Source organism: Phocoena phocoena, chromosome 9, assembly GCF_963924675.1.
Source record: "Phocoena phocoena chromosome 9, mPhoPho1.1, whole genome shotgun sequence".
NCBI lineage: Eukaryota > Metazoa > Chordata > Mammalia > Artiodactyla > Phocoenidae > Phocoena > Phocoena phocoena.
This window is the reverse complement of record NC_089227.1, coordinates 70,910,877-70,982,965: the sequence shown is the minus strand read 5'-3', so window position 1 is coordinate 70,982,965 and position 72,089 is coordinate 70,910,877.

Below are 72,089 nucleotides of genomic sequence, written 5' to 3'. Positions count from 1 at the left end.
GCGTTACCAGATATTAAGCATTTCCTAGATAAAGTTATAAATCCCTAAACTTGCAAGACATTTTCTGCAAACTATCATAAATAAATACACAGGTCAAAAAATAAACTGTTTAAACATTCTCGTGGAAATAAAATATATAAGAACTTATATTTTAGAAAAACACTGCTTGCTCATAAATATAATTCTTTTTCTCTTGTTGGATGCTGAGGGAAAAGTATTAACATATGGTTATTCATATTGTTAAAAAGAACGATGAAATATTTGCAGTTCAGCACTTCTCACTATGTAAAGCATCCTACTTATCCCTTTAGTGAAAACTATTTCCAGCACTTTTAGGTGAAGAACCTCAGATGATAAAGGCCACAGTGCAGACTGCTGTTAGCACCCCATTTTGTCACTGTGGCTTATGTTATGAAACTGGCAGAAACTCTCACATAGGAAAACCATTTGCTATATTTCAGTATAGAAATTGCATTGCTATTTTCTGTGCTCCTAAAATACCTTCATGGTGGTCTGATACTTGATCGTTCTATTACTAAAGCAAGTTAAATTGTAATTCCAACTATTTATCTTTCAGACATCACTAAACCTTCCAGGAATATTTTATTTACTATTTATTAATTTCTTTTGCAGATTGTGAAAACTATTTCAAGAATGCAAATTGCTCACACATTTAGACAGTTTTCACACTTTACCTTCCTTTGATACACAAAATTTGCATACAATGTAATCTGATTTATTTCCGCTTCAAGTGCTGTCAGCTTTAGCTTTTCTCTTATTCTCTTTCCTAATTCTTTCTCATTTTCTTCCTGTCCTTCCTTTCTTTCTCCCTCCCTTGTTCTCTCTCTGCAATTAATAAAACAAGATGAAATAAAAATTCCGAAAAATAATATATAAATGCTTCCAATTTTACTTAGCCAGAATTTCATGGCAATGTTCATGTGAGTTAACCCAGGAAAAGATACCCGACAGAGTTAAAGATAGAGACGGAGACTGGGGAGGGAGGGAAGGAGGAGAGAACAAGAATGAGGAAAAAAGAGGAAGAAAGAGAATCAAACTTTTTAGAGTATATTTATGCCTTGAAAGAGACAATATGGACTGTACTTTTCCTCCCTCTAGAAAGCAAAGCAAGTTTTGGATATTGAAAAACACGTTCTCTTTTTCTTCAATTTACTTTTGACTCAAGTCTTTTTCAGACTGGAAACTGCATTATGCAAGTGAGAAAGTTATACATAATAAAAGAGCAGTTTCCTCATTTTGTAACCACTACCTTTATGGTGCATGGTGTTTTAATAAGTCTTCTATAACGGATATCTGAAAATAAAGCTAAAATGTGTACAATATGGACTGAAATCAGAATAATAAAGTCACTCCATTTAATTAAGTCTATAATGTCATGCCCATACAAATACCACACAACAAATATTAAACTAACCGCGGTTATAAAATTAAAGCTTCACCTACAGATGACTTAACGTGAAAAGTAACTTTAATTTCTCTTCCAGACTACAAACAAAATTAATTTATTGGAAGATAAACTAAAATATATGAGGAAGTAATTCTAAAAATGTTTATTTCTAACAGAAAATGCTGAATTTATTTTAAGAGGAACATGGGAAAAATAAACCCTACGTATAGGTACACCTGATTTTCAATTTGCTAAAACTTTGACACCAGTGCTTTAGAAGCAGTTGAATTTTCATTTTTCCAATTAGACTTATGATATGTCAATTGCCGCATATATAAATCATACTTCTTCCTATGAACACATTATCTCACTGGACTATCTAAATATCCAGCTGCCTTTTACTAAAATTGACAATTGTCTTTCATAGGCAAGGTCTAATTTTTTAACTAACCATATCTTGAAAATGTTAACTATAAAAATTTTAAAAGTCAAGGTTATGAAAGAAGGGCCACACGTAAGACAAACTATACAGGCATCATATAAATACAAAGAGAGAATCAAGAAAACAAGTGCACTATTTAAATACATTCTCCAAATATAAAAAATTGGCAGTCTCATACCAGAAATTTTACTCTCATAAAAACTTTGTTAATACGAATGATACGAATATTTGGGGTCATAGTTATAAGTAATAGCAAACCTAGGTAACTGTGTAAATCACTTGCATTTTGGTTAACTACACCTATTTTTACTTACCCTTCAAACACTACTACTTCTCACCAGTAGGCAGCACTATGACATCTTTTACCTGTTACCAATGTTAATGTCACACAATGCCATCTGTAACTTATTACACGTTATCTGACCTTTGCTTGCATTTTAGTCTCTTTATTTTGGTTCCATGCTATTTATCTCACAGATACTCTTTTCTTCCTAAAAACAAAATTAAAACTTACAATAAAGTATCAGCAATGTCAGGTATAGTATACACAAACATCAACTAGCAAGTGTGTAATTAATGAATGCTACTATTTCATTACTAGTTAACAGTCTATTCCTTATTGTAATTTAAAGGAAACTGAAATTAAGTGTAGTATGAAACTGGTCAAATGAGTTTAGCGTTAAAGACTTTTAGTTTCTGATGTTATATATTCACTAAACTGCCGCTTTTATAAGAATTATAAGGACCTTGATGTTAAAGCATTTATGTTTATATACCTGTTTTTTCAGAAAAAGAATAAAAGTATAATAAATTATTTAGAAACCCAAACACACAAATTTGTAAGGGAAAGTATATCACAATACTTGTAAACAATTTATATTCTACAACTTAATAGTAGACCACATATTCACCTGACAGATTCCACCTTACTTTAACCAAAATGATTATTTTCTACTTCGTCAAAAAGCACTTAAATGTAATATAGGCCAACATCCAAATATATTAAGAGAAATTCTTCGGTTCCTTCACTAACTAATCAGAGATACACAGAAAAGGACCCTTTAAGTTTAATGATACCTGCTCATTAAATGATGCTAAACACTAAAATACCACGAACAGCAGGGAATTTCAGTTTACGTTAGAGAAAAAAAATAAAAGGGTAAAAATGACTGAAGTTGGTCAGTTCAAGCTGATAGGGCACTTCAAATGAATAACAGAAGAATAAAAGAGACACTCTAGGTTAAATTAGGTTCTCCTATTTCTTTTCTTGAAAGTGCTTAACTTCACAAATTTTATTTGAATTAGCTAAACTGCCAAAATCAAAGCAGATATAAAGTTAAACAGGCAAGTACACTTCACAGTAGTTTACCTCTTATACAACAGATAAGACCTTAATTTTAAAAAGGTGATTTTGAGTTTTAAATGGGTATGTTCCTCTTCTTCACTGAAGCAACTGAAATACTTCATTTCTAAGAAAACACTGCTGCACAGATTAAAACATACACAAAGCCTCAGGTGAATAGGTTTGTTTACACAATTTTGTTCCTTCATATATAAACGAAGAATTTCTCCTTTCAAAAACCAATATCTGATAATACTTAATAAAGTGTTATGTAGCCAATTAAAATTTACTGTACAATATTTCACATACTTTTTAAAAAGTAGGACATTTTCCTTTAGTTTATAACTTTTGACTTTGAATTTTCACATACTAAAAGCATATAATTTTTCCTTGCTCGAATCTTACTTCCAAGTTCTTATTTACATTTGCCAAACAGTGGCATTTCTCCAGGAAAACTGGACTAAACCTTGACAAAATTTGTAAAGTAGTAATTATTGGCACCCCTCTCTCCATTCATCACTCCTTTCCCCTACTCAACTCAATTTTACTCTTACCTGTACTATTTCCTCTTTTTATGAATGGCTCCACCATGCATAAAGCTTAACACAGTACTAGTGAATATACATGGTCCTCCAAGCTGAACGAATGTCCATCTTATAGGAGGGCAAAGGAAAGAGAGTCCTTCTTAACCCAAAGAATATGTTGCTGATTAATAAACAATATTGTCTAGTAAGAAGTATTTTGATCCCAGGGGAATTCCCCTGCAAACTTCAAATCATACCATTTAAGCTTTTTGCTTCTTTTTGTGTGTATAGCTGTTGTTATAGTCTGAATGTTTGTGTTCCCCCCAGAAAAGAAATCCATAAATTGAAATCCTAACCCCCCCAATGTGATGGTATTTGGAAATGGGGCCTTTGGGGGATTAGACCATGAAGGTGGAGCTGTCATAATGGGATTAATGCCCTTATAAAAGAGGACCCAGAGAGCTTCCTCAACCCTTCAGCCATGTGAGGTTACAGTGAGAAGATGGGAATCACTGAAGAAGCAAGACCTCACCAGATACCTAATGTGTCAGTGCCTTGATCTCGGACTTCCTGGACTCCAGAACCATGAGAAATAAATTTCTATTGTTTATAAGCCACCCAGTTTACGGTATACTGTTATAACAGCTGAATGAACTAAAACAGCTGTAAAAGGAGAGGCTCTAGAGAGGGCTCCCTTCTATCAGGCTCTTTCATAAAAGGCAGATAATTTCCCTGTCACTTAGGAACATTTACCAGTATTTTCTGGGAGTTTATATCTGTGCTTAATTTAGGCCGTATAATCAATCGTGAATTAAAAAATACAAAAAACACTGCTATATTTAAAATGCATAACCAACAAGGACCTACTGTATAACACAGGGAACTCTGCTCAATATTATGTAATAACCTAAATGGGAAAATAATTTGAAAAAGAATAGATACATGTATAACATTCACTTTGCTGTACATCTGAATCTATCACAACATTGTTAATCAACTATACTCCAATATAAAATAAAAAGTTTAAACAATTTAAAAAAATAGAAATGCGAAAAACAAACAAGGGTAAGGGTAAACTGGTCTCCTGGTAACACTAGCATAGCATTTCTCACACTATTCCACAGAACACGAGTTTCCCCAGATAGTATTCAATGAATAGGTCCCACGGTAAAAAAAATCTGAGTCTCTTATAGATGCACAGAGACTGTTAACTCATAAAAGGCTATAAGAACTGCAAAGGGCAGTGATTCCCCTTTCTCATTAGATAACTATTAAATCTCATACACATTAGGGTTTAGGGAACATATTTTGCAAGTCTGAAAGATATAATTTGCCTGCAACACGTGTTGCAGGGGTTCTGTAATGGCATTAAACTTGAAAACACTTTAACAAATTAGATGGTCTGAGTCAGCTTGTTTACACCAGCATACATAGTGCCGGGCACACAGTAGGTCCTCAATAAATATTTGTTTACTGGATTAGTTAACTGATGAAGTCTAATGCTGAGTTCAGTATACATTTGTGTAAACAGTTTAATATAGGTGGATATGTGTTCTTTATGCAAATACCTCTAGGGGTAAAGACCCTAGAGCTTCTCTTGAAAGCATCCTGACAATATCAGGGTGTATTCAAATACTTCTACTTTAATTTTAATTTTTGTCTCCCTGTTAATTCATGACCAGAGACAACATATATTAGAACCATCATCTTTAAAAATAGTTTTCAGTATTTCCATTTATTCTCTAAGTTTAATTAGTCAATTGTATTTAAGTCTTTCCTCTAGAAATCATATGATAGAGATGACAGTCATCTCTCTTTCACTTTTTTCTCTCTTCATTTTCTCTGTATCCTTTTTAGCACGCTTTTATTTTAGAGTAAAAACCTAAGCTGTACACAGTATTTTTTAAGTGCTATAAATAGCATTCAATTCACTTTGATTTCATTTCAAATGCTAAACTGAAAGTTTGCACTGCTGTCCCTTTAGTCACAGGTGAGAGATCAGCACAGGAAAGAGAAGGGCAAGGGCTGCAGAATCTGACAGACCTGACCTTGACCTTCAGCTCCACCTTAAAATAAATCACTGAACTGCAAGATGAGTATCATCCCGAGACTCAGTTTTCTCAACTGTTAAGTATGAATGATAATACTGACCCAGCAGCATTGTTTGGGGGCTTAAATTAGGTTAATATGTGAAAGGTGTCTGGTAGAAAATAAGTTATTACTAAATGGTGTGGTGGGATAGGGAAAAAGAATTGGGAGGAGGACTAAAAATCACCAAGGTTTATGGCTCTAATCTCTGCAACTCAATCAAATAAACTACTGCTTTTAAAAAACAAAAGTTTTAGTGCAAACTTTCTAGAAGTATACTCATCACGATGTTAATGGTGGTTTTTCTCTGGGTAATAATACTATTAAAAATTTGTATTGTTTACTTAATATTCCTCCACATTATTGGAATATACTATGATAGGTGTGTAGTACTTCCGAAATTAGAAAAACTTGAATTCAACTGTATTTTTAGGAAAAATGTGTTTTAATATTTAAAGAGTTTCATTTATGTGGAAAATTAATTCATGAGGAGCTTCTCAGTCCTCAAAAATTCTAGAGAAATGAGAATTTTACTTTTACTATAAATGACAAATTATAAGAAACGAGAGGAGTTTTACAAATCCACTCAAATTTTTTTCTCTTGCATAACACCCCATGCCTTCCCCTCACCCAAAAAATTCCTTAACTACCAGTGTTCATCTCACTTTAAGATATCAGTATCTTTTAAAATAATTGCTAAGAAAGCAATGGTATACCTGTGGTGTGTGTAATTTACTTTAAAAAATTACTAATAAGCTCAAACTTTTTCTTCATTTTCATTGGGCATTTGCATATTTTCTTTTGAAAACTGTTCACAGCTTTTCCCCAATTTTTCCATTTTGGTCTATTTCAAGAATCTTAAAGTGTGTTTTATAAACAATGAAGGATACTTAGGCTTTGATATATTTTTTGCAAATATCTTTTTATTTCATTTTTTTATAATCTGACCCCTTTTTCTTTGTGGTTCCTTTTATTTCTTGCCTGTTTAAAAAGCATTTTCCTAATCCAAGATTATATTAATATTTGCACAATTTTTGGTTAGATATTATGTAATGATACTTTTGAAAAATATAACTTTTTAATGCAAATAGCCAATTTACTAGACTTTTACTGAAAAGCTATCTCTTTGCAGTTCATTTAAAATGCTTTCCTTATTACATATTAATTTTAAATAAAAGGTCTATATTTAGGAACATCTGTTATAACTTCTCCTCTCCCAGTCTTCTCTCTTGGTTAGCATAATCACTCTCCACGCAATTCCTCAAAAAAACAAAAGAAAAGGGAAACTAAGCTTCATCTTTGAATTTTCTCTTCTCATTTCTTACATATAAACTACTTGAAAATCATTTCAATTCAACTTCCAAAATATCTAATTTAATCTCTTGGAGCTCCACTCAGCCACCCTTGTTTAAGCCACCATTATCTATAGTCTGGTCTACTCAGTTACCTCCTATTTGTTAGTCCTGCTATGCTCTTGCTCTTTAAAATATAAATAAAATGAAGTCTCCTCTCTCCTGCTAAAAACCCTCCAATGGCCTTCCACTGCACCAAGAACCCGTGAACTGGTCCATGCATAACTCTCCAGCCACATCTCATGACCACTCCTTGTTTATCTTGCTTCCTGCTTTGGCCATATTTGTCTTCTTACTCTACCATCTTAGGGCATTTTAACAGCTCTTCTCTCTGATTGCAGTGCTCCTTCATAGGAAAGGAGACTTTCTTACAATCCAGATCACTTAAATTTCACTTCCTCCATGAAGCCTTCCTTGAAAACCTAACATAAAGTATGTCCTCCATCACTCCCCTTTAGGTATTTACGTTTTTTTCTGTCATATGAAAATATGAAATGTTATTACCTGATTTTTTCTAGTTTATTATCTGATGCTTTCTTTCATGTTTCATGAAAGCAGGAAGTGTATCTGTCCTGTTGAATGCTCTACTCCTCATTCCTAGGATAACGACTGGTATGGGATAGACACTCAATAAATGTTGACTGAATAAATGAATAAATAAATGGGTACCTTCCCATTTAGTGCTCTTCTTTTTTCAGAAAGAAAAATCTCACATGAGCTTTAAAACAGCATTTAATAAACCTCCATCCAAAATTTCTTAGCTATTCCTAATTATTTTATGCTTTTAATAACTCTTGCTTGCCCATTTTACCATCATGCCAGTATACAGAAAAACAACAATTTAAGTATTTGATATTTTACTATATTTTTATTTGGTCATTGAAAGAGTTTATAGTTGTCTTCAGGTTATCTAATTATAGAATTATAAATTCTCCGCTCCAAATCTATACCTCATTTCTTTGTCGTACCCAATTACACTGGCAAAAACCTATGTTACTAATCTAACTGACTTCTTAAATCCATATAAAAATATTCTGATATGAGGCTCTCTTACCTCTCTTACAAAAATTTATCGTTTCTTTTGCTGGCATTTAAAGCTCCATTTATTTCCTTTTAAAGCATACTTCTCTTTTCCCCTATAGCAACATTCATGCTTGCAGCAATTTTTAACCTTCAATACTAACCAAACCGACTGTGCTTCTGCTCCTGTCTTTATCCTCTTGTGGAATGCCCTAACTTCTTTTTCCACTTATAGCTATCTGTTTCAATATGCCTCCTTGGCATCATTTTAATTGTACCCATCAGAAATGACTTCTCTCTCCTTCCGCACTACTATACCTTTTGGGTTGTCCCACTCAAGTGATGGTTAGCATTTTTTATTTTGTGGGTGTCTGGCCATTTCTCATAGATTATAAATATTCAATAAAATGCACTGAATGAATGGCTATTTTGCCTACCATCAATTTCAGTTCTCACAGAAAACCTGGGAAAATGCTGCCATAATCACAAACTTAGAGAAAAGTTGCAAGTATGGGACAGAATTGTCTTCCCTGAGCTGTTAGAGAGTAAGTGATCAACCTAATGCCACAATCAACTCCAAATACTTTAGTGTATATTTCTTACAAACGAGAAATTTTCCCTACATAACCACAGGATCATGAAAATCAGGAAACTGACAGTGATATATTATTGTACCATCTAATGCAGTACTCAGTCTCCTTTCGAGTTTAGTCACTTGTCCTAATAATGCCCTCTGTAGCAAAAGGATCCAGTTCAGATTCACACATTGCATTAAGTCTTCAAGTCTCTTTAGTCTGCTCCACTTTTGAACAGTTCCTTTCTTTTATTTTCATGACCTTGACACATTTGAAGATTATAGGCCAGTTATTTCGCAGATCCCTTAATTTTGGTTTGTCCATGTTTCCTGATGATTAGTTTCAGGTTATGCATCTTTGGCAGACAATACAGAAGTGATGCCCCTTTTTTCTCATTATATTCAGTCAGGTGGTACATGATTTCAGTGTATCTCTTTACTGTGCTCACTTTGATCACTTGATTAAAGTGGTATCTGTATCTGCCAGGCTTCTCCACTGTGAAGTTACTCTTCTTCTTTGTAACTAATATACATTTTGTTGGCAGTTATTTTGAAAATATATCAATATCCCATTATTCCATTCCTTATCAAACTTTCAGCATATATGTATGTGTGTATACACACATATATATTTGTATTTCCCCTTTTATTCAATGGTTTGTAAATATTTACCTTATAATTAATTTTATTTACAATTATGCATTATTTATTTTGATGCACCAATTTTCTCCAATGTGACTGGTGGAAGCCTCTTCAGTTGGTTTCTATATCCTTGTGGCAGGTCTCCATCATTCTTTAAGTGTTTCCTTCTTTTCTGGCACAAGATGCTTCAGGCTTATTTTCTAATTTCCTGCCCCGGTTTTATAGTGAGGCATTTTGCAAAGGAGCCCAGTCTCCTTTTAAGGAAACTGGCATTTAGAAAGGAAGATTTGGGTCCTGGGTGTGTTCAGTGTTTTTGAAGTATTGCTGTTTCCAGGACCTCCCAGTGGGACAGATCTAGAGAATACATATACATATACACACATGCCCCCACAATAATTTCTATATCTATATCCATAAGTACATCTATATCCATAGAAAAGTAGGAGTTCACACCAATACCTGTAACTTCAACCCAACACCACAGGGTTCATACAAGTTTTCTCCCTTTCCATATTTGTACCTTGGACAATGAGAAACCTGGCTTCCATATCCTTAATATATTTACATTTTTACTTGTTTGGTCAATCCCCTACACACAACTCATTTCTCTTCTTCACCTCCATTGTTCTTCTGCTTAGATGCCCTCTTCTCCCAGCTTGGGCTCCAAACCATGCCAGGCTGTTCTTCCACAGGGATATCCCCTTCATGCTGCTGATGCTCTGATACCCAGTACCTTCGGTAGATAGGCCCTCACCATTCTTCCATGGCTTTGACTCCCCACATCAGGCCATTCACCCATCTGGATACCCTTCTCAGTCCACTCAGCCTCAGATACCGAATGCCAGACTGCCCTTCGATGTGGATGCCCTCCTCTCTGCAGTCAGGCTCTGAAACCCTGAGCAGGACATCTCTCCTTTGCAGATACTTTCCCCCCCTTTGGTCACCCTGCACTGGGTTACTGGGGCTCCATCACCTTTCTAACACAGATACCTTTTTTTATCCCACCTAATGGCTTTAAGACGAAATTGTTCAAGAAGGGAAAAGAAAAAAAAAAACGGAAGGGAAGGAGAGGGAAAAGGGGAAAAGGAAGAGCTATTATTATCATTTTAAGTAGAAAGTTGAAGTTTCTTAAACACACATAGCTAAAAATATTTGGACTGCTTCTGGCTTAGGGAGTATGAAAAATTATATAAACAGCTTCTCCAGAACTGTTTATTTGCACAGCACCTTCATAGTCTATGTATATTTTGCTATGTTCCGACTACTACAACTATAATGACTATGCTGAGCTCTTTATATACTGGACATTTATAGGTTTCCTCACCAGAGTCCATTCTATATTTCCTTCTTCCTGAGTACCCTAACTTCTCAGCCACTTGGTTTGGACTGACTCCACACCAACCTCCACGGGTAGGCACTGATCCTCTTAATTAGTCAGTTTACCTTGTCCTCCAGGCATCTGTCATTAGTTAGAAATGGGCCTGGAAGTTGGCCTCAGCCAATCAGCACATACCATTCAACTGGCCACAATGGCTGGTTCAAGGGCAGGCACTTGATAAACAGGTCCAGAGTGACTTCTGGTAATGCTAGGTTACAAATTCTGTCTCCTCTTCTGGGCTGGTGACATGAAGATGCAGGGCTTGAGAATACTATAAGAAGAGAGCCTGAAGATGTATGGGGATCATTGTATGGACAGAGGTGGAAAGAAGCCCAGAAAAATAAGCCAAAGGAAAGAATTACATTGTTTGCATTCTATCAGAAAATCTTCACTGCCGAGAGGCAATTCAAGTTGTTTTCCTCATCTTCCCAGTTGATCTGACTAGTGTTCATGGACTCTGCTTCACAGAGTTACTCATTGTTTATTCCAAAAGGTCTTTCTGCTGCTATCCATGCACAATGATCTATTCACTTCCTAAAAGCAAGTTGGAAATGTGAAAGGTTGTTCTTGATAGTACTTTAAAGACTTCCTCGTTTACTCTCAGTTGTACCTGCATCACTCTGGTACCTAGGTTTCTGTCCCACAAGTTCATGTTAATTGTGATTTCTGAACCCTTCTGTCTGGCACTCCTCCAATCTCCCATCTTGGCTCATTGGACTTTGGCTTTCCAAATGGATCTCAATGCTATTTTTGATCTTCCATGTTGGACCAAATCCTCTTCCCCACTATAGCTGTTGAAAAATTCTCTGCTTCAGTGTTCCTTCCACCTGGCAGAATCTCACTCTCTGAGCATCCCCCTTCCTCGTTGGACACTGTGAGATTCAGGCACACTGAACAAATGATGGAACGCTCACTCTGTATCAGGTACTGTATTAAAGGTCTTGACAACATATTTTCCTTTGACATAAATAAGTTATAAATAATATATTCATAATTGATGCAGTTAAAATATTTATTTCATCTTAAAATCACTGCGTATATCAGTTCTGTTGGCATTCCTTTATTCTAATGACCTAGTGTTCGCTTTATAGTCCACAGGCAAGCTCAAACTAGAATAGGAATGATTTCATTTTGATACCTTACATTCCAAAACGACCAGATTCATGCGGATATTTGAGGACCACATATTTGCTCGGCTTATAACAAGGTCAGTTGACAATTCTTAAAACACCTGGTTAACTATGGACAAAAGCCTAATTTTTATGGCTAATGTATTAACTTCTAAAATGAAGTACATGTTAAACAGAAATATGTTAAATTAGTATCTGTGGACAGTTCTATTACTATCTTTAGCCATAGAAACATTTATCAATCCCTTGGAACAAGCCAGGCACTGTGCCAGGTTTTGTAGATCCCATGGTGAGTAACAGGCTGTGCCCTGTGCCCTTGTAGGGCTTACCTAAATTGTGAAAGACACCAAAGTGTCACTCAGAAAACGCACAATCACAGTGCCCTCTGCATTTGAATCTTTCCCTTGTGTTCATATAGGCATGATCTCTTGAGTAAAATACTTAGAAAAATATCTGAACCAGGAGTCTTAATCCAAATGCTCACACAGGCTAAGCAGATGTTTAAGCCATTGAAGAAGCAAGGTGGGAAATATGGCAAACTGGCAGATACATGCCCAGGCTAAAGGGACATGCTGCCGCTTGGAAATGTGGGCTCAGTGCTGCCAGAGCTTCACATGTTTCTAGAGAAGCCAGACTCTTAAATGTTGAAAAGCAATTTAAAAATTATGAGGCCAAACAAAAGTGTATGAGGATTTGGCCTGTAAGCCACCAGCTTGCAATATATAACAAATAGCAAAGCCTAGGTTTATGATGACCTGATTTAATACTGTCAGTTCAAATCTTAGGTAATTTCTTATAAGCAAATTCAGGGACCGCTCCTGAGCACCACCTCTCTGTGAAATGTATAACCTACCCAACAGATGGTGTTTGACAGTGATATTCTAGGAGTGCTAATCTTCATAAATTCTGTTACATTTCATTTTCATACGATAATGACCATTATTCTCTGCCTCTTCCAATTGTGATAAACTCTACCGTTCAAGCTAACTATACTACATGATTTCTTCTACTTTTTTTTTTTTTTTTTTTTTTTTTTTTTGTGGTACGCGGGCCTCTCACTGCTGCGGCCTCTCCCGTTGTGGAGCACAGGCTGCGGAGCACAGGCTGCGGACGCACAGGCTCAGCGGCCATGGCTCACGGGCCCAGCCTCTCCGCGGCATGTGGGATCTTCCTGGACCGGGGTACGAACCTGTGTCCTCTGCACTGGCAGGCGGACTCTCAACCACTGTGCCACCAGGGAAGCCCTTCTTCTACTTTTAAATTCAAATTTGTTGTATATATCTTGTAATTATGTTGTTTTGTAACATTTAGGCCACAGAAAACACTTTAATTGTCACTAACTCTTCTTTGAACTTCTAGTGCATTTTTCTTGCCATAAATGAAGAAGTTATTCATGGTCTAAATCTCATTTGACATTCTATGGTCTGCTTTGAAATTTCTTCAAGCTAAAATCATCATTGTCTTGCCATACGGTATTTGGACACAATGGGGGATTGATCAGCAATTTGTTCACATGCCCTTTCTTAAGAAAGTAGTTTCCTGTGAAAAATCCTATTCTTCCATATAGGTACTCTTTTTTGGAGAAGAAAAGGAGAGATTCTTAGTTAGCACTTTCTGTAATTTTTACAAAAGGCTATCAACCTTAAAGTCTGTACTATTTGAACTCTAAGGCACCGGATCTATATTCAGTCACTACTCAGCTTGACAGTTCTTTAGGCCCTAGTAAGTTCATGTCATCTAGAACCTCGTTGAGAGAAACAATCTATTCATTCCTCCAGAAATTCTAAGGCTGTTTCTTAGAAAACTGCATAAATCGGCCATGTTGTCTTGGTCTGCCATAAAATTATTTTGGAACAATATCCCTATTCTATCAGGATGTACTAAAATGAAGAGCTTTAGGTAAGTACTATCATATTCACTGTAGCTGTTATGAGGTAGAAACTGTCCATTATATTATGCAGAAAAGGCTGGTCATAGGTAAACAGGTTATAGTAAATTTAAGACAAAGTTGCAGCAAAAATTTAATAATTATTGAGGCACTCGATTCTTTTTTTTTAATTGATCTTCACTCTCTACTCTCATTTATAATATTCAAGGTTCTAACTTTTTTTATTTTGCATTCTGTTTAACTGATTCTTCTTGAGTATAGTCTTCTAGGCTCTGTGGCAGAATTTGTTCTTAAAGATTACAAGCAATTAAACTTAATACGAACACTGACAATTTCCATCTATTTTTCTTTGATGAATCTAGTACTTTATAACTTCCAATACATGCTTTCTTACTACTTTTCCTCTAGGCTATAAGTTCTCTAAATCTAAATATTAGCTTGTTAAAAGCTTGGAAGGGAGAAAAAGAACAAGGTATTGCCTATGGATGAGATCAAGAAATGTCATGATGATCTCCCTCTCTTCTCTCTCTAACACTGTGCTTTTACCAAATTTGTGAAATCCACAAATAATAAATTCTGGAATGTGACTATCACAATTCCTTCTAGTAACAGTAAGTCTACATTTTTTTAAAAAACAGCAAGAAAAATATGCTGGGAAAACTCCACAGTAGTGTCAAGGAGACATTAGGGTCATTCAATTTTAACCTCCCAGAAGTTTCACATTTCAATAACCCTACTTCCTAAGAAGACCTGTGATTTTAAAATGCAAAACTCTTAAGGAGAAAAAATAATAGTAAGAGAGGTGGCTTCCTTGTCAATTAAATAGTAAACTGTCAGATGGCACAAACTGCCATTTTAAACCATTTCAACAGAAATAGAACAGGATTGAAATGTGTGGTCAAAACTAGCCTAATGGTGAGGCTCATTTTATAAATCAGCATTGGGTAATGCAGGCCACCTGCCAAATCTGGTGAGAGTGTGAGAAGGACACTTGCCTTAATAGGTAAAGGAAAACCCTTCAAGGAAGTTAAAGTGAAATGAATATGACCTAGGAGATTTGAAGAACCAGTTGGCCAAACTTAAACCTTTTGTCAAGTCTTGTTTTAACTGACTTTGTATATTAATGGCATTAATCTTACACCTTTGCCCGTCAAGTTATATATGAAAATATGAGCATTTAATATTGGGAAGTCTGTGATTGAAACCTTAAGGGGAAATTTTTAAATATAGCTGAAATAAAATGTTGGCAGGAAGCAATTCTGTTGTGACAGGTCTTTCTGAATTTCAAAATATTTTATCGTTCCGATAGTGCTCTAATTCTCTTTCCCTGAGTCTGCCTCTGTTTCTCTATCTATTTTTTCAATAGCACTAGGCCAACAAATAAATTTTAAATTAATTAGTTTACTTCGTCTGCTACCCAAGAAACCATGTCAGGATTTTATTAAGAAATGGTGCATTTTATAGTAATTTACAAGAACTTTTTTCTTACTGTGAATATTTTCATGCACTGTAAAAAGTTTATAACCTTTTTCTATTCACCCAGTAAAAGTGTTTTGTGTTTCTGTTGAGTTTGCTAACTTTTCTTGCACACTTACATCTTAGCCAAAATCTTGTTGTTCAACATGTAGCGAAAAATACACTTTTATTAGTCAAAATCTCCCCAGTCCCAATTAAACAAAAGGTTAAATTTGACTTCTAACCATTTCCCAACGGCAATAATGTGTATTCTACTGAAATAAGAAGGAAACTCTTAGCAACTAAGAATTGACTCATGTACTAAAGTCCTGCTTACAATGAAATTACATCAGCATTGTACTGTGTGGTATGTCAGGGTGGAAATGGAACATAATTTCCTCAAGAGAAGAGAATACTTTTTAACCAAATGTCCAATGGTCTAGTGAAAAGTGTGAAGATTAACATACTTTTTGCATGAAATAACTCTATTCCCCAAATTGCAGGTGTTTTCAAAGCCCACGTGAACAATATCTCTTATAAGATAAATAAGCAAGAGTTTGATTAAGTGAATAAATGGACGGACAGAACTTAGGAGTAATCACTTATGTTAGAGAATATCTGAGGCTTTAAGATATTTGTTTTTCTCATCTATGTTTATACAGCATTTAACTTTTGGAATTAAATTCACATAAAATTAACTACCTGTGAAAATAAATACTTCTGTAACATGTTACAGAAGACTAGTAAAATTGCCCCTCAGAATAATTTTTCTGATAAGATTAAGTTGTCCACAATCTACTTTAATCATGTTAAATGTAAAATCAAAAAGCACATTTGGAAGAAGAGATGGGAGAGATAATTATGTATCATTAATATTTTCATTATTATATTTTCTGCATTTTCAAGTATTTCAACAGTGTGTATATATTTTTGCTGTATGAAAAAAATGAAAGAACTTTAAATATTACTGAATAATTAAAATAGGAAGAGTACCTGATATGTAAATACTCAGAAATAAGCCTGAGGCCCCTGACCCCCAAATAGTTCTGGAAATTATCTTTCTTTTTTCTTCTTGTGTCTGTCAATTGATTGCTACCTGGGAGCAGCACTCTTTGCGAGTATTTTCCCTATTTATTAACCATTAATTTGGTTCAGCATGTCATCCTTAAAGGTAAAATCAGTGAAAATGAAAGAGGAAAGACCAAACAGTTGCTTCTACCCTTTGCCTCGATGGGAATGCTCCCTGGCTCCCTACACAACAGTGTGTGTCCAGCTGAAGCCCTTCTGAAGTAGTTTTTAGGACCTATATGACTTAGAGCAGCCGGCATCTATTTTTCCTCTGTTCTGGAACATTCTGCCTTGGGTAAACAAATCTCACTATTAGTATGTTTTTGTGCTTTTGCTCTTCCATATAAAGTATGAAAAAAAAAAGTTTAAAAAGCTTAAACAGAAGGTAGGAGGTGTAAGAGAGAGTCAATTTACCTCCTGTAATTTTTCCCTTTGCTGTTTGTAGTAAAACCTTTAAGAAACCTTAAAAACTATATATTATACTGTGTGTTCTGTTCAGGGAAAGTGGCATAAAGGAGAAACTGTAAGAGAAACTATAAGAATTATTTTGCACTTGATTAGGGATGTTAGAAACACTTATCTGAAGTAAGAAGACATTGGTTAAAAAAGAAAAAGAAATCAAAAGGAAACAAGCAATGCCTTGTAAACACCTACTCTTAAACAAGCTGCTCTTGCAGGTACCAGAGATACAGCAGAGGCCTGTGGTTATCCCTTTCTTCTAATTTTGGGCGAATAAGTTCCATTCTGAGAGAATGAGTAGGAAGCCTATTCAGGGTCTCCTATCAGGCTGAATTCTCTAATCAGGATTTAGCAACAATAAAGCTGTTGTTTTGATACTGTCTGACCCCCTGTCTACTTCTCAACCTGTTCTATGTTGCAGGTAGAGGCAGAAGGGATCAAGCCCCACCAGTAGATAAGACAGACTTTCTCTCTGCTGTGGAGAAGCTTCGGCTTTTGCTGTAGTGAAGAAAAGAGTCATCAAACAATTGTCTGCACAAGCCAAACTTTACTCAAATTAGGATAAATGCTATAAAGATCCTATGGGAGCATCTACCAAGAGGACCCGACCGGGTCTGGCAGGTCAGGGAAGGCTTTCTTGAGGATGGGAGCTTTGAGCTGAGCTCTGAAAGATGAGTTGTTCAGGCTACCCACGTAAAGAGAGAGAGGGACGTGAGCATGCTGGGCAAAGGGAAGAACTTGGACAGAAGCAGCATGGCACAGTCATGGATTACATAGGTCCGTCTGGATGATGTGTGTAAGCAAGTAAGTAGATGACAGTGAGGTAGGCAGGGGCTTTCTTCCTCACCCCTGGAACAATGGGAAAATGTTAAGTGATTTTAAGCCGGAATCAGATCTTTGTTTTTGAAACTAATCAGTAAGGCTGCAGTGAGGTAAATGTTTCAAAAGGGTGCAAAAGTAGATGTGAACAAAGTTTCTAGGAAATCATTACAGCAGCCAAGACCCTATGACTCTCTCACCCCTCACCAAAAAGCTGGAACTCCAGGAGTCCTCACCCGACTGTCTAGTCAGAGGGAAAGGATATGTCCTGATTCCAGCTGCATCGTGGAGATGCGCCCTTGGTATATGGGGCAGGGAATATGTCCATGTATTTCCGGTAGAACTAATGCCAACTGGCTCTTCTCATGCTAACAGCATTGTTGTATGCCCCCAATACACAATAGCTAAAATGGACACTTGAAGGCTAGTCGAAGAAAGCATCACCTTTTTCACAGTTTTCTTGGACCTATTTTCTATTGACTCTCCAGGATGACCGTACTCACTCCTGTTCCAAGAGGGAGTTACCATTATTTGGCAATTCTTTATTTCCAACTCTGACCTTTCCTCTTTATCCTAGATAAATACTTTCAACTGTCCCCTCATAACTAATGTTCACTGGATATTTGAAGGTATCTCAAACTCAGTATTTCTAATACTATACTTGTTTTCCAATCTACTTTGAATTCCGTATCTCATTAACGGCTGGAAATCCCAAGTATTGTCACCATCTATCATTTTAAACATTAACCAAGTTCACCTTAGAACTATTGATACCTTAAATTTGGTTCTTCCTCCTCTAATGATAATAATACATACTAATAATAATGGCAACAACAACAACAATAGCTAATGCTTATTGGGAGCTTAATATGTGTCTGGCAACTGTACTGAGTACTTTATATTATCACTTAATCCTCACAATGATCTTGCTATTACCATCTCACTATTCAGAGGGAATTGAGACTTCAGAGAGGTTATTTTATGTTATGTCCGAACTCAGGGGTATCAAATATAAGGTCCTTCACAATTTGACCCTACCTTACCTCTTCAGCCTCATCTCTCACAATCCACCCAGCTTCTAGGATTCAGTGATAATCGACCTCGTGACTATTTTCTAAATACGCCACACTCTTTATTGCCTCTGCAACAAATTATTTATGACTCAGTTTTCATGGTCAACCTTAAATGTTAGGTCCTTTATGAAATCTCTAACTTTCCTGCACCACTCCTATCCATCTCCATGGTTCATGAACCAAGTTTCTATCCTACCATTCAACTCAGGCTGCAATTATTTGTAAGTAAGTATGTCTTCCTCAGGAGAGTTTTAGTTCTCCAGGTATGGAAAAATATCTTATGCTTCAGAGTCCAGAGCAGTGCCTGGAAGGTGGCAGGAGTTCTGTGACTCTTTACTGAAAGAATGGTGATACCTAACATGTATCCCCAGAACTGGGCTAAGTTCTCACACATATTGTTCATTTAATTCTCACAACAGCCCTACTAAGCAAGTACACTTACTTATCCCCATTTCACACAAAAAGAAATTGAGAGTCAAAGAGGTTAAATAACTGTCATGGGGATTAAAAACTGTCTCCCAATATCTGTTCTCCAATTTTCTCTCATGGAAATAGAATCCACAGTTTTTAGGTGATCTTATGGCCATCCAGCAGCAAGACTTTATTTCCTTTAAGGCTTCTAACTGGGTAGCCCTTGTGAGTAAGATCTGAATCTTGGCCACGCTATTAAAAGGAAGAAGGTACCTATCTACCCCTTCTGTTTTTCTCCTTTTCTTTTGGCTGAAATGAGAAAACAGTGGTGAGTCGTCCTGGACGACACAGGGGGACAGCACTCTAGAGATGGCAGAGCAACATGCAAAGCAATTTGAGCTCCTGGAGACCTCAGGGCAGATCCATTCTGATAGATTATTTCCAAAGATGGCCCCAGCCTGCAGATGCAGAAAGGTCTCCTCCCATTCTGCAAGTACTTTTGCAGTGTAACTTTGCCATCCTATCATCAAGAGGTAATTTCCCTCCGTTTAAATCTGGGCTGACCCTGTGACTTGTGTCAGCCAATAGAATGCAGCAGAAATGAGACCGTGACCTTCAGACCTAGATCTGAAGAAACCTTGCAGCCTCCGCGTTCATCCTCTTGAAAGCCAGCAGCCACGTCAAGAAGTTCGTGATAGACTACCAAATGACGAGAGACTACATAAGGAGAGACATGCAGGAGAACCAAGTGGTTACAACTGCAGCCGGCACAAAGGCACTAGGCATACGACTTAGGACGTCTTGGATGTCTGAGACCCACTCACGTCAGCCCAGCTGATAGGATGTGAAGCATAGATGAGCCTTTCTCACTAAGCCCTGCCCAAATTCCCAACTCCCGTATTAACACCTCTCTCTAAGCCCCAAAGTTTTGAGGCAGTTATATGGCAGACAGTAATATAACTAAAACAAACACTGTGCCAGCTATACTTTTATGAAAAGAAACTTTTATACTGCCATAAGCCACTGTCATTTTGTGTCTCTGGGACATGAGTGGAGCCTATATTCTAGCTACTCCAGTAACTTAACCAAGCTCCCACAGTAAGTGGCTGAAAGAGGATTTGAAGCAAGGCAGTCTAGTTCCAGATCCCAGGCTCTAAACCACAGAATTATTCCTCCTGGAAGGGAAGGAGGGAGAGGAGAGGAAAAGACACATTTGTTTATGGGAACACGTTTTGTTTCAAATAACCAATGAAATATTCCCTATCATAAGGTAAAGATTGCTTTGATGTTTATTAATAATATATAAACTGACATAGACTTCCCATTTGGCTACTATGTAACACCTATACTCTAATTTCAACCTTTATTAATATTTTTCTACAAAAATCCCTTAATTTCACTTGAGAGAAGCATCATGTATGTCTTTTCCCTTCCTATTAAATTATAAACTTCTTGAAAGCACAAACCTTATCATGTTTTGAGTCCTTCACAACCTCTAGCAGACCATTTTGCCCATTATGAATATTCAATAACTATTAAAGTATTTTCTCGATTCATTTAAGGAACACAAACGATGAACACTTAGAAAATGGTAATTGCTTTCAATCTTACTTTGGATACCTGAGGAAAAAATTAATGAAGTTTTACTTTATTGAGCCTAGAAAGATGTCAACAAATTAAACAATATTAAAACAAACTCGAGGAGACTGTCTTAATACTTTTATCTTACCAGAACTTTGTGTGACATATGAAGCTTAAATAAATAATCCATTACCTTAAATTTATAAACCGTTTGTTCCGCAATTATTATTTTAACAGTGTTTGTTGTCATCAGAATTTGTCTGGCATACAACAGGACTATATACTATGTATAATTATATTTTCTAGACTAATTATTCTGTTGAGAATTAGGAAATATCAAAAGAAAGTTATATCACTGATTTAATTGTTGCCTAAGTCTAAAATGTGTACAAGGAAATGTGGATGAAACGGAGAAACTTAGGGAAATGGGCAGATCAGTGGATGAGGCGATAACGCACCATCTATGAGGCAATAGGAGAAAAACATGCTTTTGCAGTTCTCAGTTTGAGCTCTGCTACTTTTCCATCTATGTTCTTTTGCTACTTAAACTTCTCTAACTTCAGTTTTCTCAAATGTAATGGATAGACGGGTAGCTATCTTATACAGATATTATAAAGCATAAAAGAGCAATGTATGAGAAGCACCTAACCCCATGCAAACAATAGCTATAAACTTTATTCTTATTTTGGGTACTCGACAAATCTAATATCTTGATGGCCCACTTGTATTCTTCTAAACGAAAAAGGTATTATTGACTTTGATTAGAGCACACCAGTGTTTTGATATCAACAACTTCTAATTTTCTAAAGAAGAAGACCAAGAAGGAGAAGGAGGAAGAAAGAGAAGGAGAAGAAAAAAAAAAAAGAAACTGGAACAATACTAGGTTGACCACTTCATATTTTTCCATGTAAGGAAGTAATGATTGAAAGAGCATTCCATTTGGACTTTCTGTTAGTTTGGTTTTTGTCACAAGCTACTTCGTCATGATTGGCATCTGTCTACAGGTTGTGTTTGGGGAACCGTTGGATTAAATGCTGTTCTGTTGCCCAGTTTCTTTTGCAACTTGAAAATTGTTTGAGCCTATGCCTGTGTGATTACACAGATGTACACAGATAAATTCTTGAATGTCAATTAAAAATAAAATTTACTTATAACTGAGCTATAAAAGAAAAGAGTATGGAAAGATGTTCAAGATCTACACAGTTAATTTAAACATGTTGATCAATCTAGATATCTAGTTCCTTCCTTTAAAACTTTGACAATTATTTAAAACTTGACAACTGTTTGCTTTTTTGAAAACATATTAACCTTATTTTATTTATATACAGGAAAAATGCTAATAATGGAGTGATTTGGGGCTTTGGAATTGGACAGAATTGCCTACAAACCCCTGGCTCATCAGTCACTAATTTTGTGAGAAGCTGCCCAAGCACTTCACTTCTCAGAGCATCTGTATTCTTTGGGGGAAATTGATCACAAATATCTCAAGGGCAGTTGTGAGAAGTAAGGTAAGAAAGCCTACAAGGAATAGTACTTGGTCAGTGCTTGGTAAATAACATTTATTTTAAAAGGCCTATCTTTCCACCCTTTTTCTCTTCCCAGTTTGTTTCTTTTCCCATTTTCTTTTTTCCAGGAGATGCTCTGTATACATATGTTGTCCCAGCCTAATTATGAACAGTGCCCCTTTTCACATTTGTAAGTGTACAAATTTGGACGAAAATTAATATGGTGGCCCTACTTAAGAAAGAATCCTCCCCATTAAATGTCTTTTGGGACTTAACCTTCGTTCTTAGGGCAAAGCTTTTCAAACAGTTGTCTAAAAAATATAAGGATTTAGTGAATACCTAGCATTTGTAAGAGTGAAGAGTAGAACAGTATAGTTCATTTGCCTGGGGAATCATATTCTTCACCTACAATTTACATCCTTCATCTACTATTTACTAGCTATATTACAAGGTCAAGCTGTTTAATCTTTCCAAGTATTTTTTTTCATCCCTCATCTAAATTGGTGACATGAAGATTAAAGGAGATAATAAAGCACCTAGCAGAATATATGATACTCAGTAAATGTTCAATATTGTGACTATCATTATACTCTTATGTTAACACAAAAGTTCATACACTAATGGAAGAAGTGTGCATTCATACAACATTTCTGAGGGTGCATGTGTTTGCATATAAAGTACTTAAAATATGAATATTTTTTAAGCCCCCCCAAAAACTCTTACAGAATTCTATTGAGGAAAAAATCATGGGTTTACATATAAGAACATTCATCTCAGCGTAGTTTAAAAACATTTTTTATAGCTTTGCTTAGGTATAATTTATGCCTACTGAACAACACATAAAGTTTACAGTTTGTTGAGTTTTGACTATATGTGTGTGTGTGTGTGTGTGTGTATATATATATGTATATATATACAGTCGAAACTATCAACACAATCAAGATAATAAATATCCATCACCCCTATAAGTTTCCACTTATCTACTGTAGTCCATTTCCCCCTGCTTCCTATCTGTAGACGAGCCTCAATGTAGTTTTTAGTAGTAAAAGAATGGACAAACTAAAAGTCAAAATGGAGAACTAGATAAGTTAATTTATATTAGTATTGGGCGGTAATACACTACGGTGGTTAAAGGCATGGACTTTGGCGTTGGGCAGCTCCGATTTAAATCTCCCCTCTGTTTCTTAGTATCTGTTTCACCTTGGTAAGTACTAGTCTCTCTGAGCCTCAATTTCTTTATCACTAAAACAGAAATAATGCCTACGTCAGAGAATAAAGGGCCTAAAGTATTTATAGGACACAGTAGAGAATTCATTTTGGCTCCTAGTTAATAAGAAAATTGGGTGCAGGATATTTAATTAGTTGGGAAATGTTCATAATTAAGTGACAAAAGCAAGTTATTAATTATTTAGAGACCCACCATATTATAATTTTTAAAAACTATACATGTATAGATTCAAAGAGAAGAACATGCTTGTAGATATACCAGTATGTTAACAGTAAATATTACTAATGATTTCTATTTTCTTCATTTTTTTCAGTATTGTCTATGTTCCACAATAAATATATTCTCATTTTGGCAATCAGATAAAAATACAGAAACTTTATATATTTAAAAAAATGTAAGTGTGAATCTCATTCATTTAGTATTCAAACATTTATTTAGTACTTACTACATAGTAGACACTGTGGGACACTGGGGCTAGAAAATAAATAAAATATTTACTCTCAAGGGAGAAAAAGGCATTAATCACACTATAGTAATTTTAAGTAATTTTCATTTTATTAACAGAATAATTTGACTAAGAGGAATTAAGTGGCAGGTTGTGGGTCATAAAAGTAGAACCCTACTAGATGCAGCGTTTATTTATCCACTTCTAAAAATACATATCCTTTACATCAAGTATAACTTATCTGCATATGTTTATTTTATTTCTTAAAGTATTTTTATTTCTTTTTATTCTATATTTATGGTAGTAAATGTTACAACAGCCCTGTCTGTGTCACCTACCTTAAATTAGAAGCACTACGTGAATAAGAACTATGTCTATTTAACTGTTTTGTTTTGCATTATTAAACAGCTGGTAAACTAATGATACATCATGAGAACAAATCTGGAATAGAGAATTTCAAGCTTGTATTTCAGACTGGCCACAAAGTAACCTATGATTCTTCTCAAGCAATGTAAGATGGTTAATTCACACTAAATTCTTTCACTGAAATTAAAACCATCTCCAAATATGTTATTTTTTTGGCTTAAAAACCTGTTCTTTTTAAAACAATTACAATTAGTCATAGGTACCAACAAACATGTACACTGACTAAACATGAAAGCAATGAAAATGAAATTAATGAAATGTGAAGGAACTTAAAAATATTTAAAAGAACCCCATATTTATAGTCTTGTTATTAACAAAACGTGTCTTCTCTATTATAGAAAAACAGTCTAACACAAATCTAAACTTGTTATTAACTATTTCAAACACACAGGAACTTTAAGAGTTACTGAATTTGAGCCTCCTGTGCTACCATCTTGATTTTTGCCATCAATCCAGTTAAAATGTCAGGTTCTCTTGCTTTCTATGTTATGGTAAATTGCTAATGTCTGACAACAAGCAGCACTTTGCCAGGCTCAGACATTATGTTGATATGCTAATGATCCAAAATGAGGCCACCAGACATCAATTACATAAATGAGACTAGGAACAGGGCCAACACAGGTACACTCTACTAATTTGTTCATCCCTGTTGGCCAAAAGCCAACTGCATGACAAGTGAATGCCCCTAAAGACACTGGGGCACGACTCCTTCACTTCAGAGAAGGATTGTACTCTTCAAACCTGTGTGATCTCTATCTGCCTAAGGACACTTTAATGAACCATACAATGACCTAACGAGAATACATCTGAAGGGTCGGTAAATTCACATACTGGGAAGAGTACAAGGCAGTAAAAAAAAGTTAAAAGTAGAAAAAAACAACATCCGAGACCGACATAAAACTGAATCAAGTTTCTAAAGCACAACGCAGGAACAATACAAAGACAACATTATTCTTTTCCAATATTTTGAATTTTGAACAAGTACAACTCAGTTTCATTAATAGATATAGTGTAATTGGGTTTAATCAGAAGATTAAACACTTTTCTTTACTCTCCTAATGTATTTTTATGTGTGATATACTATCAACCTCAAGCCAAAATGTTTTCCATTAGGATACACCTTTGAATTTTTAATAGAAACAAGCAGAGAAATATAACTCCTTGAATATTATTTTTTGACAAACATAGAGGCAATTAATGAATGGTATCTACATATAAAGAGAAGCAATTAACAGTGTAGTAAAATAAATACATAATAAATACAATAAAATTTAATGTGTTATACAGTGTCTTAGAAATCAGTTGATAGGGGTTTAAACAGAAGGATACCAAATTTCTATATACCAGAATCACATGGGGGAAAACTCTATTCTGGTAAGTTTTTGATATAATGTAAAAATTGTTATAATAGTTTACTGGTTATTTTTGGCTACTAGGGCAGTCATTAAGGAGAGTGACACTACGTGCAGAGTCAAGCCATTTATTAGGGCCTTCATGTCCTTTCTTCAGCAGTGCCCAAGCCAGACCAGCTTACTCTTAGCAGGAAGAGGAAAACAAGAAAGTGCAGCTGCTGGCAGGCATGGTTTCAGTTGTCAATACTGCAGAAATGTTTGGTCTACAGACAAACTGCAGCATCTGAGGGGCCTAACAATCACAGATTTCAGACCAGATAAGCATCAGGATGGAAGTCCTAGAAGGGGACAGGTGGCTTCACAAGAGGCAGGGATTAGGAGAGGACAAGAGTCAAAGTTACGAAGTCAACAGAACTTCTCACCTCACTAATAGCTCTTTGGTTTGTATTCCTGCTTCAGTCTTCAGACCCGGCTTTTGTGAACATTTTCCTGACTCCAGCCTCAGCCTTCCCAACTATGATTCAGATACTTTTTGACTCGCCTGCTGATAAGCATCCTTCATCAGCTCCCAACACAAGCCTCTAGCATCCTGGGACCTCCTTCTTCAAGACATAGTGTATTTGCTTTCCATTTGTAAGCTGTGCCTGCTCTCAACACAGAACTCCATCTTTATGGCATTTCTATGTCTCTAATGCTTTCAAAAGACAATTATTTTAGAGAAACTTGGTTATCACACTTTTGTATTCAAGTAAGTCATTTCATAGGTGGCTTTTAGATGAAGCAGAGTAAGTAGTATTTTCATAGACTGGTTGTCAAAAGAGGGAGACAGATGAGCCACCTCACATGAGATTATATTATATAGTGGTTAAGAGTATGAACTGTGGCATGAAGGCAATCTGCATTCGAGCCTTGGGTTTACCACTTACTAGTTTATGAACCTTACTAGTTTATGAACCTCTCTGTGCCTCAGATAATATCATCATCCACCTACAAGGACTGTTGTGAAAATGTAATTTAAAAAATGCCTATAAAGCATTTAGTGTATTATCTGACCATAGTGCCATCATACCATAGTACATGCTACCTGTATGTTAGAAATTGGTTGCAGAAGTGGTGGTATTTACAGTCAGGAAGCTTGCTCCCAGTGGACTCAGCAGAACTCTTGGCATATCAATGTCCCCTCTACCCAGGCAATGCTGCGATTCACCCCCTTTGCTGTGGTAGATTAAAAATGGCAACAAATTCTTGGCCACTCCTGCCATTGTGAGATGGAGTCTAATCCTCTTTCTTTTAAAAATGGGCTGGCCTTACTGACTTGCTAGACAAATAGAGGGAGATAGAAGCGATGTTCTTCGACTTTCAAGGCTGCATCAGAGCCTTGTAGTTTCCCCCTGGGAACATTCTACGGAACTCTTGTCGCCAAGCTGTGAGGAAGCCCATGCAGCCCACATTGAGACGAACCAAAGCGCTCTGCTGACAGCCCTGGCTCAGTTCCCAGCCAGTGGCCAGAACCAACTTGCCAGGCTTGTGAGTGAGCTACCTGAAGGGGTTCCATCCTACAGGTTCAGTCTAGCAGCTCCAACTGAAGCCATGCAGAACAGAGACAAAATTTCCAGCTGAGCCCTGCCAAAACTTTAGATTTGTGTGAGCAAGATAAATTATTATTATTAGTTTGGGCTATTAAGTTTGGGGGTGGTTTATTATAGGGCAACAGGTAACAGAAATGTTTGTCAGAGCACCCTAGTCAGCAACAACGTCACAGTTCTGTTTATTGCCACATAATTTATTTTCGTGCAATGCTACAATTACAGCAGTGGCTGTTGATTTTATGTATGTGCCTGTTCACTAGCCACCTCCAGTGGAAGGCTGGACCTTCCACTAGGTCTTCTCAGTCCTCCTTATGAGTCCCCTTAGAGACTAGAGATCTTTTCAAAATGGTAGAGGGACTTACACCCACTGTTCTGCCACCCTTCCTCAAAAACACACATGGTGGAGGCTCTGACTATGATCAGCATGGCCTCCAAAACTGGACCTACATAATCACTATTAAAATTGTTGTAAGGCTATTCTTCACAGTGATCATAAATGATCTAAAATCATCTATATTCTCAAAATGGCACTCTATCAAACAATGAATTTTAAGCAGAAGTTTGTTTAGTTTTAAAAATAAAGCCACATATATCAATCAGCAGATTTTAAATAGCATCCCCAGTTTGTGTTCTCTGTGATCTATGTGAAATACCCAATCTTGAATTTGTCTTCAAATTCCATATATGCCATGGAGTACAATCTGATGTGTATAATTTAGTTCAATTAGAAATTTATACTGTAAATAACACAGGTTTCAAAAGTCACTTTAGACTAGTGAGGGTATCGTTGCAACTGAAAATAATAATTAAAAATTAAAGAAAATAATTAACATGCCTTTCAGCTTTTAAAATCAGACAGATGTTTTACTAACAGTTATAAAAACTGGAATAGTACTTGCCCTTAGGCCCAAACAAATGTGTCTGTTTCACTAATTTCAGTGTGATAGGTAATTTTTTAGAAAAACAGATATTTTTCAATGTACAAAGCCAGATCAAAAAATGTAATTTTTACAGTTTATGTATACAATCACACGTATACAACATGTGTATTCATGTAATTGCCAGTCGTATTACAGGGCTTGTTTAGTCCTCTTACATAGATACTCTTGTCTTCACTACAACGGGACAATGTTCTACAATTTTAAAAGGGAAATGTTGGCGTGAAAGCAATGGAATTATATTATTACTAATATATTAATTGACACAATTACAAAGTAGTATTAGCACATCAGTGAGGATCAAAGAATAGTTGATAGGTGTGTCTGTTGTAGGGATAGAAACTTTTGTATTCAGGGTTCAGCAGAAACAGCTTTCAAGGATGTAAAGACCTACAGAGGTGCAGCGATGTAACTGTGTGTATTCTAAAGCACTAATTTTAAGATTAATTTTGTTTTATAGTTCACAGCTCTATTATTCAGAGTAGAATATTTAGTAACCAACTAATTCTTACGCAGACAAACCTGATATACTTCTGAAAGCAAGGACATCAGATTGGAGGAGCCACAATGGTGATTCCTCCATGGCAGAGGATCCCTAGCTGAGGATGTATAAAAAAGCTGGGCGTTTTAGAAGTCTCAGCTGGTGTCCTGAAGACCAAATCCAGTCAGTCAAAGTGTTTTCCTTGATAATGACAGAACACAGCATATTTTAAAACAATTGGATTTGAATACCTTTAGCAGGGGCCTGTAATCTCCAGTTTTGTCTTTCTCCATCACTTCCTAATTTACTGACAAAAGCCTATTTTACTCATTTGTGGGCCTTCCTTAGCTCCCAAAGGCATACGAGTTTAAAACTCCTGAACTATACTTGTAAATCGTATTTTCTAAAAGCATTCGTTTAGACCTGATATAAAACACACACACACAGGCACACACATACACTGTAAGTTAGCCTGCACACGAAGTACATGCTTCTACACAGTCGAAGAGAGGAAAAAAAATTCAAAATAGTTAAGTGGAATTTGTTTCCCTATTAAAATAAAGGACCTGGTCATTTGAATTCCTTAATACCCAATCTTAACAAACGGCTAATAATGCTTTAAAGGCAGTAGTATAATTCCCCTGAATCAACTAAACTCTAATTTTACTAAAAAAATAATCTAATAGGAATGAGAGGTAATAATATGTATAACATATCTTATAAATGGCATCTAAGACAAAACAAAATTACAATTATCTTCATTTCATGACGCAATAATTGTTGCCAGGAAAAGAAAATAAGGATGTGACAGCTTAAAAGTCTATCGAATGAAAATGTGTAATGATTGCTGCTGAGAAATTTCATAACACATATTCCACTCACCTTCCCAAACAAACAACCGACTACATTTCGAATGTGTTGCAAAACTATTAGAGAATTATTCTCTTTTGTTTTGATTTGTTTAAATCCGGTGGAGTTCAGTGACAAACATTCATCTTCTCTTTCTATATAATATCAGGGCAGGCTTTTTAGTTAAAAACAAAACAAAAAAACAAAAAGGAAAAGAAAACAAACTCGTATTTGTTAGGTTTAGGTGAACTAATTATGTAAAATGAAAACAGAGGCAAAATGTGCCTTTTTAGTACATTAATTATGATCTATCATTTACTCTATGTTTAGAACATACAGAGAAAAACAACATTTGTACCCATAGGTATTCTAATGAGATCAGACATGAAGCTTTTGAAATAAACCTCAAACAGCTTGGTAATCCAAGCCTTATTACTGTTTAGTAGCTTCGCTCACACAGTCATTTAGTCACAAATCTGTGGCTATAGACCAAATCCATACAGACTTCTAAAAGGACATAAACACCTCAAGGGACAAAAAAAGATGCTGGAAAACCTTCCTTGAGCGAGAGTTCAACTACTTCCCGTGGCAGTTTGCACACGTTTTCCAGCATGAAGTTCACTTATTTAAACAGGTGAAAGTAATTAGATTTTTAAATGATTGTATTGTCAGTGGGTCTGCACTCTGACAGAATTCATACTGACTGTAAAAACTCTAAAACTCATAAAAATAGGAATTTCTGGAAAAATGATTAGTAGCACATTCCTAAGTTTACACACACACACCACACACACACACACACACACACACTCACACACACTGAAAAATTAAATATATTCCTTTCGTGTGTGTGGTATATCAAATAACCACAGAATGCAAGTATAGAATTGTTTTTTCAGAAATAAGGTATGAGAAGTACCAAGCACTTTCTATAGGGAAATTTTGATACTACATTAAGAATAAAAAACCTACACGACAGTTGCTATCAATTGTACCGTGCTATAGCTTATTGTAAAAATTAGATTGAAACAACTTAAAATCTCAGTAAAGAGCTATTGTCAGATCCTGGTGGTCTGAAAATGGTCTTTTAGAGATCTAAAGAAATTAATCTTCTCTAAACACAGAAGTCATTTCAATGTAAAAAATTATGCAGTGAAAACCACAGAGCTTTAATTTTTGAAAAGCCCAGATAATTATATATTCCATGGCTCTCAGACTTCCTTACCAATAGTGGTACTCAGTTTTAACATTTATATTTTACATCTTGTATTAGAATCGAAACTCTGGACAGGTTTAAAAGAGCCATTTTGAGCCTAACAGGAATTCACTGTGTACACTCCATAAACTACTTGTTCTAAAACTAAGGTTTTGATATCTGATGATTAATTAGGCTGAAAGAATAAAACAGGTTTTGGCTGTATTAAATTAAACTCACCATTTTTAAAAGAGAATGCATACAATTACACTAAAGTTGCCTCTTATGCAATGTCTGAGATGACCAAACGAAATGTACACTGCTTTTAAAGGAAAAGTTAGACTTGGTTTGTTAAATTTTAATTTTTAAATATATGTAATGCTATTTTGTATAACAGCCTGCGGAAAGAAAAAAAAATTAAAAGTGGATCCTAGCTATGTTCATATTAATTACATGATACAGCATGATTAGATGGGAGTAATTAGTGTATGCTGAAGTAAACTGAGTTTGAAAGCTTACTCAACATTATTAAGCACCCTTTTTGAAAGTAGTGAATAGCTTAATTTAATTTGTGCTGGTTAAAGCACACAGACTTCCAAATACCAAGACAGTACTAAATTTACTCTTTTACCCAAATCATACGAATAAATGCAGAGGAAGGGATGTCTGAATGGTACTAGCCAAAGATTATGTGCTTGATTAAACATTTTTTCACAACTGATATTCAGCACAGACTGACTTAGTCTCATCAAAACCATCAATGTTCATGTGATTTTTGCTCATGGTCTTAAAAACTAAACAAGACTGTTGCAAATCCAGAATGTCCTAAAAAGCTACGAAATTTTACACGTAAAAGAATGATATTGTGTGAAAACAAAATGTGAAATATCTGTCAAATATACTTATAAAACTTTAATCCAAAAGAATTAAAGCAGGAAGGCATTTTATCTATTAAATATAAGTGAGATTTTCTGTAAGTAAGATTAATGACAAACTATATATCTACAGTTCAACTGAATATAAACAACCATGTGTTGTCCATTAGGGAGACATTCGCTCAGGGTTATTTTCCTAGCTATGGTGATGAATTTGCACCAATCCATCTACACAGTCTCACCCAGTTCTCCTTGTCACCAACTGCACACATTTGCCAGCCAGCTGGCTGGGGTGAGGGGTATATCCTCTGCCACATAACAAAGAGAAGCTTGCTGGCCTGCACCAGTATGAAAGCCACGACTTCGCCTTCATTAACAACATGGGTAGCCCAGTGAGCTAACTGGTCACTGATTAAAATAAATGTCTACCTTGAAGACCAGAAACACTAGCACCAAACTTCAATATATTGATATGAGAAACATTATTTTTTGCTTTCTCAAGTACACTTTCTTAAACAAATCGGTTATGAGAAACAAATTTCATGAAATTAAACGCTACCGTGATTACCGTGAAACTATTATAAAATTGAAGGGGAAAATGAGCTTCAAAAAGACATTAAGTACTTAAGGCTAATTCAACTGAGGTGAATTCCACTGGTTAAAAGTCAACTTTAAATCGAAATGTCTCTTAAGAGGAAGAACCTGAATTAAATAAACTTCTAACAAAAAAATTTTAATGAAAATAATTGAAGACATACAAGTAAGTATCCCTTATAAACAGGAATAATGAATCTATCCCTTAGCAATCACAAGTTTGCTCCTTTCTCTTATCATTGGCGTAAATTTTACTTTTGAAACACACACATACACATACACACACATCAGCAACAGGGGAAGGGATATGAAAGAAGGTAACTTCTAACCTACAGGATGAATTATGATTAGATTATAAGCATCATTAATGAATAACCTTAAAAAAGATTGAGCAAGAATAAAAAATGTAACATGGAAAAATTGGACAGTCATAGTTTAGTCAACTGTTAAGCTTTTTTCCTTATTAACACTAGAGATAGTTTATTTAGTTGGCATCTCCTCTTAGATCTGCATATCTGTGTTTGTATTCTTTCACTTCTAATCACATCCGTTTGAAAGGTGAGCACAGATCAGGATACAACAGTTTCTATTTACTTTGTTTAAACATTATACTTTTAATGCATTTACATTTTAAGGCACTGACATTATGTCACTGACACATTTTTTCCCCTCATAATGTTAAACTAAGCATGCCTACTATTTTGTAATTCATCCAAAAACCTGTATCTAGTATTTCCCACTCAATCCATTATTTATTCACAAACCTATGCTTCCATAACAAATGTATGTGCTTATAATATAGCAAGGCTTATATTTAATCACAATTATTTCTTAAAATGTCTTTTATACTTCTAAAACAGAGACATGTCTTATTCATCTTTGCCTCTTCAGCAACAAGCTAAGGGCTTTACGTATAAAAGGCACTTAATAAGTGAACACTGAATAGAAAAAATAATGAATGAATCCCTATTAAATTCTACTTCCTTTGTTTTGGTCTATGATCCTATTGAGACCTGCTTGAATAAGGATTATTTTAAATCTGCCATCCAACCTTATATCGTCCTTAAATTTGACAGTGAGGTCTCTCCTACATTTTTCTCAAAGTCAACGATAAGAGTTGGAAATGATAGGGTCTCTGGCACATCAATCATGGACCTCTCTTCTAGTTGTCATCCATCCATTAACAAGCAAACCTAGAGTATGATCATCCAGTATGGAGGCAGCTATACTCCATTTAATTCTACAATCTATTTTTCTCTAACTTGTCCACACAAATATTTTCAAAGACTTTGTCAAAAGGCTTGCTATAATCAGGATTAATTATATTCACAGCTTTCACTAAGTATTCTATCAAAGAAGAAAACAAGTTTGATTTTATGTAGCATACCCTTAGTGAAAAATACATGGCTTTTAGTAATACCAACAATTCTAAACACTCACACACCTTCAACTTAATTATCAAAAATCACAAGACCAATTTGAACAGTTCTACTAACACCCAGCTTTTCTACTTTTAAAAATTTGTCCCTTGAGCTCACCTCAATTTGTCTAAATTCTTCCTGTTTTTGATATTTCAAGCATCACCCACCTTGGTTTTGTGATAAGCATAAGTTGTTTCAGTACTTGCATTCTGTATGACCCTAGACACTAAAGTAGCTAAGTATTCTCTCTCACTTAGCTTAGAATTCCTCTGCAATCTGTTTTTTCTACCCATTGCAAATCACTCTCCTTAATAAAAAAGAAGCAAAGTAGGACTTGCATTCTACTATCTTACCATAATCTTTTAACATCTCACCATTTATTCTAAGCAATAAATCTATGCATTGTTCTTTCTATTTGAACATGGCTCAAAAAAGACCTGCTTACAATTTTAATTTCCTTGCCATTTTTGTAAGCCTTACACCAAGCTCAAGTTTATCTTGCCTGATGTTTTCTCATGGTTATGAATCCCTAATTTTCTATTAACCATATACTCTAAGTTCACAGATTTTTTTCTACTTGTCTTTTTTTCCCTTATATTCTGCCCCATCCCACCCCACAGGTCATGATAGTTTCATCATATCAACACCGTTAGAATTTTAAGGCTCCCTTTTAGGATTTTGGGCTATGGACTCACTTAGATCTTCAGATATTCTTACTAAAGTAGATTTTAGTCACTAAAAAAAAATAATAGGGCTTCCCTTGGTGGCGCAGTGGTTGAGAGTCTGCCTGCCGAGGCAGGGGACACGGGTTCGTGCCCCGGTCCGGGAAGATCCCACATGCCACGGAGCGGCTGGGCCCGTGAGCCATGGCCGCTGAGCCTGCGCGTCTGGAGCCTGTTGCTCCTCAACGGGAGAGGCCACAACAGTGAGAGGCCCGCGTACCGCAAAAAAAAAAAAAAAATAATAATAATAATAAATGACATAAATATTATTTGCATTACTCAGCCCATTCTGTTACCTTTCAACCTTCATCAAGAACTAGTAATCTAGTCTTGGAAAAAATGCATTCCATAAGCAACTCAGCTGCTTATTTTGAGTGGGCTTTTACTTTTTCATAACACTTTGCAAAATTTTTTAATAATGTTTAAGATATTTTGAATTAATGACAATGCCAAAAGTAATGAGAAGATCCTTAGATGTCACGAAATGTTACATTTGCTGAACTGTGTGAATGCACACTTACTGCTATTTAGAAAGTTGTTACTAAAATGTCTATGGAAAAAACAAATTGTTGTCAACTCTGTTGCTCCTAAAAGTTTTTTTCCATTGAAATAATTATTTTATAATTTGAGCATTCTTAGGTATAGAACTATCATTATTATGGCTGAACAAATTATATTTGAAGTCTACTCTCCCTAAGGCATACAGTCTGCTTCCGACCATAACGAGGATTTTCTTCATTGGCCATTTCAAACTCTAATTTAATATGGCAACTATCTTAAACATTCTCTTTCCTTTTATACTGTCAACCATTCTTTTATATTGGTTAGAAAGAATGCAGTCCATTAAGGCATTTCCCAGTATGTTTTTCTCTATGTTCGTACAAGAGACTGAAATCAATTCTTAATTATCCTAGGCAAATTATGCTTTCAAGTTCTTATTGACATTTAACACCAAATATAATTCGTTATATAGTTTGATCATGATTTGAGTACTGTCCCTAATGTTTATTCATATTTCCCTAACATTTCTCTGATGGGAGATCATTTGAAGCCAAAGCACTGCTCTATTCAGAGGAAGAGAGAAGCCTCTGAAGAGAGAGGAAGGAAGGGCAGATCTATCTTAGCTGACAAGGATGGTGCTCTACTCCAAAAAGATGTACCTGCCCCTAAGAGACTAAACAAATTAGAAAATTACCAGCACTTCCTAAAAGAGATGAAGTATATCTTCACTGCTGTTTTAAAAGCACAAAGCATATCAAAGCCTTTGTACATAGAACACCAACTATTACCCAAAGCCAAACTAAAATGACTTTTGAATGTTTTGCAAATTTAAATTACACATTATTCTCCTAGTCTTTTTTAGCTTGGAAAATTAAGAGTTGATTATATTCTTCACATCGTAATCTGTACAGTAAATATTGTGGTAATGTTACAACATCGATTTTCATTTTCCTGATAACTGACATTTTGGCTTAAAAATTGCACTAAAAATACTTTTGGCCATGAGCATTAGAAAACCTAATTTTCTGGCTTAAGGAAGAAGGAATTTTATTTGCATATAATAGGAAAGTCAGAAGTAGTTGGGTGGGTTTGATTTAGTGACTCAACAATGTCATGAAGGCTTCACAGCATTGGATTTATCCTATAGATGGTTATTCTCACAGTCAAAAGATGGCTACCAGGAGAAATAAAGGCAACATGTTTCTTTCCTTTTTTTCCACCAAAAGTGGTAGGAGGGAAGGAGAAAGGGAGAGAAGGTAGGAGTGAAACAGAGGAACGTGGGGGTGGAGGCATATTTCTTGTCACTCTCTCTTAAGAGAAAGGTAGAACATTCCTAGTCGCCTCCAGCCAACCTTTCCTCATTTATCAATGACAAAAATTGGGACAAATGACAATTTCTTAACTAGCTGTAAGCAAGAAGTTAATTAAACGTTAATTGTCCAAACTGCATTGCTGCTACTCAGAATATTCTGTGGAATAAATATTGAAAAAAAGTATGTTCAGGGTCAATATGTAAGTACCCGTAGATATAGACCCTATGAAATCAGTGTATTTGTAAACTAATTCCTGTGGGTGCCATATGACCCAGTTCTGCTCACTGAGACTGGAGAAGGCATTGACTGAAGACCTCTAAGACAGAAGCTCTCTAGTTTCTGAAAGAGCTATAGAAACCACTCCTTATTCCTCTTCTGAGATGTGGCTAGAGCACCTTGTAGTCCTTTGAGTAGTGGGCAGCCATCTTGCAACCACAAAAGGGAGACAGCTTAAGATAAGCCTTAGGATAAGGCTGATATTGTGAAGAGAAAGTAGATGTGGTAGACAAAGTAGACAGATGCTTAATGACATCACTGAACCAATAAAGCAAACCAATCTTGAAACCCAAACTAATTTCTGATTTCCAGTTAATTGAACTAATCAATCCCGGTTTCTGTTTTTGCTATCTGAAGTGGATTTCCTATCACTCTGAAATCTATCCCAGGTGATAGCAGTCTGCAATTATTTAACTTAGGGGCAGTATGTTTTCAAGACATGATGCTACTTTGTACTACTTAAGCACACCAAATATATGCAATTATATGTATTATAATAATAAGTTCCCAGCATAAGAGAATCTAGCCTTATAGTCTTATAAGGGTTTTCAAACAGCCAAGAAGAAACCTGAAAGTTAATCAAGTTATAAAAAAAAAAAGGGCAATAACCTAGATAGTAATCTGTACTTCTTCCAAGAAATTCTGTGAGCTAAGACTGGGGGCTTCTCAATTCTGATTCTTCTCTTACCGGCAAATGGTTGAAATATGCTCTTCACTGGCAAAAATTAACCCCTCCCCACATCATACAGATAAATATAATAATAATAAATAAAGAGACCTTCAGCTGAGGAAAATGTCTGAGTGACATTGGACTAGCCCCATTTCCCTTTGTTTTTAGATGGGTAATCATTCATTCAATCATGAATATAATTTAATAAGTCTACGTCTATATTATGCCAAAAAGTGTCCTGTCATTGTTTTGAATCACAACTATCATTATTCGGCTTTGACAAAAATATTAGAAGGATGCATCTGTTTTATTAGTTGAATTGATAAAAAATGTTTCTCTACTGCTCTCACTGACACCATTTAAGAAATCTGCAATAACATGTGGTACTCACAGAGCTTTCCTTGATTTTGAACCCAAGCTTCCAAGCTTGCCAATATTTACACATATGATGCTTGCATTAACAGCAACCGGCAATCATTCCTCACTCTCTGAGTAGGTGTTGTTTCCTGGAAGTATTTCCTAGAGGTGCTATTTCCTGGAGTCCTCATGTAATTTCTCAACTGTACTTTTTCAAGTTTAGCCACATAGAGGCCACTTTCTTGCCTTACCTTCTGGCCTGACCCTGAATTAACAGAATGCTCTTTATATCGTGTAGCTTAAACAAGATGATTAGTCATTTCATGAAATTATTTTCCAAATTAGTCACTCAGCCAACCTGTGTAGCACACAAAATTGACAGTATGCAGATATGTGGTAAGATTAAAATCAGTTACTTAACTGAAACTGGAAGCTGCTCCAAGTGCTAGAAGATACATTTTATTGATTTATTTACAGATTAATTTATTTATTGCAATGAGAGAGTAAGGCTACTTTTTATAGTTCGGGGCTTCTTAAACAGGAAAAGTCTTTAGTTCTGTAAAATTCATTGGAGGCACTTGGTTAGGTAATGACAGTGATAAAGATAACAACGGCACCAACTGACTAATTAAAAATGATAGCAAGAACAAAGTCAGAAATTCATCAAATGAGGACAGAAGTGGTTTGAACAGAGTTAAATATCGCTTGAAGATTTTGGCATCTGAAGTACCAAAATGTAAACAAAATGATTATCCATGTTAAAAGTTAATGGCCAAATGAGAGAAGCAGAGAGTCCAGGACAGTAGGAGAAGAGAGCTTTAAAGGGCATTTTTTTTAAGGGTACAGAGGTACTTTTCTTATAGGTGTAAGAAACAATGCTATTCACCCCTTTCCTCAACCAGCCCTGGCCATCCCCTTCAACAGGCTATATAGCATTTGCTCCATAAAGACACACAAAGTCTAGTTTGTCTCCCAGCTGATACACAAGATCAAAGGTTAGTTATTTTTTAAAATGACATAAATGACTTGCTACAGATAAGAATCAGCTCTGTGGCATGTTTCAGTTCACTGAAAGACAGGCCCAAAATGCAGTCTTCATTACATTCCAAAAGAATCTCATCTGAGCCACAGAAAACAGGAAAACTCTTCAGAGAAATAACTCTGACCTAAGTGCATTATTAAAAATATGAATTCTTTATTTCCGTTCCTGCAGAACAAAGGTAAACACCACACATATGGTTACTGGATATTCTGGTACCTTTATAGAAAAGGCCCTAAGCCTAAAAGCCCAAAGTAGCTCCAGCCTCCCCATGGGACAGGTAAATCAAAGTAGAGTCAAGTTTGATCTCATTCCAGACTTGAACCACCTATGGAGGCCAAACTAACCTGGTACTTGTGGACTCCACAGAGGGGCCCACACAGGTCAGGCTAGATGCTCAGTTCCCCAGTAGTCTGGCTTGTTTCTGAAAGAGTGCCTATTATTTTTATTTCCCTAAATCCTAGAAGGGGAGGGAGGGCTGCTTCTGAGGACAAAAGAGTATTTTCTACCAGTGTAATACGCAAAAACACAGAGAACAAAAGTTAGAAGGTTAGTTACAGATATGTCATGTCTTATAATTATAGACGGATGACTTATTCATTTCCCCAAAGAATAAAATTCAGAATTGTAAACAGTGGTGGGAAAAGCAATAACAATGTTCATTTATTTACAGATATGAAAATAATTTTAATTGCCATTAAATGTAAACATCAAAGCTGCAATTATACACACTCTCTCCACAACATATGCCTTTAAAAAATATCCCATATAGGGGCTTCCCTGGTGGTGCAGCGGTTGAGAGTCCGCCTGCCGATGCTAGGGGACACGGGTTCAGGCCCCGGTCCGGAAAGATCCCACATGCCGTAGAGCGGCTGGTCCCGTGAGCCATGGCTGCTCAGCCTGCGCGTCTGGAGCCTGTGCTCCGCAACGGGAGAGGCCACAACAGTGAGAGGCCCGCGTACCGCAAAAAAAAAAAAAAAAATCCCATACATTAAAAAAATAACTATGAGATGTCACTTGTATATTTTTCATGAATATGCAATTTCAGAACTTTTAATGGATTAAAAATAACTGAGCAGGTATTCACAGAGATTCTTAACTCCTTTAACAAACTTATATGATATAGAGGGGGAAAAAGAAGAAACAAAGCATTTAGAAACTTGGATTTGAAGGGAATAAAAGAGAACTGGGATATCATCTATAGGATCAGGGAGACCCTTGTTTTGTTTGTTTAACATCTTTATTGGAGTATAATTGCTTTACAATGGAGTGTTAGTTTCTGTTTTATAACAAAGTGAATCAGCTATACATATACATATATCCCCATATCTCCTCCCTCTTGTGTCTCCCTCCCTCCTACCCTCCCTATCCCACCCCTCTAGGTGATCAAAAAGCACTGAGCTGATATCCCCATGCTATGCGGCTGATTCCCACTAGCTATCTATTTTACATTTGGTAGTGAATATATGTCCATGCCACTCTCTCACTTTGTCCCAGCTTACCCTTCCCCCGTCCTGTGTCCTCAAGTCCATTGTCTAGTAGGTCTGCATCTTTATTCCTGTCCTGCCCCTAGGTTATTCATGACCATTTTTTTTTTTTAGATTCCATATATATATGTGTTAGCATATGGTATTTGTTTTTCTCTTTCTGACTTACTTCACTCTGTATGACAGACTCTAGGTCCATCCACCTCACTACAAATAACTCAATTTCGTTTCTTTTTATGGCTGAGTAGTATTCCATTGTATATATGTGCAACATCTTCTTTATCTATTCATCTGTCAGTGGACACTTAGGTTGTTTCCATGTCCTGGCTATTGTAAATAGAGCTGCAATGAACATTGTGGTACATGATTCTTTTTGAATTATGGTTTTCTCAGGGTATATGCCCAGTTGTGGGACTGCTGGGTTGTATGGTAGTTCTATTTTTAGTTTTTTAAGGAACCTCTATACTGTTCTCCATAGTGGCTGTATCAATTTACATTCCCATCAACAGTGCAAGAGGGTTCGCTTTTCATAGATCACAGTAAGATCCTTTTCGACCCACCTCCTAGAGAAATGGAAATAAAAACAAAAATAAACAAATGGGACCTAATGAAACTTAAAAGCTTTTGCACAGCAAAGGAAACCATAAACAAGACGAAAGGACAACCCTCAGAATGGGAGAACATATTTTCAAATGAAGCAACTGACAAAGGATTAATCTCCAAAGTTTACAAGCAGCTCATGCAGCTCAATACCAAAAACACAAATAACCCAAACCAAAAATGGGCAGAAGACCTAAATAGATATTTCTCCAAAGAAGATATACAGATTGCCAACAAACACATGAAAGAATGCTCAACATCACTAATCATTAGAGAAATGCAAATCAAAACTACTATGAGATATCACCTCACACCAGTCAGAATGGCCACCATCAAAAAATCTACAAACAATAAATGCTGGAGACCCTTGTTTTTAAGACAAGAGCAATTTAAGCTTATTTGTTCCCCTTGACAGTCTGAGAGGGGGAATGCGGAGAAAGCACAGTCTTGGTAGGTGTAGCGTCAGTGTTGTTGGCATTTTGCCAATCAAGTATAGCAGAAGGGTGAATGAAATGTTAATATGAAAAAAGGAGAAAGGCTGAGAGAAATTCATCGCCAGTGAATATATAGTGGGGGTAAGGAAGTAAAAGATTTTATGAGATACGGTAATGGCTAGAAAGTGAAATACTGGATTTTTGATTTGGTGAGTAAAGCTGTTTCAGATAATGACAAAGTTCAAGATGTGACAATAGGAGTGGGTTGCTAAAGTAAAGCAGAAATAAAGACCATGTGGACCAGTCAAGAGACTGTAAAACTACTGTATGAGATGGGTCACACATATTAGCTCAAAAATCACCAAGTGTAATATTGTAAATCAACTATACTTCAATTAAAAAGATAATAGTTAAAAATATCACCGAGTATGATGATGAGATATGGAATGGGGAGGAAGACTCTGAGTTCTGTGCCAAGTTATTCACTGAATGTGAGAAGTGACGTCGAGATCAGTAGATGACAATGGAGAGGAGAGGTAGACGGTGACACAGCTGAATGACCCAAGCCTTAAAGGAGGAGTGGGTTTCATAAAAGTAGTTATCTCTTTAAAACAAAGTTTCAGAAGTAGTCTGATCACTTGTGAGGCCTACAGGGAGTAGAGTGTTACTAAAGAAAGTGTCAAAGCTTTCTGATTTTTTTTTTTTTATATTGGAGTGTAGCTGATTTATAATGTTGTGTTAGTTTCAGGTATATAGCAAAGTGATTCAGTTATACATATACATATATCTATCCTTTTTCAAATTCTTTTCCCATTTACGTTATCACAGAATATTGACTAGAGTTCCCTGTGCCATACAGAAGGTTCTTGTTGATTATCTATTTTATATATAGTAGTGTGTACTTGTTAATCCCAGACATCTAATTTATCCCTCTCCCTCCACCTTTCCCCTTTGATAACCGTTAAGTTTACTGGTTACCAAATTTCTTATTAAAAGAAACTGGAATGGATTGAATGTTGTTTCATTCCATAATGACACCACTCTCATGTAAATTCCAATACGCTTTCATAATAGAAAAGGGGTTGGCATTACAGCTAGTATGTTCAGAATTGTGCTTGGAAGTGTGTGAATATCATCTTTCATTGAGCAATGATTTAAAAAGTGAGAGCTGGCTGGGGATCTAGGATGACAGTAAATCTGCCTCCAAACTCTGTGATAGATAGAGCTTCTGATAAAGCAAAGGCTCCTCTACAGATTAACAAATGGCAAAAGAAAAGATGATACCTGAAGAAAGGTTTGTGAAAGATGGAAATTCTGGAGGAGAAGATCATCTATACATAAATAAGGAAATAAGACTTCAGACAGTAAGAAGAACTTGTCTTTGGCAATGCTATAAGATTTCTGTCATATCAGGATAGGATGAGATCTGTGGGGTTTTTGGTGTAGGGCTAAAGAACTCTCTTAACGACAGTTGGTGAGAAGCTGATGTGGAGTCTCTAAAGAGATCCTATCCCATGTGATATGGATTAGTTACTTCTCCAAAGCCTAACCTCTTTGCAAATACCGTAACAAAACCTCTTCTTCCTCTATATCTAGTAGGTTAAAGGATTCAGGAATATAGTTTCCTGGTCATTCAAATTAGACTTTGTGACTTCCAGTTTGAAAATCTCTCAAGAACACTGTAAATACAAATTTGGAACTATCAGAACAAAGGACCATTATCATGGGCTGAATTGTGTCCCCCTCAAAAGTCATATGTTCAAGTCCTAACCCCTTGTGCCTCACAATGTGACTGTATTTGGAGATAGGATCTTTATAGAGGTAATTAAGTTAGAATGAGCTCATAAGGGTGGGCCCTAATCCAAAATATGACTGTGTCCTTTAAAAAAGAGGAAATGTGGACACAGACATGTACAAAGGAAAGACAATGTGAAAGTGCGGGGAGAAGACAGACATCTTCACGCCAAGGAGAGAGGCCTGGAACAAATCCTTCCTTCCTTCTCAGCCCTCGGAAGGAACCAACCTTGCCTACAACTTAATCTCAGACTTCTGGCCTCCAAAATTGTGAGACAATACAGTCTGCTGTTTAAGCCATCCAATCTGTAGTACTTTGTTACAGAAGTCCTAGAAAACTAATACAGAAATTTATGACATTGTTCTATGCTACTGATGCTGCCTTCTAGATTAATCACGAGTAAAATTCTAAAACAAGGCTGAAGCAAAAACCGTGTTAAGATCCTAAGGCCTGAAGTGCAGTAAATATGGCCCTTCTCATCTTCTAACTCAATGGACTTGAAATTTCACCCTGTTCAGACATGGTAATAACATCTGACATCTAATGAGTGAATGCTATACAATAGTTTCCTATATCTGATACTATAGTTAACATAGTGCTACAATGAAACAACTTGATCAACTTTTTTAAAAAACGTAGTTTTTATTTTTTGCCATATTGCTATTTGATACTTCTGATTATGATATTAATTTCAAGCACCTCCATAACAGTGAAGGAAAGTAGTAAAAGTTCTCATACAGAAATTTCCCATCTGTGCCATTACCATTTATTATATACTGTAAGATAAGATAATATAAAATATGTTATGTGTCTTAATGAGCCCTGTTTCACGTTTTATATTGTGACATTTGGGGAAACTAATTACTACTTTATATGATACTTTTTATGATGATAGAGAAGAATAAATATATTTGATAAAACAAAATATATTTAAAATAAAATATATTTGATAACACTTATGAAAATAAAGCAACTGAATTTGGATTGAGTTATAGTTTTATTTGGATTATCAAGCACCAATATTTTCAATATAATATTAAGGCATTACTCAAAGACTACTACTTATTGTAGACACATAATGCTTTATTCTTCTTGTTAAAGATGCTTTTGTCAGGGATTCATATGTAATACATAATGAGCTACTATGTTTTCAATTGATGTAATGTACACAACGAATATACCATTAGCACTCTATATATTTCTTGAAAATAACAATGGTGCAAATTGCCCTTTATTCTAAAAGTTTACTCTTTATATTTGCAAATAAACAAGTTTATTGTATTGATCAAATCTCACTGCCACAGACATAAACCACTCCACAGGCAATCAAATGTTATATACAGAATCATGGGAATAATTCTATGAATATTTTCAATACAATTAAGTAAGTTGTAGAGGATAACCCATACCAGCTCTCTAGACAAGAACTGTATCTATCAACAACACAAACTGTATCTTGCTGTTTTCCATAAATCCTTTCAAAAATGCACAGGATGTTTGAGCAGACACTTCACCAAAGAAGTTGTACAGAAGAGAAATAAGCATATGAAAGATGCTCAATATAATTAGTCATTAAGAAACTGCAAATTAAAACCACAGTGAGATACTATTACACACATATTTAAATAGCTTCAATTAAATACTAACCATGCCAAGTTTTAGCAAGGATGAGAGCAACTGGAATTCCCATCCAATGCTGGAGGGAATGTAAAACTGTATAACCACTTTGGAAAACAGTTTAGCAGTTTCTTAAAAAGTTAAATATACACTTACTATTTGACCCAGCCGTTCCACTTCTAGATATTACCTAAGAGAAATGAAAATCTATGTCCACATAAAGACTTGTACATGAATGCTCAATAGCAGCTTAATGCGTAACAGCCCAAACCTGGAAATAACCCAAATGTCCATTAACAAGTGAAATCATAAACTGTGCAGTGCGTGCAATGGAATTTTACTCAGCAATAAAAAGGAATGAACTACTGATAAACACAACATCGATGAATCTCAAAATAATCTGGGTGAAAATGGCAGACAAAAAAGAGTACATAAGATAGGTTTCCGTTTATTTAAAAATTCTAAAAATTTCTAACTAATGTATAGAGACAAAGCAAATCAGTGGCTGCCTGCAGACAGGGTAGAGACACGGATGGCTGGGAGGGAGGGAACATAAAGGGGCAGGGAGAAATTTGGGGGTTGCCAGATGTGTGTTCATTATCTTGATTGTGATGATGTTTGCACAGACAATATACATTTATCAAGATTTACCAAATCGCACAATTTAAATATACGCAGTTTGTGTCAGTTATCCCTCAAGAAAGCTGTGAAAAAATGCTTTTGCCTTCTTAGTTGCCCCTGGTTCTCTGGAATTAGAGGCAATTATATGTTGAGGGACTCCTGAACAGTGGCTGGGACTCTCGTGAGAAGGGTTTAATCAAGGACCATGGCCAGCTTCATTCTGAGTAGCATTAGCAGTACACTGTAAATGATGTGAAATGAGGCATAGACAGATTCGTACAAGGAGAACGTTATAGGAGAGTATTAAAAAACAGCATCAGTAACTAGGTGTTTAAAGAAAACATAATACATCAGTTTTGAGTGGTGATTACTATTCTTTTATTCATTCCAGACACACTTATTGCAGCTAATTTTCAGACAGGCATTATTTGTCTCTTGATATAGAGTATTACATAGATCCTTAGTGATATTTTAAAGTCATTTTCTCTATGTATAAGTGGGGGGTTCTGTTTCAAAGAATTTCCTCAAGAGATACCCTACAAGTCCAACTATGGTCGTCCTTTGAAATCACTTTAATCAATGTGCAATTCGTAATTATGCAATTATTTTATGATTCAGAAACATTGTAAGTGTAACAAATCAGATTAACCTAGGATTTTAGACACTAATTGACTTCATTAATAAACCCCATCCATACCAGTATGCATCTCCATAAATATTATTTCTTCTATTTTCATATTTAATTGACTATAAAACATGCTAACTAATACATGAGTGAAGATGTAAGGCAAAAATAATTAACACTTCTTTTTGTAAAGTAAATGAAACAATCAAAATACGTATTAAGTAAAATTTCATTGTCCTTTAAACAGTAGACTCTTAGACAGTTTTATATCTTAAATATCACATACTCAAAATATATTCTACCAAAAAGGAAGACAGAATAAATGATAAACATGAAATTATTTGTTTTATGTAATGGAAAGATAGCACAGGAGTTAAGAATGTAGGCTCTAGAAGGTTTCCTGCCCCATCCTTCACTGGCTTGTGACCTTGGGCTCCTTACTCAACCCCTCTAAGCCTTGTCATCCTTATCACTAAAATGGAATGATAATAGTTTCTATCTCATAATATTATTAATATTTTATCCTTTGTTTTTTTGTGTGTTTTTTTTTTTTTTTTTTGCGGTACGCGGGCCTCTCACTGCTGTGGCCTCTCCCATTGTGGAGCACAGGCTCCGGACACGCAGGCTCAGCAGCCATGGCTCACGGGCCCAGCCGCTCCGCGGCATGTGGGATCCTCCCATACCGGGGCAGGAACCTGTGTCCCCTGCATCGGCAGGCGGACTCTCAACCACTGCGCCACCAGGGAAGCCCAATGCTTTATCCTTTGAATTTTACTACATAATCCTATACATTCCTACTATCAAAACAAATGACTTTCAGACATTAGAAGAACTTTTAGTGAAATGCCTTGGTTATTAAAAATCAGTTACCATTTGCTCCAAATCTCTGAGTTGCATCTGAGGTCTACAGTTAGTTGAAGGTACTTTCAAGGAATATGGAAAAACACTATAAAGTGTCCCATCGTTGGGACAAGAGCAATGTCTGAAACTGCCTCTATAATAGTATTTTATGGTAAAATGCATTATTCAGACAGGAACAAGTGGGTCTCTCTAGAACTCTAGATCTACCCTGTATGATCTATGTCAGTGAATCTCTAGACATGGTTCACAGCTAGAATGTTAAAAGTCCAGCTGTGAAATATATTTGGGTCCTTATCCTGCTACAAGATTCTGGCCCTATCATGAGCCCATTCAGCTCATTTGACCTTCAGGGAAAACTGAGGCAAGGTGTTGGGTACCTATAAGTTGATGCCTGGATTGTTCTCTGACTTAGGGCTGGAGACTGCCCCAGGATAAGGTGCTGTCACATGATGTGGCCCTTGCAAAACCATCCTTCTCTCTTTCAAAGGTAAAAATCCCAGCCTTCCTGGCTCCACACACTTAAGAATACTCCACAGAATCTTAGAGCTGTAAGGAAATTCAGTCTGTTCTATTCTGATCTCATTTTATAGATAAGCAAGCTGGGGCCAGAATTGCATTCAACCCCATGTCTTTTGGATTCTGGCCATTATTCTTTCCATAAGACCAGGCTTTACAACAGGAACCAGAAACAGCTGATACAAAGCTGCAGAACAGATATGTCAGAAATTTCCAAATAAGTTTTGACTTACTAAAGCTTCTAGCGGAACACAATGAGAGAGAGAGAGAGAACCAGAAGCATAAATTAAAAAAAAAAAAAAGTAAAAAAGGAGAGAATACATGAAAAGAAAAGTAAAAGAAGAAAATGTACAAGAACATCATTTTTAATGATATGAGGAAGCATGCCTTAAACATCTGGGGGAGAAAAAATATGAACAAAGTAAAGAAAAGGAGGAAAAAACCCTAAAAAAAAAAAAGAGAAGCATGGGAAAGAAAGACAAACCAATTAATGAAGGTAACAGGAAAGGGAAGGGAGTAAAGCATAAAAAAGAAAAAGACAAAGAATGGTGAGTTTAGATGTCAACCATAAACAAAAAAGATACGAGACCTAATTTTTAAACTTTCACTGGCAGGTTTTGATTTACCAATGTTGCTAAAGGTAATTAGATATTCTTAATAATTCTTGCTATACAGCTCTTGTATTAACTGTCATAAACCACATAACCATTTAATAGAATGGTTATGTTAAGAATCTTGTACTATTAACCACATAAGAATAAAAAGAAAAAGGGTAAAGGATTTTTAAAAATAGATTATCTAGAAATGTTTAAGTTTTTGATAAAATTGGTGGGGATAAAATTGGTGGCAGTTAAATGACAGCATTTAACTACTAGTCGATTAGAAATAAAGTGGCACGGCAAATTTACCAAGAGAGTATAAAATGCAAAGAATGAGTGTGACTATGTCTCACATTTTTCCTATCATAAACAACTATATATACATATATGTGTATATATTTTAATAAAAAAGTTAATATTTATAGATTAAAATAAATATATATATATAAATATTTAATAAATATATAAATATATGTGTGTATGTGTATCTGTGTGTGTGTATATAATAACAGCACATATACACACACATAAACATATATACATTTTGTTCTTCAAAGAAAGCCTAGTAGACACATCCAGAAAACAAAATTACTCTATAATTTGGTTATACATAAATTGTTAATAGGTCAGGGAGATCTTAATGTTATTTTCTATAATCAACACTTATAAATTATTATTACTTGGTTTAAATGGCTGTTATCAAAGCAAGGTCACAGTTTTATTATGACCTAGGGCATATGTAAGTCTTCTGATTTATTTTAAAATTGCTTGTTTAATTTTATAATACCTGTAAATTAACTGATTTAAAAGTACTCAAGATCAAATTAATTTTTTAAAACTGATACAAAATTTCTAATTTCTATGATTTTTACATGATTATAGTTGTTTAAAATTTCATAATAGGAACATTATATAACCATAAGTTAACTTAAAAATCATTTAAAATTTTATTATAAAGCTATGGGTGATCATTTTTTTCTGTTTCTTTGATCAACTTCAAGCTGGTATTTGTAACAATAATATAAAACCCATAATTATGCAGCCAAATGTTAAAAAGGTACATTGGGCTTCTAAGGCAAATACAACATAAGCGCATTACTCATCTTTATTTGAAACAAGGCTACTGATGAGAATATAATATTTTCGACATTTGTCTTAAGTCTACAGTAGTCCCACGTACATATGGTATAATACAGATATAAGCTTTACTTTAAGCAATTGAACTTTTCACACCCTCCAAAGCCACAAAATCAGATGGTTTGTGGTTTTTGCAGCTGGTGCCTTATACTCATTTTGGGTAGTGTCATATGAAAAATATTTCACTCCCAAGCCTTAGACAGAATCAGTCATTAATGAAATGCAGGCATTACAATGAGATCATATGAAATACAGATTTCAACAGCCATACTAGTAACACTAAAGGAACTCAGAACATGAACACAAATCAAGTTCTTAATTCCAGCAAAGAAAGAAAGAAAAAGTATTAAGGAATGCCTCTGCAGACTTAGCATTTACTTTGAAAACAACTGCTAGCCACTACCTTGAAAGAGGTTTTAGTTTAAGCATTTGCAGACTAAATAATCATAAGTTGGATATAGAATAACAAAAAATAACTTCAGACATAATGGTACATTACATGATTATTCATCACAATATACAACTATCAAAATCAGAAAATGATTTGCCTAATGTGACATATGGAATCTGCTTACTTAATAAGATTGGCTGTCATCAGTCTATACAATTTTAAAATAATGTCTTATTTGGGACACATCCAATTTCACCATTGTTTATTTTTATTGAAATATTTTGAGAAAACTATACAATTTAACGGCAGTATTGTAACACATTCTTTCAACTGGAAACTGGTATAAAAATAGTATTTTTAGTATTCCTATTTTTGAAAGAAGAAATAAAAAAAACATTGTTTTATATTTCTTGTCACAACAAATTGTCTTCATTCTAAAGTAAAGCAACTTTAAATATTTCTACTTCCAATCCATTTCCCTGTTTATACAATTCTTTTAAAACACACTCCTTTTACGAATGGAGTAGATTCTTACAGAATAGAAAGGGAAACGGTGGTGAAAAAAGAATGCACAATAAAACGGGAATATGTTTGTGCATTTGAGCTTGAGTTCGTGTATGTCCACTAGATTAATTTGTATCTTTTAATATCATTTCTTATTTCTCTTTACACAAGGCAATATAAAAGAAATTGGGAAAAATGATTATTTTACCTTTATTTTAAGCCCTAATGTAAACAGTTTCCATTTAGTTCATAAAGATTCAATTGGAATTTGGAAGTCCTATATTTAGGTAACAATTTCATTATCTTTAGTATTGATTAACAGAATAAATATTCTGTGTAACTCTTAAGAAAATATGTCTACAGTAAATATGAGAAAGCCCTACATTTCTCTACGTCTGTTATCCATAAAATCTTTATTTGTCTCAGGCATGCCAGCCACCTGGCACTAAACCCCAGCCTACATTTGGAACACTGATTAACTGGAATAGTGCACAGTGCACTAATACAATATAGAAATGTCCCAAATGAAGAATAAAGTTGTACCATATTATGCTTTCCAAACAGTACGTTGGCATCCAATGGGGAATCATGGATTTTCTTCTTCTTGTGGGTGCTGTGCTAATGTTATTATCTTTGTAACATGACACTGGGTACGACGAAGTACAGACCACAGCTATGAAGCTTTTTAGTGGGCATAGGATTTCCCCACTACCCCTGTCTGACATAAACTTAGACATTCATGAGTATCACAGAACTTAAGCCAAAAATCACAGGTGTAGCAGGCTGAGAGTAGATTTGAAGTACCTTGGGAATTACCTTGTCTTAGAGTTCTTCTCTATTGATACTACACCCTGCACTCCAGTTTAACCTCATAAACAAGGAGTGACTGGGAATCACATACCAGGTATGTTTTAGACATTTAGACTATGTCAACGAATGAAACAGACAAAAATTCCTGTCATCATTAGCTTATACTCCCGGGCAGAGATAGACAATAAAAAACAAATTTGCAAAAACCCCTGACCTCATGAGGCTTACATTCTAGCCAGGAATGATAGACAACAAACATAATAAATGAGAAAAGTGTATACATAGAATGTTCGGTGACAGATACAACAGATAGAGCAGATGAAGCTGGACAGAACCAGGGAAGGAAGAGTTTATTACATTTTTAAATAAAATGGTAAGGCAGTTGCATTAAGGCGACATATGGGTAAATATTTAAAGAAAGTAAACGAGTTAGCCATGCAGATATCTTGAGGAAGCACATTCAAGGCAACAAACAGCACAGAGGCCCTAAGGTGAGAGAAGTACATGTACAAATTACATGTCACCATTCAGTCAAGAACAATCTTTTTAAGCAGGAATTGCCTGGTAGATATAAAAAAATGTTGTATAATACAAATCATTATTGGTCTCCTTTTCTATTTCACATTTATTAGACAACCTCAGGGGTAGGTCACTTAATACTATAATGCTAACTCTAATTCTCTATTTTCTTCCATTCTTCCTCTACTCATTTTGTCCTCCCCCCACCTTTATTTCACTTCTTCATCCCATATAAATGAGGAATAATATAGACAGAAGGAAAAATGCACTGAACTTGGAATAAGAATGAATGAATTTTTATTAACAGCTCTGCTCTTAACTATCTGGGTTAATTAAGCAAGCTTCTTTGCTTATCTGAGAAAAAGTTCCATTAATACCATGAGGTGGTGGCAAGGAAAAAGGTGGACAGAATAATCCCTCAAAAATTGCTGAGAATAAAATGTGTTATAATTATGGGGAAGCGTTTGGTAAGCCACAAAGATCTGCACAAATAGACTACGTACGGACGATATTGGGTTCTAATGGTAACATTTTAAAAATGCTTGCTAATCCCCAAATTATGGTACAGGGATGATAAAGAAAAAAGTACAGAAGAGTTAGTGCTTGATAAATTATGTTTAATTTAAATAAATAAATTTATTTATTATCTATATCATCAAAATTCAGTTATTAGTACTTTAAGCATTTTATATTGCTGAACATTTTCTTCTCTGAAGAGTATAATATAGTAAAACTCTCTTCAAATAAACTGGTCAGATATGAGAAGTTAAAATTAATAAAATATAGTGATTGCATAGTTCATTATTGTATAACCATTCATCATTTCTCTGGAAACCCTTTTTTTTTATTTCCTTAAAGTTTATCTTCAATGCTGGCATAGAGAAGATGAACTGAGAACACAGTTACAGGCAGGGAACTGTTGAGAAGACAAACTTTTGACAGGAATAGCCACAGCGGGTAGGAAATAACTTTGAGGTGAAATATATACACGTTCAAGATTCACATATCAATCAAGTTGTATGAGCGGGAAAATTTTTGAGGCCAGTTGACAATAGATATTCAAAGCCTTAAAAATGGTTATCGACCTTATAAATAACTTAGGTATTTATCTAACTTCTAGGTATTTACCTAGAGTCTTTCCTAAACTTTTCATAAGTAAAATGCTTTTATAAATGTGATAAGATAAACTATGAAAATATCCAATGATTAGGAAAGCCTGTATTCAAGACACTAAAATATAACAGGCTACGCTTAGAATTAAACTATATTGAACAGAATTTTATGTCGAGGTACTTAAGAATAATTACTTAAATACTATCACGTGTAATAATGTAATACTGTAGACAATTTTGGAGATTTAGATGATGTTGTATTACTTGCATAATTTCAACTGAAAACTAGTGAAAGTTTATTGATTTGAATTTCAGAAAATAAAAGGAATAGTCAAAATGGAAGTATTTTGTTGGTGATTCTAAGTTCAAGATGGCTCTTTAACTTACAAAAGTAATAGCAATATCTTACAAAACTTTGTGAAACAATAAGCAGTGACACCTTGCACATATGTAAAGCCTCTGGCCAGGAATCTTATAGCCTCAAAGGACTTAGTTACCCATTTTATCAAGGTGCAAAATGAAGCGTAAAGGAGGTTAAGTCCCAGGACAGGAACAGAACCCTAAGTTCCTGATAATCAGCTTCCAAACTAGTAAGAATCTAGTAGACTTTGGCAGTGATTCCTTTGAGCAGTCAAAACTACTGCCAGGTGGGTAAGTTTATGAGCCAACTATAAAATGTAGTGTTGGCCTGGCAGCTGATCCAGTCAGGGTGTAAACCATAAAGGTGAAGAATGGGAAAAGATTCCTGAAAAATGGCCTAGCAAACTAATGAGGGAGTGAACATTTTTCTTTAGTTCTTTGGGTTAGAAACTGAAAATGAGACCTGGAAAATAAAATGCAAAGAAGCTCTCCTCTGAATCAGAGAAAAGGAATTAACTGATGTAGGTGGACTATTTTTTATGATTACCATAGTTGTTAGGGAACATCAATGCTTACTAGAATGATTTTCTTAGCAATAAACTATTTTTAAATATATGTGATGCTCAGAGTAGAGAAATTATCCTCATGGATAATTTCATGAATCCATAAAATCCTCATGGATCCCACAGCGTATGGGATCTTAGTTCCCAGACCAGGGATGAACCTATACCCCCTGCAGTGGAAGTGTGGAGTCTTAACCACTGGGCTGCCAGGGAAGTCCCTGTTTTGTTTAACAATTCTGGAGATATCTATTTATCTATCTAAAGATGATATCTTGATTGAGTTAGAAAAAATTGAGTTTAGGCATATTTTATATCATATTCTAACTTTCAACCTCATCCTTGCCTATTGATATCTTGGCTGCTGCTAAAAACATGGAAGTTCTAACAATCTTTACTGATTTTAAGAATAAGGAATACAACCATAAAAATGGTGTACTTCCAGAAGATGTTGGATGTGATTAATTAATGTTAAGTAATTGTTTATACTTTCCTGATAGTTAAAAACAATTGAAGATATAATTTATTCTCTCAATCATGAGAAATTAAAAGATAGAAGTTTAAAATACAGTACATGAAGCATTTAGCTTATCTTTTTTCTTTGTATTAACATTTATTTTGTTACATATTATTATATATCTATTATATATTAACATTATATAACATAACATATTACATATTATTAACAAAATATCATTCAAAATACATGCATCTATGAAATCATTTTATCCTCAGGGCTTTTCATTACTCTCACTGATACATCGACACAATTCTATAATATTTAATAATCATTTCTTAAGAATTCAGCATACAAGTACATTTACCATGGTCTCTAAAACTTTTTTCTTTTTAAAAATTTTTATTGGAGTATAGTTGCTTTACAATGCTGTGTTAGTTTCTGCTGTACAGCAAAGTGAATCAGTTATATGTATACATATATCCCCTCTTTTTTAGATTTCCTTCCCATTTAGATCACCACAGAGCACTGAGTAGAGTTCCCTGTGCTATACAGTAGGTTCTCATTAGTTATCTATTTTACACATGGCATCAACAGTGTATATATGTTAACCCCAATCTCCCAATTCATCCCACCTTCTCTTCCCCCCTTGGTATCCATAAGTTTGTTCTCTACATCTGTGTCTCTATTTCTGCTTTGCAAATAAGTTCATCTGTACCATTTTTCTAGATTCCACATATAAGCAATATTATACCTTTTTTTTTTTCTTTCTGACTTACTTCACTCTGTATGACCATCACTAGGTCTATCCAAGTCTCTGCAAATGGCATCATTTCATTCCTTTATATGGCTGAGTAATACATTTTGCTTATCTTTAAGGATACTTTTGATGTTAAGTATGGGTGTTAATTAAAATTCAACTATTTGATGAAACAAGATAATCTATCCAAAACAGCATGTCTAAGAGATCCTTGAACCTCATATGATTTCATAGATATTTACAAGAGAAAGTTAAAATTGTAGAAGTTTAATTCTATAGGGTGGTGTTGCAAAACAGTGAGGGTACAAACACAAGGGAGTAACAATTGAGTTGCAAAATTAATGTTTCAAAAATCAACTTCTGTAACTGTAAACTTCAAAAAGTACTATCAACAAACGCTACCAACTACAGAATCACACCTCAGTGGTTAAGAGGAGCCTCTAAGTTTTACACTGTATGGAGGCATGTGAGGCACTTAGCAGACTTATTTTCCTCAAAGGGTTGTAGAAGTCAACCCAGGATAGCAAATTTGAATTTAAAAAGAGTATATGCCTGGATTTGAAGTTCAAAATTAAACAGAACATATGATAAACATTCAACTGGGTGATACAGAGAGTAATCAAAGAAAATACATGTATCATCCATTTTGGCACTTCATTTTTTTTGTCACCACAACACAAGGTCTATAATTTTCTATATGTTTCTTGGTGTGTTTATACATCATGGGTCACACTTTTTCACACTTTTTCCCAGCAACACAGAGATACTGTCATAAAACATGCAACTCCGTCTCCAACATATGGAATCACCATCTTCACGATTCAAGTGAAACCAAGCAATTGTATAAAATGGCTTTGTGGGATCAGAAGAAATCATCATCATATAGTTTCCTCTAATAGCCCTACCACAAATAAAAAGATTGTTTTGCTAGTATTTTTTAATGAAATTATTGGTTTTAAATGATTTTACTTAAATAGTATTGGGAATGAAGGAGCAATTTCTAGAGTTTTCTAGAATTTCTAGAGAGGCTAAACACTACAAGTTGCTATTTAGATTCAGATGGCTAAAGTGGTTACTTTTTTTTTTTTTTTAAATTGTGAACACGCTGCTGGAAAAATACCAAGGCTATAGATGTGAGGCAGAAACCAACTATTTCAGAAACATAAACTCAATTATATTCACATACTGCATAAGATATAAAAAAGTTTAAGAATTCTTATCTTGTAAAGCACGTCTGTATAAATCAGGTAAATTCTATGTGGTCATAAAAAAAATAGCATCTTTCTCTGAAGACATTATAGAGCAATATATTCCCCCCAAAATGAAGAAAGGGTACCTTTTTTTTTTGCGTTACGCGGGCCTCTCACTATTGTGGCCTCTCTCATTGCGGAGCACAGGCTCCGGACGCGCAGGCTCAGCGGCCATGGCTCACGGGCCCAGCCGCTCTGCGGCATGTGGGATCTTCCCTGACTGGGGCACGAACCCGTCTCCCCTGCATCGGCAGGTGGACTCTCAACCACTGCACCACCAGGGAAGCCCTAGGGTACCCTTTTTATACAGAGATGTGTAAATGAACACAATCACACAAATAACTTGACCTTTAGCTAAGCAAGGATTTGTTACTGGAGAATCAAGAAATCTCTCCCAGGTCTATCGCCTCAGAAGGGCTACCACCTGCTAACACTCACCCAACTAAGCCTTAAAGAAAGTAAAGCTTCTGGAAATGTTTTGCATTGGACCCATGATGGGGGATTGCGTCAACAAACCAAACCTACAAGAAAAACTAAGCACATGCAAGAAACAGGGTAGTTCTCAGTGATCATTTTCTTCCTTAGTTATTTGCCTATAATTTTAAAAGCTCACAAAAAGAAAAAAAAATCTATACTCATTATTATATTTCTGATGATCACGATAATATTTAAATTCTTAATACACTGAAGTTGAAAGAAGGAATCGTTAAGATAAAGCTCATCTATCATATTGTCATATACCATGTGGCACTCTGTTTTGTTAAGTCAAAGTCATGCTCCTAGTTTCTAAACTTCAAACAACTGAAATACCACAACATTCATAAAACAAAACTGAGCTACTGGGAGTAGGAAAAAAACACAAAAAGGTAGCAGACCTCAACATCAGATAGTAAAATTAATATTTCCACAGCTCTTGCCTTTCATCTCAGTCTCTATAGCACATTTTTTTCTGGAAAAGGTACGATTTAGTTTAGAAAGATGCAGAATTACAAAAAAACATCTGGAATATGGGACAAGAAATATTGCCTTATTATCCCTTGTGGACCCTCTCTATGAAAAATTTAATAGATCTGTTTTGGTAGTTTTAATCTCCAGAGCACCTCAAGCTATGCTATGGAAACATCATCTTGGTCATTTATATTAGAAAGAACACCTGGTGATGAAAGAAAATGTACTCTCTCTTAAGCTGTGAGTGCTGTTTCTTTAATAATCAAACTTTTCATCAAATATGTATATAGATGTGTATGTGCGTGTCTGTAAACATCCTGCTTAGAATTTAGTTTTTTGCATTTTTGTGACTGAGGAGATTGTAAATCTTGAATTTACCAAAAATGCAGTCCTTGCTTATGTTCTACAAATTAATAATTTTGCCTTAACTCTGATATTTACTCATTGCATAATGCAGAGTAAGTTAGAGAAATTTCATGATGTGAACACTAAAATGCCATTCATATTGGTCCTGGAAACAAATAACACTGATGATTTTTAAAAGTTAAAAAATATTTTTTTGATTTTATACATTTTCTTATTCTATAATACTTTTTAAATGATAATTTTAATATTTACTGTTAATAATAAAATACTTCTTAGTTAATACTAAAATAATATGGCTGAAAATAGTTAATAACTTTCAGCATTAAATTTTGTTATTGAAAAGCTTATTGCTAGAAAAAATTTAATTTTGAGAATATGTGCATCTAAGGAAGATTGAATGATCAAGTCATTTGCCATGAAAATTTATAAAAAAAGTAATCTACAAAATTTCAGCATTACATTCTTTTACTGTAAAATCATATTTTATTGCAAAATTTTAAAATTGAGTTTCAGTGTATTTAGATATTAAAATTAGAGAAAATTCACATAATTGAAAATATAATGAAACACTCATTTTTAAGTGATCTTTTAAAATTGGCACATTATACCATAGCTATGCTATCATTAATAACACTCAAAATATGTAATGGGCCTGTACATATTCCAATTAAAATTAGAAGTCCTTAAAATATTTGAGTATTTATAGTCTATAAAGATTTTCAGGGACATTTTTATTAATTTGACACAGATACGCCTTCATTTCAAATGTTACAAACCTGAATCATTTTAAATGCAATTAAAAGTGGTTATGAAAGAGTGCGGACTTCCTTGTGAAGTAGGAAATCACTCTTGTGATTAACATGCAAACGAGCTCATGCTGGCAGAATAGATTGGGGTTTTAAAACCCCAATTACTTTCGTATGATTATCTATTTACCAGTACACAGTCTATTTTCATTTTTCATCTAATACAAAATCGGCTTGCTTACATTTTTAGCACAGCAATTAATATTTACAATAATTATGACATCAAGCACTGCTGAGAACTCCAAGTAAATCATTTACCCCATCTTTTTTATATATGATTAATATCCTTTCATAATTTAATGCTTTATATGAGGTTACCATTACATAAAAATCAGAATTAAAAACCACTCTCCTTTCTGATTTAAATTTAGTTAATAATACATATTTTTGGAATATTAGTAAGATGACTATTGTTATAAAATGAAAACCCAAATTTTTAAATGTGATGAGAATAATATGTAAAAACATTTAATTGCTCATAGTGAGAAAAATAAATATATATTGAGAACAATAAAATATGTCCTATGAATCTTTCCTTTTTCAAAGTACTAACACAGACAATTCTAAACTTTCACTAACACGCTTTGATTCATACCTGCTACGTACTACACACATACACATTTTTCCAGACTTCTAAAGAAAATTATAATGCATTAATGACAGGAACCATGGTAATGGAAAAAAGGTCACCCTCTCTTGAACACCTTCTGTTTTAAACCATTATATATAAAGACATTCGAGAAAGCAAAGAATTAAAAGCCAGCCTTTGTGCAACCCATTACTGAAATATTATAGAATAATCTATATCAAATGTAGAGGAACAGCAGATTCTTTTGGATCTAAATTAACTGCAGCCATAGAAACGCTTTTATGCTTATTATGTATCTGCATGTTGATTCAATTATTAAAAGAACACCTGACAGCATCAGACTTATTTAATTGAATTAATTAAACTGGATGAATAATCACTGAATTCCTTTTGTGTGAAATTTGTACTGAAAAGTAACACTGGCATTTGGAAATTGCAAGTAATTTGCATGGTGAAATACAGTGAACATGGAAATCTCCTATTTCAGTATGCTAGGGTTTCCCCCCACCTTCTCATGTAAAACAAATGAACAGATTCTTGCAGTGGATATTTTCCTTTTACAGTACAGATTTATAAATATGTTTTAGCAATATATCATTAAGCAATTTTTCAACAGTTTCCTCAATATCAAAATTTAAGTTTCCCTCCTATGGTGAAAAATATTATGCAAACTGTCACTTTTGCAAAAGAGATGATATGATGCCAACGTATCCTTGAACCTATAAGGTAAGAAACCCTTGTTTCAAGATGGTTTACTAAGATACTTATTTTCTCTATATAAAAATGTAACTACTTGTTTAGAATTAGAAGTGAAAACTAATTCAAAATAATAATAGAACAGTTAGTTATCTACCACACACAGTTTTTGTAGGAGGTATTTTTTTTTATGATTAAAAGTTTAAGGCTTATGCCTAACATATATAAGATATTTGGCATTTTATTAAGATAAATATTTGTAGTTTGTTTACATGCATGATGATTTTAGATATTTACTTTCAAAAGAACAACACTAGGAAAACTTCTTATACATATATTTTTCCCAAGTCAAGTTCACAGATAAACTAAAAAGAGAACTGTACAAGGTCTGTTTTATTTGTCATATCAAAATAAAGAAAACTGACAATATTTCAAAATATTCTTAAGGCACTTGCTTGTTGCACTTGTAATTTCTGGCCATTAGGTTCCTCATCATCACCGGGGGAGGGGGGCATCATTTCATATCCTTATATATATATATATATATATATATATATATATATATATAATTATTTTAACCATACCTGCCACTGGGAAGATGCATCAATATCTGCTATTGTTAATTCATTATTAAGGATAAAACATGGTGAAATACTGGTGCTTGGTTAATCTTTAAAGATACGCATCCACATAAGTTGCACTTCAATATATCAATGTGTTTTGAGCAATCTTTTTTCCTTTTTGTTGTGAACAGAAAATTATTGTACTTGCATACTCGAAATGATAGTCGCTCTATACCATTTTCGTCATGCCTATTATTTAGGAGAGACTGTTTACCATAATAAATTATGGTATTTGAAATCACACACCATTCAACACGTACATTCCTCAGATTAATGAACCTTTTAAATATTCAGGCTGACCATACTTGAAATTTGTTCACTTTAAAATTATGCTTGATCCCTTCAACCTTCGATCCATGTACCTTCTTCGTATTAGCCTCATTTCTACACTTCCTTGGCATTCCCCAGACATATTTCTGTGTGAATGGTCATATTTAGCACAGTTAAATCTTGTGTGTGATACAGCATTATTCCTTCCAAAATAAAATTAAGTACAAAATATAGTATAGTATTTATAAAAAATAATTCCTAAAAGAACTCAAGTATTGAATGAAACTGCTTTCTGTCATATTAAAATTTCTAGAATTCCAGATAAATTGTTTCTTTGTGATCTAAATTACAGACATGATAAATATACAAACTTTTACAAAATACTTTGTAAAAAATCTATGCCTTCACTTTAGTACCCGGATTAATAACCTTAATGGTTAGATTTTTATTTTACATATATTATACAAAGTACATTGGCATTGCACCCCATTCTTAATACCAGTTTATTATAGCTTTATTTCATAATATTGGATGTAGAAATGGAAACAGTGCCATCATGTGATACTTTTCAGGGTACTTCACTTCTTATACTCTCTAAGTCTGAGCATATAGCTACTATACAAATAAGAGTTCATAGAGAAGCAGGGAATGGCAATATAATTCATCACCCAGCATTTTGCAACCACATCTTGTGTTCACGCTTTTGTGTAAAAAATTAGGAACAGCTTTTGAATCTTCAAAGATAAAGGAGTAAAAAGTCAGCACTTTTATTTGTGTATATACATACACAAACACACACAGAGACACCCTTTATTTAAAAAATCTACTAATTGTTTATTCTACCTCTTAAAACCTTGTGCATTTACAATCAATGTCAATCTTGAAAATAAAAAAGTGTCACTTCAAAAATGGAGTAAATTCATTATTTTAATTAGCAAAAACCAGTAGTTAGGAAGAAGGGAAATTCAGATGGCATGTAAATATCAACTCCAACCCCAAAAAGACTTATATCTAAAATTGAACCTAGTTTCTCCACAGTTTTTTTTTTTTCCTTTAGTCAAGGGACACAGATATTTTCACACTAACTTAAGAAGAAATAAGCACCACGACTAAAATATTAGATTTGGCCCGAGTTATATTATTTATTTCAATTTCAAAATCAGCTTTGAAAACTGAGGCACTCAAAAATCTATAATAATCCTGCATAAATATGAAATTTATTTTGCACTACAAATGGTCCCTGCTCTATTTCTTATAATTCACTCTGTTACTGTCATTCCTTTAAAAAATAGCTTCTTTTAGGGAGAGGTGTAAATTTGGGAGCTACTCTCTCTCTTACTTCCCAGACTTATTTTATACAAATACGGAATTGCATTTTAAGGAGAGGTGTGTATTGTTCAAAGACTAATAGACACAATGCTAACCCAGGTTAAAACAGAAAAGACAAATCAATTTTTATTTATTAATTTTAATGACTCATGGTTGATCTACAGTACATTTCATTTAGGTACACACACAATCCAAGGCATTTCAGTGTAGATTACCCAAAAGTGAGAAAAGTAAACTACTATGCAAGATTTAAAACTTCTGATGACTCTAAAACAGTAGTTTTTAAATAATTACCCTAAATCGAATTCTTTTGCATATCCTTTGTGACATACTGTAGCACAACACTAAAAATTTCCCACAAAATGGATATAATGAAAGAAGGGAAAAAAAGCTTGGGAAAACTTTTATTCACACAAGCATAAGTATAGCTGCTTGTTTTTTGAATGGTGAAAATAACCTCAATCATAGAAGCCTGAGGCGAACTTAATTACGGTCACTGAAAAAATTAAGTGAGGAAAATTTTAGCGGTAGGAAAAAGGTAAAAGTAAACGTGATGTACTAAACTCTTTGGTTCTAAAAATTCCTCTCTTTCTAGACCAAACTAAAATGAAAGTTACCAATTGGTAAGCTTATAACATCAAATGAGTAATCTCTTCTAGGGGAATAGTGGGCTTGAGGATTACCCTGAAACCCTTTATTATTATCAGTATTACTCTTTCTCCAAATAACATGAGGCGTGGACTCACTGGCAGGTTTTTTATTTGGAAATAGTGCTGTTCCTCTGAGAAGAGACTATTTTCTTGTTCCAAAACTGGTCTGCAGACTTTTGTCTTGTGGTAGAGAGGAATCTAGAGAACCAGAACATTTCTTTTTTCTTCATGAAATATATCTTCCATAAATCCTTTAGTTCTTCCAACCTGCACTGATCCTGATGTTTCAATAGTTCTTTCAGAGAAGTAAGGGACAGAAGACTTTTTTTTTTTTAACATCTTTATCGGAGTATAATTGCTTTACAATGGTGTGTTAGTTTCTGCTGTGTAACAAAGTGAATCAGCTATACATATACATATATCCCCATATCTCCTCCCTCTTGCATCTCCCTCCCACCCTCCCTATTCCACCCCTCTAGGTGGTCACAAAGCACTGAGCTGATCTCCCTGTGCTATGTGGCTGCTTCCCTCTAGCTATCTATTTGATATTTGGTAGTGTATCTATGTCCATGCCACTCTCTTACTCCATCCCAGCTTACCCTTTCCCCTCCCTGTGAGGGACAGAAGACTTCTGAAGGTTTTCAATAATGTAACATGTTTTTCCTTCTAGGATAAGATTTACCATTGATACTTCTACATTTTCAGCTGTGGAAGAAGTCAACATCACCAACTCTTTTAAACTCAGCTCCTGACTGATGTTTCACAAACCACAGAACTCTATAAAACAGCATCCAGGGAATTATGAATGGGGCAATGAACTTCTTCACCCAACCCACCCTTATTTTTAATATTATATTTGAGTCTCAACTTTCCTTACTTCTAGAATGGCAGTATTTGGAGTTAGGAGAAGGAGAATAAAATGGAGTGGCTCAGAAAAGGCAAGTAAAATGTGTGGAAAATGATGATTTGTGAAGCAGTTTTTTCTAATCACACTTCAATGTAGCAAGACATACTATCAGATAAAAAATTATAAATCAAGACCTAAATTCTAACATTAAGAGCAATATCCCCACCTGAAAATGAACGACAGAACCCTACAGAGCAGCATTTTTTTTACTGATTGTCCAAATCACCAGTTTATTACACAATTATAAACGTATTTCATGACGGAAGAAAAAAAATAAATTTTCCCTCAGTTAAGGTAATAAATTTTCTCTTCTAGAAGGGAAAAATAAGTAACTTTGTCTACTAAATTATTAAGTTATTTAAGTAACAGCATAAGTTGCATGTGTCCATATTCAGTTCATTAAACAGCTTTTACCTCCATCATTCACAATGCTTCTCTAACAGCTCCCCTACACACACACACACACACACACACACACATACACACACGTCTACACACACAGGCACAGACAGTAAACAATTTAGTGAACTTCACTGGGACTAATCAAAGTCTGCTGGCAATTTAGTGGGTGGGTATGCCTTCTGTTAGGTAATACGGAGTTGTTATTTGTTGCACATACGATATGTGACTGTTGAAAATGTCAGAAAAGGACTTGATGCCCTTATTCTAGCTAAGAATATTTGACATTTTATAAGAAAGTAATGTTAGTCCTTGGAGAAAATGAACAAAGCCTTCCTAGCCTGAGTAGAAGGTGACAAATTTTCTTCCACAGCCAACCCAATGACCAATACGCATATTTCTTGACACGGTAGCCAAGAAAATTAACTTTTATACGTCAAGCTTCATCTTCGTGCTTCATCTTAGCTATTATTCCTGACACACTCTTTAATTCGTCTACAGTTACATATACATATTGAAAGATCCTCTTTATATTAGATTGTTATTATGTTTTTTCCTTTTTTAACCATTATTCTTGTCATTTTAGCCTGAAACATATGTTCAGTAAGGGAATTGAAAAACACATTATTATAGGATATAATCATAGGTTCAGTATAAATATTTTGTATTCAATTAAATTATAATTCAAATGTTTATTTTTACAGTTTACAAATTATTTTTGAGCCTTAAGAGGTTTAAAGTGTTTCATAAGGTTATGTTCCACCAAGAACTGCATTTCAATTATTTCAGTAACAGTTGATAATTTAATTAAGATATAATGAAGAAACTTCATCATGGGCTTTAGTGCCACTCAAGGACTTCAAAGGAAGAAAGGATGCAAAGACAAGTCTCATTCACAACAAATTATGGGAGAAATTGGTAAAATTTTATTAGATTCCTGGCATTCATACATCATATATCTAAGGTAGGTATACAAGGAGGTTGGGGTTGAGGGATAAGACATTTCATAAATTTAAAATATTACCTTTCAAAGAACAATCATGGTAGATATAGAAGGCATTTGTAAAATTAGAAGGTAATTTAAAAACTTTAAAAACTTCATCCAATTCCTTTTTTCAACGTGCATCTACTCATAAACTGTCAAGTTTTTGTTGTTTGTTTGTTTGTTTTCCCCACAACAGAATTACTTGACTTTAATATATCCAAAATTTTCACCAAACTGATCTTAACCCAGTAAATCTCTGGGTAGCCAGTTACTTCAATCTGTCCTCAACAATAACTTAATGAACTCCGAGGCCCATTTCTGTCCAGTGAGACATTAGTAGTTACAATCACAAAGGCACTGATTTCAAGGAGCCCATTAGTTTATAAGCTCATTCAGCCTCCTAGTAGACTATAGTTGTCTTTTTTTTTTTTAAATTATGTTCCCATAGTGTGTCTTTTATAGGATGCAATCAAAGCCAAATTAAAATGTTAAATAATGCCAGTCCTATATCCTGAGTCTCTTTGGCTTGTGCTGTTTTAAAACAAAATCTCAAAAATAAAGAAAAAAATACAAAAAACTGCTCATACTCCCATTTAAAAAATAATTATGTACAAAGAAATGCCTCTGTACATCTAATTTGACCCTTTTGTCCCCCAGAGGTAACCACTATTAAAAATTTGAGTCATATTTTCCCCATCTTCTTAAATTTAAAGAGCTGTCAGTTACACCTATACCCCTGTAAAATATACTCACAAGACCACACATATATAATTTTGTTTTCTGAAATATAATCCTGCTTTTTTACTGGACAATGTAACATGTAATAGAAATACTACTCTTTTTTATTTTTTAAAAAGGCTGCCAGTTATTATTCACTGTTTATGCACATTTGGATGTTTTCTGTTTTTGTTATTATTATAAACGATGCTATACCCTTGCCTTAGTTTATTCTGGGGGTAGGAGGTGCCTGGAGAATATCAACAGAAATTGTTGTCAAATTTATCATTTCTTCCTTATATAAAAGGCATATCTTTATTGACAATAAATAACTAAGATGAATGACTGTCCTCAAAGCTAATTTGTGTACCTCTCATAACTTCCCCTCCTACAGGTTATTTTACGATTCATATAAATCCCTTGACAGTTGCAAAATATTTCCTTCCACCATTCTGCCAGTAATTCATGCACAGATATTCATTCAGACATATGTACATTCATATAATATTTCTCCTTCAGTTACAACCTCTCATTATCCTTGCCATGTTTCACACATGCCCCCTAAGTCAGAGTGAAACTTTATAATGGTAGACCATCAGTTGCTATACAAAGAAACAGGTGCACAAATGCCATCCTAGGCTAAAGTTTAAATCTAATGATGTTTTAAATGAGTAATATGAAAGCATAAACATCATGACATTGCAGTAATATTTACTTAAATACTACCAGAAAAAATAAATCTATAGGCTCAAATCAAATGTAACAAGAATTATTCCTTGTGGTGAATTAAACCAATCAAAATCAGTTAAACTGAAGCAGAGAAAAGTTTTCCATATATAACTATACTTGAAAGAAAAACTAAAGCAACTTGAAAGAAAACAACCTTGAATGGCTTGAAAGAAAAACTGAAGGAAGTAAAAAATATTAAACCCAAATAACGAAAAGTAGGGCACGTATCATTATCACATATTCATATAAAGTGAAAGAGCTTGGCCCCTGCTCATGAAATATATTTTCTCAGATAACTGACTTTTATTATCTAACCAAATGTTTTCATTTATCCATCATCCTGGGGAATAAAGTGCTACAATTTATTTTTCCAAATAACTAAAGGCAAACACCATTCAATCAGCACACAATCCAGTTTTTTACATAGGCCAAAAATTTAATGTTTCTGTCTGTAAGAGTGTTGAAATCAATTGAAAGCTCATGATTTTAAAACAGTTTACTGATGTTCAAGGTGTACACACACACACACACACACACACACACACACACACACACACACACAATTTCTTCTTACTATTTCATGGCCACCAGTACAACGTCCTAATGATTCTTCAGGGCCACACAGAGCCCTGACACACAGAGCATCCATTACTCAGGCCAGAGAGTCTAAATTTTACATCTCAATCTGACCAGACCATGAATGAACTAATTCTAACTACAAAAGTAATGTGCAGAGCCACTTGCCCTTCACTTCATGAACCCAGAGAGTGTATCATAGTTGTGCATTATTTCAAGGCATTTTTAAAATGCTATTTCTCTTGATAAGAGGCTATCACTTTTTGCATGGAATTTGATGGGGTATCTGTCTAGGAAGTCAGCTAAACAAATGACAACGAACAATAAAGAGGACCTCTTTTACTATAAAGGTAATGGCATGTTAAGACCTGAATTAGAGACTCTTTGCACTTTCGGTGAGTTTGCTTGCTTGCTTACTGAGTTCATATTTTTGTTCTAACTAGTTCAAGCGCCTTAAATTTTAACCTCCAGGTATAAGTTATCATTTCACGTCCAAAAATAAAAACAGAACGTGACGAAAAGGAAAGAGAATACAAAGTAAAATAACCTGTAACAAAATGTAGTATAAACCTACATAATATCAGGAAATACTTAACACTGTTTTTTATGTGCAATAACTCCAAGATTCAAAACACTTATTAAATGATGACTAAGTTTAACAACTAAATCAAAATTTGAGAATTTTAGTGGCACTTCATTTGTTCGTTCATTGATGTATTCATTTATTCATGCAACACATATCTGAATAACTATGTGCCAACTACTGCCAAGTACCTGGATGACAGAAGGAAAAGAACAGACACATTCAGTACATTCGTGAAGTATGTAGACAAAAGTTAATAATCACACAAATATATAATTGCAAACTGTGATACTGATGTGGAGGGAAAGTCCAGGATTCAATGAGACCGCTCATCAGGAAAACTTAATCAAGTCTGGGAAGTCAGAAGGTTTTCTTGAGGAAATGGATCTCTGAGCTCTGACCCCCAGGATGAAAGGTCATCACTAAGGCAGGTGAGGTGCAGGGCAGAGTAATCTATGTTTACGTGGAGTAATCTATGTTTACGTGAAGTCCCGGAGAAAAAAGAGAAAGGTAAGCCATCTGAAGGACTCTACACAGGTTAGCAAAAACTGCTAACCATATTACCTCTAACTTTTTTGGATCTATTAAAGACATGTGTCCTAACCTGTTCATTATGAAGATAACTGCTTGAAAGTAAACATTACTGAAATCTTTCCTCAAATTTTATCTGTGGTTATGGTAAGTGACCAGAGACAACTGCTTTGAATATTTTTGTGTTAATGATTATCATACCCAGGCTCAGAAAAGAATGCATGGTCTATCTTTAACTGGTAGAACACTGTAAAGAAGACATCATAGTGTGCCAACCTTTACTTTGGCTTTATTATTTACCTAAAGACATTGGAGAACAAATGCTTGGATTCACAAACAACTTGCAGTGAGACCATATTCCCTGTGCCCCCAAATGAGTATCAGCTGTCACATTAGGAGCTGCAAATTACATCATAGAGATCAACTTCAAGGTCTTAAATCCCTAATCACCTCCTTTGATTTTTTTAACATCTTTATTGGGGTATAATTGCTTTACAATGGTGTGTTAGTTTCTGCTTTATAACAAAGTGAATCAGTTATACATATACATATGTTCCCATATCTCTTCCCTCTTGCGTCTCCCTCCCTCCCACCCTTCTAATCACCTCCTTTGGAGTGAATTCTGAAATGTTTTTGCAAAAGACTTTGCTCTTCCCATTCACCCTTTCTAAACCCATTCCCATGACTAGGTGGGATCGGGGGCCATCTATTCAAACAGAGCTCTGATTCAGGCACCTTAATTTACAGAAACCTCAACTTTACATTCTCTGTAGATAATCTGCCTAAGCCACAAATGACTTCCGGACCTCACATTCCTGTAAAAGTGTACAAGGTTAGCACTCTTTGCTATCTAATCCTTTATCAAAATTCTAGTTGAAAGAAATAATATTCATGGAGGATTGCTTAAATGACACACAGAGCATCCATTACTCAGGCCAGAGAGTCTAAATTTTACATCTCAATCTGACCAGACCATGAATGAACTAATTCTAACTACAAAAGTAATGCTTCAGTATCTCTTAAAATTGCTTTTATTGAACTTCTCGTTGGAGTTATCTATTCGGCACACAGATACCATAAGAAATGGCTTTATTTTGTCTATTATGGGCCTCTTGCTCATTCACTATACTACACAGTGGGCCTTCATGAGGACTAGGAAAAAATTCCTGCAGGTCTAAGTATCTAGAAAAATAATGATTCCTTCTAGAAACTGGGTATTTAACATTTTTTTTTTTTTTTTTTTTTTTTTTGGCGGTACGCGGGCCTCTCACTGCTGTGGCCTCTCCCGTTGCGGGGCACAGGCTCCGGACGCGCAGGCTCAGCGGCCATGGCTCACGGGCCCAGCCGCTCCGCGGCATGTGGGAATACGGCTTTATTATTTTCCTCCATATCTTTTCCCTCTCTTTGATTCTATCCATTGCTTACTAACATGCTTTTAAACTGACTACAGTCTCGAAAAACCAAAGAGTCTTTAAGAGTTTTAACTAAGTTTAACTTAACTCTTTAAGTTAAAGGAAATACAATGTTTATAGATATGTATTTTGAGAAAATTGCTGAAAAAAAGTCAAGTATTTTTAAATATCGATCTTGATTACTGGATTTTAATTCCGTATCTCCTACTACGTTTTTTTGTTTGTTTGTGGTTTTTTTTCTGCGGTACGCGGGCCCCTCACCGCTGCAGCCCCTCCCGTTGCGGAGCACAGGCTCCAGACGCGCAGGCTCTGCGGCCATGGCCCACGGGCCCAGCCGCTCTGCGGCATGTGGGATCCTCCTGGACCGGGGCACGAACCCGTGTCCCCTGTCTCGGCAGGAGGACTCTCAACCACTGCACCACCAGGGAAGCCCTCCTACTATGTTTTTAAGCTTGATGTGTGACCCAGGACCAAAAAAGTCATTTTTCATACATTTTGTACTTTCTAGAGAGCAAAAATGTTTAATTTGAAAGAAAAGATTCCAGAGACTACAATAAGATAAAAATGGGACTATATGGGGCTTCATATACTAATCATCTTATAAACTTACGTTCTGGAGAGTGTGGGTAAATGGTACCAGAAACAAGAACACTCAGAGATATCTGACTTCTCTTTGTCCAGCGTTCTGATCCTCCCTTAATACGAGGAACAAGTTTATACTGAGAACCTTTACAGACTGTTTTGTCATAAGCATCAATATTAAATTTTTCAAGTATTAATTAAATTTATCAGTACATAATGTTGAATAACTGGAAGTTTAATGTAGAAACATATAAATCCTCTGTTGCCAATGAATTTTATAATCTATTATAAATGATTACTAGCACAGATAAATAGCAAAGAGCAGATTTAAAAAAAAAAAAACTCTGGAGGATAAGGAGAAAGAAAAGATTCATCAATACCAGCAAGCAATAATTTATAAAAAGCTGGAAGAGAGAGCCCTGATGAATAGCAACAAATTTCCCTGAAAAAGAATAAGTAAGAAAGCTTGAAATGTGCAGATACCGCAGACAAATAAACAGTGAACACAGGCTAGTTCAAAGAGCACTGAGCACGGTATCTGAATATAAAGAAAGATGGAGATATGGTCAGGAAGTGAACAGAAGAAACACCTTTCAAAGGAATATTACCAAAAAGTGAAAGCAGGAGTTGTAGTGAGAGAATTGGAAGGATTTATGATGTTGAATTTTTTTTTTTAAAGGAAGGTTCTAATGACAAAAAATTCCAACAACATATTCTCTGTGTAAAGATTGTGATGAGCCCAAAATCACAATCTCTCACTTTGAAAATCAGACGTATGATAGAGAAAAAAACCTTACTTCCAAAATATTGATAAGCATAAGGATTGATAGGATTTTTAGAATAAAAAGTATAGAGTTCTGCATCTTGAAGAATAATCCCAGCACTAACATATAACTTCTGGTTTGAATCTAGAAAAGAGATAGAACGTTTTAGTTGGTTTCCTAGTTGTAATAGCTGTGAAGTCACTTGAGGTAGTAAAATACTAAACAAAGATAAATTCTAAAAATAAAAGCAGTATCAGAATTTTCATACTGTACTTGTTCTTTGGAGGAAAGTTATAAGTTATTTGCTGGTATTTCATATTGTTTACATAAAAGTGACTCAAAAATACTGACATGTAATTCTTTTTTGTATGGTCAGTTGATAGGAAAGTAATTATTTCTTCTAAAAATGAGTAACTGAATAAATTGGAAAATTGGAAGGCATTTCCTTTTTCAATGTCACATTTTTGGTGCCAAATCACTGTAACTCTTGCTTAGAATGATTACCTTTCCCTAGTGAGGAGAAGACCTTTCAGCGACCCATCCTCTCACTGGATACATATGTGTCATATATAAACCTATTATGCATCTCCCTCTCTCTTTTATACTTAAATAATAGAATTGAAATTCATGTCTTCTGTACTTGTAAAATGAATGATTTCTCTGTAAAGAAAACCAATGCGCAAGAAGATTTTACAACGTTTAACAGTATCACAAAGGCGATATACTGCTGTGCTGATTTTAGTCTGAAGCAGCTAAACTCAAATTACCGTTTAACCTCTGGTAATAGGAACCATTCCATTTTGGAAATATTGGTTGTAAAATTAAGATAGATAATGGATTGTAATTGCATGAAGAGGGGCTCTGATGTGTTTACACTCACTAGGGAGTACACTCATAGATGGTGAAAACATGCCCAAAAATCACACACAGACACACCTTGACATATACATATAAATACTCTATGTAAACTAATATTTGCAGAAGTTAAATTTAACTGAATATAAAATGTGCAACAAACTTAAACAAAAGACATTAATGACTTAGGTATAAATCTGCCAAAGAACTCATGCCTTTCAATACATACAAGTTCACTATGATATCCATGACAATAAAAGTTAATTTTGCCTGAAGAAAAAAATCAGATGTGAAGAGCAGCCACACATATTCTAAACCTTCCTCACACACAAATACATGTATGTCATAACAAGAAAATAGTTTTGTATGAACACACAATGAAATCAGTACATGAAACACAACATAGCACAAACTTAATTAATTTACAATAAACCCTATATTTAACCATCTGATACTGACAAATGTGAATACTAGGTTTGTAAAGCCAGAGTCACCACATTCCTTAGAATGTGAACTCTATCCTTAGGAAAGGCTGGTTTCAAACACAGCTTCTGCCCTTAAAATTTGTAGATTTCTGACATTTTACTTAACCTCTCTTTGTCTCAGATATCTTGTCTATAAAATAGAAAAAATAATACACATCTCATAAGGTTATTGCTAAGATTCAGTGAGATCATATTTGCTTTAAAGTTGTGTGCCTATATATTAAGGGCAAAGTAACCTAAGTTTTTTTTAAAATGAGACTTTGTATAGAGTAATTCTCTGAATTCTTACAGCATTTATTTTAAGCTCATAATAAAATCATCGACTTATAGTAGTAAAAATGCATGGGTCCACGAACTGTGGACCAATTACTTAACCTCTCTGAGTCTTAGTTTTCTCACATGCAAATTGTGAATAAAAGTACTTATTTTGAAAATTGTTTGAGAAATTTAAAATGAAATCACGTAAACAAAAAAGTACCTAGTATGAATGTTCAGTATAGTTTCATTTGCTTTGTGAATATTTCATTGCAACCCTACCAGCTTGCAAAAACAAGAGTTGAAATTACCTTTTACACATTTCTCCATTATCCACTGTATATACATTTTTACTGAAAAGGGAAGTGGAGAATAATGCTCAGCCATTATGAGATACTATTCCAAGGATTGATTTGCTGCAGAATTCCTCGTAAAGTACAATTAAAGTTATTTTTAATGAGAAAACTTACTTTAAAACTTACTAGATACTCATGGTTGCACCAATAGCAAGGCTCTTTGACCTCTACCCTCCTTTAATTTTTTTTTTTTTTTTTTTTTTTTTTTTGGTGGAGGTGGAGAGATCATCA